The sequence below is a fragment of the Eucalyptus grandis genome, chromosome 5, assembly GCF_016545825.1.
Source record: "Eucalyptus grandis isolate ANBG69807.140 chromosome 5, ASM1654582v1, whole genome shotgun sequence".
Lineage (NCBI taxonomy): Eukaryota > Viridiplantae > Streptophyta > Magnoliopsida > Myrtales > Myrtaceae > Eucalyptus > Eucalyptus grandis.
In genome coordinates this window covers 25,635,576-25,707,664 of record NC_052616.1, presented here as the reverse complement: position 1 = coordinate 25,707,664, position 72,089 = coordinate 25,635,576, and the positions used below count along the sequence as shown (strand labels likewise).

General features: G+C 41.7%; 4 protein-coding genes across 4 annotated transcripts; all 4 read right to left on the bottom strand.

Annotated features, from left to right (window-relative positions):
- Window positions 1-12,004: 12,004 nt before the first annotated feature.
- On the bottom strand, window positions 12,005-13,631 carry LOC104446592 (gibberellin 2-beta-dioxygenase 6). Its single transcript, XM_010060430.2, has 3 exons — window positions 12,906-13,631; window positions 12,577-12,784; window positions 12,005-12,399 (listed from the first exon to the last, which is right to left on the bottom strand). Exons 1-3 carry the CDS (start codon window positions 13,629-13,631, stop codon window positions 12,005-12,007), a joined length of 1,329 nt encoding a protein of 442 aa, XP_010058732.2.
- An 18,616-nt stretch (window positions 13,632-32,247) lies between these two features.
- On the bottom strand, window positions 32,248-33,910 carry LOC104446519 (gibberellin 2-beta-dioxygenase 6). Its single transcript, XM_039313523.1, is given in 4 exon segments — window positions 32,248-32,672; window positions 32,911-33,142; window positions 33,276-33,694; window positions 33,697-33,910. Coding segments are annotated over 4 exon segments (1,290 nt in total).
- A 6,678-nt stretch (window positions 33,911-40,588) lies between these two features.
- On the bottom strand, window positions 40,589-41,475 carry LOC104430764 (putative B3 domain-containing protein At1g78640). Its single transcript, XM_010043486.2, has 2 exons — window positions 41,328-41,475; window positions 40,589-41,106 (listed from the first exon to the last, which is right to left on the bottom strand). Exons 1-2 carry the CDS (start codon window positions 41,473-41,475, stop codon window positions 40,589-40,591), a joined length of 666 nt encoding a protein of 221 aa, XP_010041788.2.
- An 18,521-nt stretch (window positions 41,476-59,996) lies between these two features.
- On the bottom strand, window positions 59,997-61,546 carry LOC104430763 (gibberellin 2-beta-dioxygenase 6-like). The gene is made up of 3 exons (XM_039313522.1): window positions 60,911-61,546; window positions 60,546-60,777; window positions 59,997-60,316 (listed from the first exon to the last, which is right to left on the bottom strand). Exons 1-3 carry the CDS (start codon window positions 61,544-61,546, stop codon window positions 59,997-59,999), a joined length of 1,188 nt encoding a protein of 395 aa, XP_039169456.1.
- Between the last annotated feature and the right edge of the window lie 10,543 nt (window positions 61,547-72,089).

Genomic DNA, 72,089 nt, shown 5'->3' with positions numbered 1-72,089 from the left:
CATTATGAAAAAGGAGATCCTATTGCCAAAACTTTCTAGTAGAAACTCAAGCCACAAAGGACCGTGAAGTGGAACTTGCAAAAGAACGTGTCCCAGAACATCCCGATCCCATCTGCGGCAGTAGTGGTGACTCGTGACTTCTTTCCCGTCACGCCTAATTGGAATGTTTTCTTTGGCACAAAGGAACTCGGCGAGTGTTTCTTTTAAAACCCATTACTAATGTCTTCAATTTTCTTGAATCGTTTTTTTTTTTCTATTGTGGTGATATATGAAATTTCCTGTTTTGTTCATATATATTATACATATGAAGGTATACTTGAATGGGCAAAGTTCATTATGGTAGATTGATCCATCTATCATCCCGTCTAGATTGCAGTTCTCGCTTCCATGATGACATTCCGATAGACTATATCAGAGGAATTTTAATACTCACAAAAGGGAAATATTTTGGATTGGGTTGTCTAAGTGATATTTGATTATTCTTGGACATAAAGTTCAAGGTTTCCTACTCTATGGTGAAAGCGCATGCGAGAAAGAATACAAAACTAAACCTTCTATGTGCTCAAGTGACAAATTGAGCATTCAACAATTGTTAAAATAACTTAACAAAACTTATAAAAATTGCACGGGTCAGTACCCTCGGCCATGTCATGTAATTCAATCAGTGTCCACATCAATAATTTCCGATCAACATAAGATCTAACAAAATCGCTGGACAAATTTTTCCCTCGCAAGATCAGCATGCAAAAGCATGCACTATCACGTACGATGTGGCTAAAAATAGAAAAACAGAAAAATCGATACTTTGTCGAATCAACGTCGAAAAAGTTAATATTCAAACCGTCGATAAAGACTCGCTAAAGTCCATATTTTATACATGCGTGCTGCCGACGGTGGGGGCAATCATTAATCATATATATTTTTTAAAATAATGCACGGCCAACATCGCTCTTCGGGAGCTGCTTTTCTTTATGTTACGTGGTAGTCAGATTGGCTTCAAGCAAATATATTTTGTGGTCCTCGATCGAGAGAGACAAGCTTTCTCTCAGTTAACCTTTGCTTTGGGCTTGGAATTTCAACCGCTGTGGGGTCCCTCTCCCTCCTGTTTGCCCGACACGAATATGTCTCGTTCCCCTTTGGAATTTTCAACCGCTGTAAGCTTTTTCTAAGAAGTTAAGCAGCACCACGTGCACAATATTTTCTTGGGCCCTTGGAAATTGACAGTAAATTTTAGGGGACTCCTCGACTTAAACAAGTAAACAGTCGTGTGACGAGGCACGGGACCCGACTAAGACGGACCAAATTCAGTCCGACTAGGCTAGTATGCAACGACATATACTGATTATCTAGTTTTGTGATCACAATCTCCATGATACCATAGGGTGCAATGGAAAATGGACTTTTGGGTCATGCATCGTTACTTTTTAGGATAAGGTGATACATAAATCGCCCAACTCTTAGTGATTCATTTATGCCGAATGTTTTCTTAATTGTTCATCACTTGTTGGCTTGAAGCAGGGCGGACATCAATATTTTGACGCTAGTCACTGCTGCTGGTGTTCGTGATTGAGAAAGAGAAGCTATCTTGAATGTTATTGCATATATTAGTAAGTGTTGGGAATTACTGATCCCCGAAAACCGGATTCGACACCGAATCGAACCCCTAAATCAATGCGGAAGACGAAGCCCGGGAAAACACGCATCACCGATCGTAAAGCACACCACGGATTCGAGCGTACCTTGTTAGCCACAGATTAAACACCAATGCCGAAGAAGAGGAAGAAATTCTGGCCCCGTTCGATCTGATGATGACTTGAAGGGGAGAAAACAGTGCCTTGAACTTACTGTTCTTTTTGGAGGAAGAGAGAACGCGCGGGAGAAGACGTACGTTGAATTGTCAAACGTTGTCTTCTCTCTCTCTCTCCTCCCTTTTATACCTCTCCCCTTCCACGGGCCCTTTTCCCGTGGGCCGGGCTTTTTGGGCCCAACTTGGGCGGACGGGCCAACTCAGGCCCATCTCATAAATCCATCATCTCCCACTCGCACATGGTGGTACAAAACCAACATGGGCGGACAAGCCCTACTTAGCCTCATTAGAGAAAAAATCCATCATAGACTTTCTCTTAACATGGTGGGCCAAACAGAATTCTATTTTCCTCTCTTCAACATTCATACCGGTGAATAATCCGTGCGACCAGCATACTTTGAGAGCTCGTTGCCATACATCTGTTAGGAATATATAGCAGCTCATAATGGGCATCACACTCCGAGTAGATTTAGTATGCAGTACCCTAGATCGATCGATCACATTTATATCTCTCTTGATCTCTTTTAAATAATGATATATATATATATATATATATATATATTGTATTCACAATTATGATTATCACAAAGACAGTCATAATTGGTTAACCGTGAATACAAAACTACAATGTGATTCTCCAAAATCGATCTTCCTCTTTCCTTCAAACTCTCAATTTCAATCCAGCTTGCTTTTCTAGAAATGCCCCATTAGATCGAATCAAAACCATGACCATTGGCAACATCCTAAGATAGCAAACACTAAATAGAAATCTTGAGAATAAGTAAGAGTCATGAGGGGACTAAAAATTGAGGAACTCTCTTCCTCAAGAGTCTCACACGACATAAAAAGTTGAGATCAAACTTTTGCCACTCTTATTGGTCGTCTCATGCATACGTAGTATGAAATACGTATTACGGTATTAACTCATTTCCCATGGAGCGTATGTCTACACTTTTCAATACCGTACAGATGATAGTTCAGACATACCCAATGTCTAACTTGAGTTCACGTATCTACTCATTCACTAAATTCATCGTAACTCACATCCGGCATCATAGACGGATAAAGTAAAATATGTGGGGTATTTTACTTTCGGACATAGTAAGTATTATGTCCTCATCTTAACACCTAGTTAAGGCGACATACGTGTTTTAAGCTTGAGCTCTCAATTATCACCTAGATAATAAGCTTAAAAACAGTCTCATCTCTATTTATCACACAGTAAATAGAGGCGATTACCCGTGTGAGTGGGCTAATCTCATCTGTCCGACATACTTCTTCTAACTTAAAGCAATGCACTAAGCATTAAGATGCATAAAGATCAAACAAAGATTCATAAGCATTAATGATGAAAACACAAATTCATCAAATATGAACTCTTAGGGAAATTACAATATTTAGTACATCAGTCTCTACGCAGTCCTAGAGATTTCACATGGCCACAAAGACACATCTCTAGGTACTGGTTTTGTCATAGGATCTGCTACCATTCCATGCGTAGTATGTACTCTAAGTTCACATCTTTTCGTGCAACCATATCCATGACAAAATTATACTTGGTATCTATATGTTTGGTCTTGCCATGATGTTTGGATCTTTAGTGTACACTTTTGCTACTTGATTATCATAGTTAACTAATAACAAATCTGCAGCACTTCCAATAACACCTAAATAATCCAATAATCTCTTAAGCCAAACATCTTCTTATACTTTGCAAGCAGATAATGCCACGAACTCGTTTCTATCGTGGACAAGGCTATACACTTTTGTTTCTTACTGCTCCAACATATGGTGCCATCATTCGGTAAGAAAACAAAACCAGAGGTAGATTTCCTTTCATTTAAATCTCCTCCCCAATCAACATCAGAATAGCCTTAGAGTCGCAGATCCTTTCCATAATAACTCAACATATAATCAGCAGTCCACTTTAGATACCTCAGTATTCACTTAACGGCTTTCCAACGTGCTTAACCTGGATTGGATTAGTATCTACTCAGCATTCCAACTGCAAAACATATGTCAGGTCTTGTACACATCATAGCGTACAACAAGCTTCTAACAGCACTAGCATAAGGAACATGTTTCATTTGTTCCTTCTCTTGTGGAGTCCTTGGACACAGCCTATGGCTCAATCCTTCACTTTTTGCAATAGGAGCGTCAATGGGTTTACAATCCCATATCATTCAATTCAAAATTTGGAAGACAACCAACTTTTGACAAAGATTGACTAGCTCCATATTGCTTCCGGCAATTAGTATATCATCAACATATAATGATATGATCACAAATTGATCCTTGATCTTTTGATATATACACAATGATCCTCATCTATCATTGTAAAGTCATATGCCATTATGGCATTATGAAAACGTATATATCATTGTCTTGACGACTGCTTAAGGCCATATATTGACCCCTAAAGTCAACATACCTTTTCTTCTTGGCCTTTCACTATGAAACCAACAGGTTGTTCCATATATATTTCATCCTCTAATTCTCCATTGAGGAAAGCAGTCTTTACATCCATTTGATGTAACTCAAGATCCATACTAAACACTATTGCCAGAACTATGCGAATCAAGGCAAATCTTACTATAGGAGAAAAAATATCTTCATAATCAATTCCTTCCTATTGATTATACCTCTTTGTCACAAGGCGAGCCTTATGCTTTCTATCGAGCCATCAACCTTTTGCTTTATTTTGAGAACCCACTTGTTCCCAATGGCTTTGCGTCCTTTTGGAAGATCAACCAGTTCCTAGACTTGGTTTGATTTCATTGACTCCATCTCCTCTTTCATTGCATAAATCCATTTTTCCTTACTAGGGCAATTCAGAGCCTCTTTAATATTTCTTGGCTCATACTCATCTTGTGGAGCAACCATAAAAGTTTCCCTTTCAATGTCAAAACATCGACGGGGAATACTTTGGCGACTTGTTCACCGTATGGGAGATTGTACACTTAGCACATCATTTTCCATTATGCTCCCACTTGGATTAGGTAATGATGATGTCGTCACATCAGGTGGTTGCAATTGAGAATGAGTTGAATTCAATTCATCACATCTCATATTACTCCCACTTGGATGAACTCTATTAATATCATAATCTTAATCCAAGGTTTCAAATAGGAAGTAATCTTCCCATATTTCGCCCTTCTTAGGAAATTCATCCACTAAGAATGTGACATCCTGTGATTCAAATTCAGTTATTCTCCCACTTTCCTGCTCACTTACGAACACATACCCTTTTGAGTGTTCGGAGTATCTCATTAAAATACTCTACTTTTATATGGGACTCAATTTCCCAAACTTGTGAGAGGACATATGAGTATAGACAGCATAACCCCATGGCTTAAGTAAACTTAAGTCCAGTTTTCTACCTATCCATAACTCATATGGAGTGGAACTAACTGATTTAGAAGGCACCCGGTTAAGTGTTTAGGCAGCAGTTAACAACGCATCACTCCATAAAAGTGATATGTAAGTTAGCATATGCTATCATGGACCTAACCATTTCCAAAGAGGGTTCTGTTTCTTCTCTACGCAACACCATTTTGTTGAAGAGTATGTGGAATAGACAACTGTCTTTCTATTCCTTTTTCATCACATAATTTTCTGAACTTATCAGATAAATATTCTCAACCTTGATCGGATCTAAATACCTTTATTTTCCTGTCTAATTGATTTTCTACCAGGTTCATAAACCTTCTAAAATAACTTATGCTTCAGATTTATGAGAAATCAAAAAGACATATCCGAATCAAGTAGAATCATCTATAAAAGTGATGAAACAAACAGCCCCTTGCCTTCCTTTCACATTCATTGAACCACAGACGTCCAAATGGATTAAATGCCGAGAAAATTCAGCTCTTTTACCTTTTCCAAATGGTCTCCTTGTCATTTTCCCTACTAGGCAATGCTTACATATGGGCAAATCGACTTTTCAATGTTGCCCAACAAGCCCTCTTTGGCTAGTCTTTTCATATGTTGTTGGCCCATATGACCAAGTCTAGCATGCCACTATATTCACATCATTATCATATAAAATAGAAGACGTGAAACAAGGGAATAACATATTGACATCACCACAGTCAACATTTAGTACAATAAAACCATTTAGAAAGTGACCACAACCATAGTAGTTTGTACCTAAATACAAATCTACACCTTTATTATAGAAGTTCATTCTAAAACCAAGCTTAACCAACATCAAAACAGACATTTAAATTTCGACGAATCTCCGGAGTATATAGAACATCGTGTAGGAATAAGGTGCGTCCACCACGCATGTTCAATTGACCGGTGCCAATTCCTTTAACTTCATCTCTGGAGTTATTTCCTACATAGATACACTTAATTCTAGTTGGTACTCATCAAAATTCCACGAAGGATTTTATATCCTTCGCTGCATAGTCTGTCGCTCCTGAATCTACAGTCCACAAAGGATTGGATTCAGCCAATAAAGCAGAACTCGACACATAAGCAAAGTTCTCAAATGTACAAGAGGTGTTTACATTCTTTAACTCACGACAGTCGCGAGCATAGTGACCTCTCTTGTCACAATTGTAACACCCTTCCCTTGACATTTTCTTTACTTGACGACGTTTTCCTCTCTTGTGTTGGTTAACTCTCGATTTCTTGCAACAAGGACTTGATCCTTTGCATTCCCACATATTGAACGAATCAATATGCTTGCGCTTAGAGCACAAAGCCCTTTTTCTGAGCTAGAACCAGCATAGAAAATATCTATTTATAGCTCAAATGCCGTTAGGCGGTCCTCAACTAGCTCAAGGTGGCGCACAACATTTATAAGATCTTCCATAATATGGTCAAGAGCTTCTAGTGCTTCTTACTTTTCCAGCACATATTGAATCTTCATATTCAATATTTCACAATTGTAGCCGTTCATATCAGCAATTACATTCTTAGTTGCTGAACTATCGTTCTGAACACATCAGACATACATGCGCGAATAATTAATGCCTATCATTTATGCATCCCTATTTACATAGACCCATCATATTAATGAATAATTTTAAGTAAGGCTTGAGAATCAAAAGGTCACTACGTTTCCAATCATCCTCCAAAAATCCTAACTTAAAACTATCATTAATATGATTGTCATATGCAAAATCAATTCTATGAAGTTACAAAAACTTCTATAACTACCCATGACTAACTACCCACAAATTAACTACCCACAAAGAATCAGCAGAATGAAAGCAAATAAAAATCTTAACATCCAATAAAATAACAATGCTTTCACATGATACAACTAATATATCGGTTGCTACATTAACAACAATCAGGTAGTAATCATTACACTAAGCAATATATACAAAGAAAAATATCAACATGGAAAGAGATATTTACATCTATAAAAAAATCTCACAATTAATCTAAGAAATAATTAGGAAATGTCCCTTCTAATCTATCAGCCAAAACATCTGAGAAAACTGAAGGTACATTTGCCAACCAAGGAAAAACTTTTGAGAGCTCTTATGTCGCCACCAAGGCGCATTCACTCGCGCCACGTAGCGCACAATCTAAGGGTTGAAGTTTTGGCTAACTCAATCCTATAGTACTCTCTTACAAAAGCTTCCACCAACCTCTTATAACCCGGGACCACGTTGACCTCCCATAGCCGATCTAACACTGCTTGCCATTCAGGTGGAAGAGTGTTCAACAAAGCCGGCACCTTCTCAAAATCCGGCATAAGATAACCATTATTGATGATTTCCTGTATCATCTGATTGACCTTGACCATATGTGATACTAAATCACCATCAAGCCATCGAAAATCAGCTAACTCTTTCATCAGCCTTTTCAGTCTAGCTCTTCCTTCGTCCGTTCTCGGGATTGCAAGTATCCGTGCATTACGCATCATAGTTTCTACAACAAATGCAGAACTAAAATGGATCACTTATAATCCATAATAAACAAAATGGAAAATACATAAATTTCCATGATTCATGCAACAAATGCAGAATAAAAATGGATTACCTACAACCCACACAGACATACTTGAAAAAGAAACAAATTCTTTTTTTTTTTTTTTTTTTTTTTTTTTTTTTTTCGGGTCAACGGTCGTTGGTCGTCGGTCAACGGGTCAACGGTCGCGCAGGTCGGACCGGTCGGACCGGTCGGACCGGACGGGCCGGTCGGACCGCTCGCACGGACCGACCGCACGTGCCTCGCGCGTGCGGGGATGACGTCACGGTGACGTCATCCGACATGTGCCGGGCGCGTGCCTTCGTCGGCGGGTCCGGCCGGGTCGGTTCGCCGGGTCGGGTCGCCGCCCGCCAACCGACGTCATCGGCGACGTCATCGGTGACGCCAGCCCGGCCGTTATCGACCGTTGGGTGACGTCATGCTGACGTCAGCACGCGTCGGTCCGTGGACCGGCGCGTGCCGGTTCGTCGCCGGCGGCGAGCACGCCCGCCGGTTCGCCATCGGCGCGTGTGCCACACGCGCCTGGGCGAACCAGCGCCTCCGGGCGCGTCGCGCCCACGCGCAGCGCCTTCCGGCCGCGCGTGTGGGCGCGTGCAGCGTCGCGCGGCGGCGCTCGACATACCGCCGACTCGTCTCGATGCCCCTTTCTCCTCGTGCCATCGCATTTTGATTTTGACATACGAAAACATGTAAAAATGGCCGAAGAGCGCTCGGGTGTCGGGATTTGTCGCCCGATCCGTATGGCCGAAAACATTTTTGCGAAAAATCAATCAAAAACATCAAAAACAGATCGGGAAAACGTGAACTAGGGCTCGATACCAATGTTGGGAATTACCGATCCCGAAAACCGGATTCGACACCGAATCGAACCCCTAAATCAATGCGGAAGACGAAGCCCGGAAAACACGCATCACCGATCGTAAAGCACACCACGGATTCGAGCGTACCTTGTTAGCCACGATTAAACACCAATGCCGAAGAAGAGGAAGAAATTCTGCCCCGTTCGATCGATGATGACTTGAAGGGGAGAAAACAAAGCCTTGAACTTACTGTTCTTTTTGGAGGAAGAGAGAACGCGGGAGAAGACGTACGTTGAATTGTCAAACGTTGTCTTCTCTCTCTCTCCTCCCTTTTATACCTCTCCCCTTCCACGGGCCCTTTTCCCGTGGGCCGGGCTTTTTGGGCCCAACTTGGGCGGACGGGCCAACTCAGGCCCATCTCATAAATCCATCAGTAAGGAACAAGTTGAGGGTTAATTATGAACATAGAGATGAATCTACTTCCCAGCTCCGATTCTCCTTCTTATCATCGTCGATGTTGGTAACATCGGAAACATAGGATGAAGAACCATCAATGCTGCTAGCCGCGAGTGGTCGATGACGTTCGGAGGAGATTTGCGGTCAAAGAAATCGAGCATCAGACAATAATCAAAAGTAGGTCCAATTGTACCTAATGCTGTCCGAATTTTGTCAGTAAATCCGAGGATTGGATATAACATGCTTGTCGCACTAACCCTTACGCTGTCAGAACAGGATCACCTTTGGCAATGACCTTAGAATATTCTTCAACAGCCAGTCGTCTAGTCGAGAGGAGAAAAAAGAGTGCACAGGGGCCCCTTGGCTCTGGCCACTGATTTTTTATTCTCTATTATTGCGTGCGCGGAAGCAGTGGACCTACAGATCAGAAAAAAGGCTGCACAGGGGGCCCTTGACTTTTTCAATCAAGCGTTACCAGAATTTTACTTTTTTATCCTGCTATTTTCCCACTTTGATTTTTATTCTATTTTATTTTATTTGTTGAATTTCTTTTAGCGCTGGTCTTCTCGAGATGATGACCTAACAAAGTTCAATAGGGCATTGTGCAAGTTTAGAAAGAAAACACAAGGTATATCACTCCAAGAACCAAAGGGTGATCACATAGCAATTTCGTGTCAATCGCAATGTGCAATTTGAAGCAACACGAGCTCAATATAATTTAACCAACAACACAAGCTCACTCGGTAACCGGATTGGATTCCATGGATAGTAGTGTCTCCTTCTTCCTCTTCTTCTCTCTCAAAAGTCAAACCTTCATGAAATTGTTTGATTGAAGAGAGAAAGCATTAAAGAAGCCTATTGAAAGGATCATCATCTCTTTATGCGCTGCGTTTACAGTTCACACGAGCCATGCCCATCATGGAAACGGTGTGTGAATAGAGTGGGGGTTGGGAGGGTGGTGGAGAGAAGAGGACAGATACTGACAGAGCCCAAGGAGGGGAAGGAAAAGGAAAAGCGGGGGGACGGGGAGAAAGTGGATGGAATCTCCAAATAGTGACCATGGGCCGCATGGCAGATTAATAAAGTCGAGTGAGATTTGACCTTCGTGAGCGATCTGATCAGTTGTGTAATACATATTGCAGCCAAATTCTTTTTTTTTTTAGCAGCCAAATTCCTATTTGGACTCAAGGTACTAATCCTGGTGCCATAAGTTATTCATCATTGTGCTTCTCTAGTAATTCTGAAGAGAACATATCAATTGGAATGAAAAGTGTGGAATCCCTAGCATTGACACCCTTTTCGAATTAATTTGAAGCATATGTCCCACGCAATCTTTCTATTACACAATCCACGTTCATTGCCATATACATAGTCCGAAAAAATAAAAATTTGGCCCAACTTGAGGACAATTACCTTAATATATTAGTCTTTCCCAAATATTAATGAAAGCTTTCGATATATCGGTCTTGACAAATAGTTTGCCTATTTTTGCTTTCGTCGACATCTACCCCCGTAATTCAATTGGTGGTTCAGAATTTGAGCCTAGCGGAGGAGCCAAAAAAGTTAAGCCTCCTTCCAGACCACGAACGCTCTTCGGAAGCTACTCGTGTTTATGTCACGCGGTAATCGGATGGTTCGGGGTGGGTCCCAGCGTCTCCTCTCTTCCTACGTCCTGGCTCGCCTGTCCTTTATTCTTACGACACGACCTTCATGAGCAAAAGAACATCAAAGAATCTAGCATTGCACCGAATTCGAAGTGAGTCGGCAGTTAACGCCTCGTTGGGCACGGACAGGTGGGACAGGAAGGGGGCCCGCATGAGATTGGGTCCGACGATGTTAGTGACGCCGGGTAGCTTTCGTCATCACGAACCAGCTAGAGAAAGACGAACTTTGTCCAAAACAAAAACGTGGAGATAAAACTTCTTCTTGGCTCCGATTACTATTCTCGTTGTCGTCGTCGATGGTGGCAACACCGGAAACACAGGACAAAGATGCCGTGGATGGTGCCGGTAGTGAGCGATTGATGATGATCAGAGGAGATTTGGGGTTGGAAGAAATTGAACATCTCCATGGATTTCTTTGCTTTTTTCCGATCCATGTCATTTCTTTTTCTAGAGAAACGGCAGGAAATTAGAAGTGTGTGCAAAGTATTTCCTAATTTGGGTTGGATTAGAATAAAATGAATCCAAGATAGTGCAATGAACGCGCGATTGTGGTGGGGGATAATAGTATGTGTTTCCTAAATATTATAATTTAATATAAATAAGTACATAAGTTGTTAATCCACGTGGTTCCTTTAGAATTTCTTAAGAAAATATATTCAATAAGGAATTAAAAGAAATCTGGGGGATCCTCCTCCATATCACGATCGCTCTTCGAAAGCTACTTGTCTTTATGTCACGTGGTAATCAGTTGGTCTTAAAGGGTCGTAGCGTCTCCTATCTTCCTCTTCTTCTTGTCTCTCACAAGTCAAACCTGGCCGTCCGATTCGCCTGTCCTTTATTGTAAACGACACAACCTTTCCGGAAAGGTTTGATGGACGAGGAAAAACATCAAAGAAGCCTATTGGCAGGATCATCGCCTATTTGTGCACTGCGCTGACAGTTGACACCTTGTGAGGTATATGCGTAAAGGAGTGGAACGGGACGAGGTCGCCGGGAGCTTGGGTCCGAGGGATGATAGTGACATGGGGGTTTCCCCCATCGCTATTGTCGATTGTGCTTTAAGGGAAAAAGGTCCATTAACGTCCAAGAATCAACACCTAATAATTTTAAAAAATCAAGATTCTATACTATCTTGGAGCGCATGACATCTCATAAAAAAGGAGATCGATTTATGAATTCAAATTCTTAACCAAATAGCTTGAAAATATAAAAGATGCAGTACCAAGATAAAGATACACACTGAAATTTGATTCACCACGTGAAGCTAAAGAAACTTAAAGTACAGCATGAGAAAGATCCTTCCCTAAGAACTTTGTAATGAAAACTCAAGCAGCGGCCCTGTGAAGGACCTTAAAGTGGAACATGCGAGAGGACATGACCCAGACCATCTCGATCTCGTCCCCGACCTTCAACCTTTTCTCCTCGACAAACTCCTTGGTCCAGCCACCGTTCAGCACGTAGCTCCCGGTCGACTTCCAGCAGCGGAAGACAAACTGGTGCTTGCGGCCTGTGGCCACGTCTTTCCCGACGACCGGCATCCCCTCCTCGCTGTTGACCTGCCTCAGCATCTTCTTGTCCATCTGCGGGAACACGTGGGTCTGCAGGCAGCCCGCTGGAAGCAGGAGCCGCGACAAAGGGCTGAGGTCGCTTCCCGTTAGCTTTTTCCTGATCTTCCACGGGTCTTCGTAGAGCGCCAAGTCTGTGGAGACGTCAACCCTCTCTGCACAAACAAAGTGGGCAACGTCAGAGGTCGACGACTCGGGAGTTTTCATTTCAGATAAATCATATGACACCTAATAAACTAATCATTTCTCGGAATTATGTATTAGTATAAACCATGGAGGTCCCCATAGGATGGCTTTCGTATATTTCAATTGAACTAACTGTGTCTACATACCCGTTAGCCTGAAATGCGGAAGACCATATCTACGGCCTTGCTCCCGGTATTCACCAAAAGTGAACTTTCTGTAGACGGAGGGCTTTCTGCAGCTCCCGATCTGAGAGTCGGGCGAAGGGCAGAGGGAGAAAGCAACGGAGTATCTCTCAACTTCTCTCTTTGTCCGCACCTTTTGCTCCACACTCCTGTACACGTCATTGCTCCACGCCTGCCCAAAAAAAAGGTGAGCAATTCATACCCACGTCAATCATTGTCCTCGTTACACGAGAAAGACGGAGCATTGATTGGATAATCATTGTTTTGAGTTTGTGCTTTCTTTTTTTCGTTACCTGAAGAAGGTCTCCAGTGCTGACAATGAGAGCGTCACGGTTGGGCTTGACCACGACCCATCGGGAGTCCATGTGGAGCCGGATGCCTTCTACCTGGTCCGGATAGAGAACGGTCAGGAAGTCACTGTCCACGTGGGGCACCGGCTGGTACGTCTGCGGCGAGAGCGGGCACACTGGGTAGTAGTTCAACCGGAGGAAGCACGTTTTCTCGTTGCATTTCTCATAGAACGTGCTGCGGCCGTGATGCCCGAGGCTCTCCGCTAGGACCACCGCCAGTGTCCTCGCTAGCCCAAACATGGCGGGGGCCAACTCCCTCGTCACTCCTCCGAGAGAGGTAAATGGCCCGTAGCAAGAGGGGTCATATATCTTCATGAAGGGGACATGGAAGGCCTCAGGCCCGGAGAATCGGGCGGGGGAGGGGGCAGGGGGAGTGCCCCGGCGGTAGGAGTTGTTGAGGAGGCCAGGGTGGGCCTTGGTGTCGAAGGGTGCTCCAAACAGCTTAACCAGCTCCCTCCTCGTCTTCCCAAGCAGCTCACTGCTGATCCCATGGTACACCACCTGGAAGAATCCCCAGTCTGCGGCCGCCTTGCATATGGCCTCCGCACACAACTGCCGCTCTGCCTCACACGCACTGCTCAGCCAACGCAGGTCTATCAATGGGGGCTCACACTCCTGGGGTGTCATTACGTTGGACAGACGGGTTGGGGCTGAGCTCGATCCGGCCATTGCCACAGAGCGTGTGTGAAGAGAGTGTGGGTTGCGGAGGGTGGTGACGTGAGGAAGCGAATCCAGGACTCTTGTGTATTTATAATGCGGAGGGAGGAGGGGAGAGAGTGAAACAGCACAAAGAGAATAGAAGGGGACAAAACCGAGTTCCGGGTAGCGACAGATAGCGACATATGAGTGGAGGGGTCAAGTCTACTATAAAAAAGTAACGCGAAATCTTTTTTTTGGCTTTGCAGCAAAGTTCCTTTTTGGACACGGGGGACTAATCAGGTGAAGTCCATGAATCGATCAACTCTATCCATCAAAATCAGCTCCCGCTTTTCCCGGATAGCAATTGAGTTTTGCGTTCCGTACTCCCAGCAGGGGATGCAGAAAGCTTTTCTCAATAAACTTCTGCCATAATAGCTTTTGTACTTGCGGGGTTTCATGCATGGCAAAAAAAGGACCTCCACCTTTAAAGCCCTGGTCCCAAAGGTTGAAAACATACCGCAACACGTACATACGTTCACCCACTTCTGCTAAATCTTGAGGCCCCACTAGGAATCAAGGAAAATCAACTATTACTCTAATGATTGGCCAATCAAGACGTGGCCTTTGGCCAAGCACAATACACGTAAGTGATTAATTATTCAAATTTATAATACTAATCGACTTTTCTAAATTTATGACACTTAAGTAAACGAACCGATTAAATGATTATTTATTTAATCATGAGACATAGATCTAGATCGTGGGGCATTTAATCGATTCGATCAACCAATTAAACTCTGGAAGGGGCACTTAAGAGGAGCAGCACAAAGGAAGCTTATGATGGGAGGATCATCGTCTTGCTCTGCCTTCACCCCTTGTTGGGTATGCAATAAGTGGAACGTTATCGGGTCCGGATGAGCTTTGGGTCCGTAGGATGTTAGTGACACGGGGGCTTTCGTCGATCACTTTTGTTTTGTCGACTTTGCTGTCCAAGTTTTGTCAGTAAGTTCGAGGATTGGATCTAACACGCTTGTCGCACTAGTCCTACCTGTGTCAGGACAGGATCACCTTTAGCAATGACCTAGAATCTTCTTCAAAAAGTTGATCAGCGGAAGGTCACAAAGTCGCAAGAGAAGTGATGAAATCAATAATTCTTTATTGTTTCTGTCTCGTGGAAACTTGAGGAAAGAGAGCAAAGTCATGAAGTCGAGAGCGGAAAAAGGATTGGATAGGGGCCCCTTCAACCTAGCTTTACCGGAATTTCGCTTTTCTATCCAGCTTTGTTCCCACTTTGAATTTATTTTATTTTATTTGTTGAACCTCTTTAGCGCTGTTCTTGAAATTGATCACATGGCAATTTCATGTCAATCCCAGCGTGCAACACGAGGCAACCCTTGTTTAATATAATTAAGCGACGACTGATATTACAGAACAGAGAAGCTCCAATATGAAGACTAGCGAGGACATTACCACAGCTCGAACACAAATCAACAGAGAGCAGCAAAACGTATTGCTCCATAAAGCTATCTTAAAAGGAGAAACTGACAGTTAGAGGCCAACTAAAACGAGCCTATCTTCTTCAAGCAATATAAAGCCCAAAAGGGTGAAGCAAAAGGCCGACAAACAAACTGCAAGGAGGTTCTGACGAAAACAAATCGTAAAAACGTCGAATTCCGACTAAGAGAACGTATAGAGCAAAGCATGCACGCCTCCTTCATCCTATTCCTATTCCTAATCCTCAAAGGGTAAAAGGATTAACGATGAAGAGGATTGGAATTCTCTTAGCCAAAGCATGCCCAAGCAGATCATTAATAAGAAGCTATTGCTACTGATCTGATGATTAACTTCGAGGAAATTCACGACCAAGGAGCTAATGCCCATCTAATATTTGCAATCAAACCCGAAATCGGAACATATTTAACCTGAAAAAGCTCAAGATACGACCAAAACTATCACATCCCAATTTCCACAAGGATAGGAGCATGACACACCTGTTCTTTCTCCAAATGACACAGTCTCAATATAATCAAAACTCAACCTAATATATATGTGATATTGACAAAAGTCATTTGGTTACAATATCTGAGTTTTCTATAATCCACCAATGATAAATACACATATTTAACAAAACTAGCTCAGAAACTTATAAACTATATACAACCAATACTCAAAAGTTCTCACTATCCAAAAGTCCTCCTAATGATAACGCTCATGACAAACCTGCGGTTTACTAAAGAACATGAAAAGCAAGAAGATAAAAGGTTAAGCTACCATGGCTCAATGAGTAATATATTTATTCTAAGTGAATTGACCAATCACTATGCATCGTTATAAAATGATATCATAATTCATCATCTCAAATTCAATATACGCTATACATAAAATATTGAAAATGTTTGATAACTTTTCAATAGAGTACAAGATTGGTGAACAAAACCTACTCAACAATAATAAACAACAATTAATGGTCTAATCCATTGACTAATCTCATCAAATCACACGTGGATGGTCTATTCTATCACTAAACTAATGCTCATCATCAAACTATAGTCACATTTAATGCCATGACAAAATGTGACCAAGTTTGCTCCCCTTAGCCAGGTCTACCTATATCAGTTGGTAGTTCGACCTAGAACGAGGTCTGGAAATAGTATGCGTACCACCCCTCAGTGGGCTCTCATCACAGTGATATGACTATCACCAGTCACACACTGAGACTAGGAAAAGAGAGATCCTATTGCCAAATCCCGATCAACCCGATCTCATCTGCGGCAGCCGTGGTGACCCGCGACTTCTTTCCCATCACGCCTGATCGAAATGTTTTCTTGGGCACAAAGGAACTCGGCAAGTGTTTCTTTTAAAGCCCAATTCCGATGTCTTCAATTTTCTTGAATCGTTTCTTTCCATTGCGGTGATATATAAAAGTTCATTATGGTAGATTGATCCATCATATCATTCCGTTTAGATTGCAGTCCTCCCTTACACTATGGCATTCTGATAGACTATATAAGAGGAATTTTAATACTCGTGAAGGAGAAATATTTTGGATTGGGTTGTCTAAGTGATATTTGATTAATCTTGGACATGAATTTCAAGGTTTGCTACTCTACGGTGAAAGCGTATGCGAGAAAAAATACAAAACTAAACCTTGTATGTGCTCGAGCGATAAATTGAGCATTCGGCAAAACTTATTAAAATTACATGGGTTAGCGCCGACTGTCGACTATGTCATGTAGTTCGATCAGTGTCCACGTTAATAATTTTCGACCAGTGTAAAATCCAACAAATGGCTGGATAAAATTTTTTTCCTTGCAAAATCGGCATGCAAAAACATGCACTACCACGTAAGATGTGGCTAAAAATAGAAAAACAGAAAAATCAGGACTTCATCGAATCAACGTCGAAAAAGTTAGTATTCAAACCGTCGATAAAGACTAACTAAAGTTCATATTTTATACATGCGTGCTGCTGACGGTGGCGTAATCATTAATCGTATTTAATTAAAAGAAAACAGGGTCAACATCGCTCTTCGGGACGTGCTTTGCTTTTTGTTACGTGGTGATCAGATTGGCTTCAAAGAAAATATCTTTTGTGGTCCTCGATCGAGAAAGACAAGCTTTCTCTCAGTTAACCTTTGCTTTGGGCTTGGAATTTCAACCGCTGTGGGGTCCCTCTCCCTCCTGTTTGCCGTACACGATTATGTCTCGTTCCCCCTTTGGAATTTCAACCGCTGTAAGCTTCTTCTAGAAGCTATGCAGCACCACGTGCACAATATTTTCTTGGGCCCTTGGAAATTGACAGTAGATTTAGGGGGACTCCTCGGCTTAAACAAGTAAGCGGTCGTGTGATGAGGCACGGGAGACGACTAGGACTGACCAAATTCAGTCCGACTTGACTTGTATGCCACGACATATACCAATTATCTAGTTTTATGATCAGAATCTCCATGATGCTATAGGGTGCAATCGTAAATGGACTTTCAAGTCATGCATCGTTACTTTTTAAGGATCAAGTGATACATGAATTGCCCAACTCTTAGCGATCCATTTGTGCCGAATGTTTTCTTAATTGTTCGTCACTTGTTGGCTTGAAGTAGAGTGGACATCAATGTTTTGACACGGGTCATTGCCGCCGGTGTTTTATGACTAAGAAAGAGGAGCTATCTTGAATGTTATTGCATATATGACTAGGGAACAAATTGAGAGGTAACCACCACCCGCGGTGGCCACGATGGTTTCGCACTTTCTCCACCACCGTGGGGGAGGTATTCGAAACCTCGTGTCCCCATTGCATGCGACTCACCCGCGGTTAGGTCTGTGGTGGTAACCCAGTTCACTCTCGGTTTACCTCACCGGTTGTCGGTTGTTCAGGGATTTTCGGATCACAAAAAAAAAAAAAAAAAATTGAGAGTTCTCTAAGAACATAGAGATGAATTTACTTTCCGGCTCCGATTCTCCTTCTTATCATCATCGATGTTGGAAACATCAGAAACATAGGACAAAGAAACCATCAATGCTGCTAGCGGCAAGTGGTCGATGACCTTTGGAGGAGATTTGCGGTCAAAGAATTTTGTCAGTAAGTCCGAGGATTGGATATAACATGCCTATCGCACTAACCCTTCCGCTGTCAGAACAGGATCACTTTTGGCAATGACCTTAGAATATTCTTCATCAGTGGTCTAGTCGAGAGCAGAAAAAAGAGTGCACAGGGGCCCCTCCGCTCTGCCACTGATCTTTTATTCTATATTATCGCGTGCGCGAAAGCAGCGGGAGCAGTGGACCCCCGGATCAGAAAAAAGATTGCACAGGGGCCCCCTGACTTTTTCAATCGAGCGTCACCAGAATTTCACTTTTTTATCCTGCTATTTACCCACTTTGATTTTTTTTTTTATCTTTGCTATTTACCCATTTTATTTTATTTGTTGAACTTCTTTTAGCGCTCGTCTGTTCGTCTTCTCGAGATGATGACCTAACAAAGCTCAATAGGGCATTGTGCAAGTTTAGAAAGAAGACACAGGTTATAGAACTCGAAGAACTAGAGGGACAAAACAATAAATGATCACATAGCAATTTCATGCCAATTACAACGTGCAATATGGAACAACACGAGCTTAATATAATTAATTAATAATACAAGCTCACATGGAAATCGGATTTGTTTTTGTGAGTGATTTTATCAGTTGTGTGGTTCATATATATATATATATATATATATATATATATATATTATATTTGGGCTAATATTACGAAAAGCCTTTGAAACGGGCGTATTTAGGTGGCCTGGATCCTACACTTACACAAACGTTGTCTTTCTTTTTTCCCCTCCGAAGCTGTTGATGGTTGAACAAGGAAATAATTGTTGGGTGGGGATACCAAATTATTTAAAAATTGTCACGTCGGCATTCGCCCCACGGTCGGCACCTACATCAATGTCAACATTTCAAAAACTGGTCAAGATGACTGAATTGGTATCAATGCGAAAAATATTTAAGATTAAATTAATCCAATTAAAAAATTTATGACTTAATTGCTACCAATATCATAAGTTTAGAACTGTTTTGGTATTTTTCCGAATTTAAGCCTAAGGGAGGAGACGCAAAAGTCAAGCCTCCTTCCAGATCATGATCGCTCTTGGCAAGCTTCTAGTGTTTTTGTCACGTGGTAATCGGATCGGTGGACCCCAGCACGTCCTCTCTTCCTTCGTCTTCCGATTCGCCTGTCCTTTGTTCTCATGACACAACCTTCGTGAGAAAAAAAAAAAAACATCAAAGAGTCTAGCATTGCACCGAATTGACAGATCAAGCCTTGTTGGGCTGGCGACAAGTGGGACGGGGTCCGTACGATGTTGTGACACGGGGAGCTTTCGTCATAGCTAATCTGATAGAGAAAGAGAAAGACAAGCTTAAGCTTTCTCGAATACAAAGACGTGGAGATAAAACTTCTTCTTGGCTCTTATTACTATTGTCATTGTCATTGATGATGTCGGCGACATCAAAAATGCAAGACAAAGATGCCGTGGATGGTGCCGGCAGCGAGTGATTGATGATGATCGGAGGAGATTTGGGGTTGGAAGAAATCGAAAGTCTTCATGGGTTTCTTCATGTTAGATTTTATACATGCATGCTATTGTCACCAACCAAGAAAGACGAGCTTTCTTGAATGTTAGTGTAGGGTATTAGTAGGGAGCAAGTTTGGATCAGCTGAAATCACGAAGATAAAACTTCTTCTTGGCTCCTATTATTATTCTCATTGTCATCGTTAATGTTGGCAACATTGGAAACGTTGGATGAAGAGACTATGGATGGTGCCGGTGGTGAGTGATCAATGATGAATGGAGGAGATCTGGGGTTGGAAGAAATTGAACGTATTCATGGGTTCCTACACTTTCTTGTATTCATGATTTAGGGCCGTGAAGTTACCATATGCATAGTTGGTATGAAAAAAAATAAAAATTTGGCCCAACTTTGGGACAATTACCATAATATATTAGTCTTTCCCAAATATTAATGAAAGCTTTCAATATGTGGGTCTTGACAAATAGTTTGCCTATTTTGCTTTCGTCGACATCAACCCCCGTAACCCAACGGGTGGTCGAGAATTTGAGCCCAGCGGAGGAGACAAAAAAGTCAAGCCTCCTTCCAGATCATGGTCGCTCTTCGGAAGCTACTTCTCTTTACGTCACGCGGTAATCGGATGGGTTGGGGTGGGTCCCAGCGTGTGCTCTTTTCCTTCGTCTTGGCTCGCCCGTCCTTTATTCGCATGACACGACGTTCGTGAGGAAAATAACATCAAAGAATCTAGCATTGCACCGAATTCGAAGTAAGTCGGCAGTTCACGCCTCCTTGGGCTCGCGACAGGTTGGACGGGACGGGGCCCGCATGAGCTTGGGTCCTTACGATGTTAGTGACGCCAGGTAGCTTTCGTCATCACGCACCTGCTAGAGAAAGACTAACTTTGTCCAAGGCAAAAACGTGGACATAAAACTTCTTCTTGGCTCCGATTACTATTCTCATTGTCGTGGTTGATGTTGGCAACTTCGGAAACGTAGGACAAAGATCCCGCGGATGGTCCCAGCAGCGAGCGATTGATGATAATCGGAGGAGATTTGGGGTTGGAAGAAATCGAATGGCTCTATGGGTTTCTTCACTTTTTTTCCGATCTCTTACGAAAAAAACAAGCAATCGAACAATAATATAGACATAAAAAAGAAAAAAAAATCAAGCAGTAGATTTAAGTAGTTCGATCGTTGAGACCTACGTCCACAAGGAAAGAATGGATGAATTCACTTTAGATCAAGCAATACAAGGAGATTACACACTCGAGTCACTCAAACACTCTCTCGGTGTTTCTCAAATCTAGTTACACCCAATAATACACGCAGTGTTTAGCCCAAAATTTCTCAAAAAATAATCACTTAATATTACGAAGGAATTCATGCAAATCTTTCCACAAGATTTAATCGGGTACAAACACTAATTTTTCCTGGTGTAATTGCACGAACGAACTTCAATACCAAGCACTTGTGTGAAAACGGCGCTTCAAAAAACCTTCATGTCTACCTCTACCAACAAACAAGCCTTGAGAATTTATATATAAGCCACCGCCTCCGCCAGAGAAGTCCTAGGGTGAGGGAAACCGAATCAAGCTAGGATCCAGTCAACCCAAATAAAAGTTGCACTTTTCCTTGCAGTTATCTTGTCGATTTCAACCGAAACATATCTCCATATATTTTAAACAAAATCCATGTCCAAGTCAAATGTTTTTTACTCGATTTTGAACATCCGCAACATATCCAATTCGAATATTCATAATTTTGCATCGGACTCAAACTCAATGAATATTTTAACAATCTCCACATTGGCTCAACATTTGAGCCAAGTTGCAATTGCTTCACAAAATTCAAATTCCACCACTATTTTTCCATAACCGATATTATTAGAAGTTTTTGTAGCCAAGTTCAAGCTTCGCTGAACTTTTCCATAACCAAAGATCTCATCAATACCAACTCTAAATGCACTTTAACTGCTTCGTAAGAATTTTCCGACGCAACCTCCTTAATCACCGATAAAGTGGAACAAACAAGCCTATGTGGGAAACAGAGCTGAAGTTAAAGTTGATTGCTTCAATGAAATCAAAAATTCAAATTCTATCGCTATTTTTCCATAGCTCACGAAAAGATGTGAACATACATACTACGCATAGAATATTTAGAGATGTGTTTTGTGGCAAACAAATATCAAAATCATTGTTGTATCCGTATCTATCGGGAGATCGAATATATACCTTGTTAATTTCAACAGTTACGGCAACCATTGGCTCTATAGGCTCCACCTCACTACAAGCACCATCTGTGTCGATTGCTTTGCTAGTACTCATACTCACTACCTCAGGAATTTATGGTTGCAACTCCACCTTAAGTTGAATCCATTTAAATACTGCTATAATCAATCTTAGCCATAAGTACTGAAGACTCATCAAACGTAGCTTCTATGCTAATAATAGGTGAATTTAATTCCAGGCACTACAACCGATCACCCTACTCACCTTATGCATAGCTTAGGAACACGCACTTTCTTACCCTTTCAGCAAGCTTCCCATCACTTGCTCGAATATAACATGGGCAATCAAATATTCTAAGAACGAAATAATCAGCAATGTTACCTTACCACACTTCTTCGAAAGTCTCATATCCAATCGCAGTCAATAGGAATCTATTCATCAAGTAGCATGCTGTACTTAGCGCATCCGCTAGAAATCTCCTAGCCATACTAGTATTAGAGAGCATTTTATAAGCCGTCTTTAGTAACATTTTGCTCATTAATTTCACAACGTGTTGTAGTTCATCAGCATTAGTGCGATGTTTCACTATGCCTTTCTTCATGCATAATTCGTTTAATAGCTTCGAACAAAACTCCATACTATTGTCAATCCGCACCTGCTTAATCATCTTATCAGTCTCCTTTTCGATCAAAACTATTAACTACTTGATTTGGACAACAGCATCAAACTTGTGCCTAAGCACAAACACCCCACATCTTTATCAAGTAGTTATCAACAACCGTTAGCATATATCTAGCACTCTTCCTCGAAAGAAACCGCGACAACCTGCGAACATTCAAGTGAATTAACTTTACAATTTCCGTGGTTTCTTTGACAATCTTACTGACTTGCACTTTCCGCCGTTGATCTAAATCACAGTACCTACATACATTCAATTCGTTAGAAACATAACCACATAGCAAATTTCTTTTACTTAAAACCTTCAAGCTTCTCTCGCCAATGTACCCCAAACGCATATACCACAATTCAGACTCTCAAATAGATGCATCCGACATCTCTGCAGCGAAATTTGTCACTGCCTCACCTTGAAGCTCATACAAGCCACTGTGCTTGATTCCTTTCATTATTATCAAAACACCTCGAACAATTTTCAGAGTTCCACATTCGAAAATATATTAATACCCAGCTAAATCCAAGGCACTCAAGGAAATTAAGTTCTTCTTCAACTCTGGAATTTGCCTTACTCCGGTTAATGTCTTCACGATACCATCATGCATTCTAATTCTAATATTGCCAACACCTACGACCTTGCATTCAGTATTGGTCCCCAACTGCACTTTACTATTATCCATGTACTGATAAGTAGTAAACCAATTTCTATTTGGTGTAGCATAAAAAGAACAACCATAATCCATAATCTATCCATCAAATGATGAATAATCAGTGACAGACAAGACAAAATTGGTTTTATCTGCTACAACTGTAACATAATTTGAAGAATCAACTATAATTCTCATATCCTTCTCATTCTTTAACTTAAAGGTAATTCCTTTTAAGATGCCCCCTCTTGCCACAGCTCCGACAGATAACATCACCAGTCCTAGACTGACTACGCATGTTCATATTAGTACTATTCTTACCCACACGTATTCTAGATCTTCCTCTATTTTCACCTACTAAAGCAGCAAATACAAGTTAGCCAGATTCTCTTCTACGGATGTCTTTGCTTAGAATCAAGTCTCGAACCCCATCAAACATCAAACTTGTTGACCCAGAGGAATTACTAACAGCAGTAGCGGTAGTATTCCAACTATCAAGCAATGAGGATAATAGAATCAAAGCACATACCTCATCTTCAAAGTCAATCTCAACTGAACCCGATTGAATAACAATCACTTTGTACTTCATTGATATGATCTGCAACTGATGCACATTCACTCATCTTCAAATTAAACAGACATCGCATAAAATAAACTTTGTTGATCGCAGAGGGCTTCTCGTACATATCCGATAGGGGTTGCACCAAACCAGCAGTGGTCTTCTCCTTTAAACTCGATGTTACGAGCCAACGTTAGCCGAATAATATCCAAAGCTCGTCTATCCAGTAAATCTCAATCAACTTACTTCATTGACTTTGCTTTCTCTCCAAACAAGGGCAAGTGCAGTTTTATCTGATAAAGATAATCTTCAATCTACATTTTCCAAAAACTAAAATCCTTCCCATCAAATCTATCGATTTTCACTTTCCCTTCTTCTATCGCCATCGATTCACTTCAATTCAACTAAGTCTGGCTCAGATACTAATTGTTGCGAAAAAAAGCAAGCAATCAAACAATAACATAGATAGAAGAAGAAAATAAATCAAACACTGGATTTACGTGATTCGGTTATAGAGACTTATGTCCACGGGAAAGCAGCGACGTATTCACCATAGATCCAGTGATACAAGAAGATACACACTCAAGTCACTCAAACATTCTCTCGGGGTCTCCCAAGCCCTAATTACACCAAAAAACGTAGGCAGTGTTTAGCCCTAAAATTCCTCAAGAAATAATCTCTCAATCTCACAAATGAATTACACGAAAATCTTTCCACAAGATTTAATCAGCTAAAAACACTAATTTTTCTTGGTGTAATTGCATGGACAAACTTCAATACCAAGCACTCATGTGAAAACGGCACTTCAAAAACCTTCACGTCTACCTCTACCAATGAACAAGCCTTGAGAATTTATATATAAGCCACCGCCACCGTGAAAGAAGTCCACGGATGAGGGAAACTGAATCAAGCTAGGATCCAGTCAACCCAAAAAAGTTGGACTCTTCCCTGCAGTTATCTTGTCGATTTCAACCAAAACATATCTCCATATATTTTAAACAAAATCCAACTCCAAGTCAAAGTTGGACTTTCTTATTTTAGCGACCAAATTCTCCAATGCAGATTCGAAATTTTGGGGAATTGATCTTTATTTTTTATTGCTCGATTTCAAACGTTCGCAACATATCCAATTAAAAATATTCAAAATTTTGCATCGCGCTCCAACTCAAGAGATATTTTAACACGATCCATGTTATTTCTTTTTCTAGAGAGATGGCATGAAATTATAAGTGTGTACAAAGTATTTCCTAATTCGGGTTGGATTAGGAAAAAAATTATCCAAGATAGTGCAAAGAGCACGCATCGTGGTGGGAGATAATATTAGGTGTTTCCTAAAATATGATAATTTAATATAACTAAGTACAGAAGTCGTTAATCCATGTGGTTCCTTTAGTATTTCTTAAGAAAATATATTCGATTAGGAATTAAAAGAAATCTGGGGATCCTCCTCCAGATCACGATCGCTCTTCGAAAGCTGCTTGTCTTTACATCACGTGGTAATCGGATTGGTCTTAAAGGGTCGTAGCGTCTCCAATCTTCCTCTTCTTCTTATCTCCCACAAGTCAAACCTGGCCGTCCGATTTGCCTGTCCTTTATTGTATACGACACACCCTTTCCGAAAAGGTTTGATGGACGAGGAAAAACATCAAAAAAGCCTATTGGCAGGATCATCGCCTGGTTGTGCACTGCGTTGACAGTTGACACCTTGTGGGGCATATGCGTAAAGGAGTGGAACGGGACGGGGCCGCCGGGAGCTTGGGTCCGAGGGATGCTAGTGAAATGGGGGTTTCCCCCATCGCTATTGTCGATTGTGCTTTGAGGGGAAAAGGTTCATTGGCGTCCAAGAATCAACACGTAATAATTCAAGGTTAAGATTTCATCCAAATTATTCCCGCAATGAAATATCTTTCACCAAAAAATAACTCAAAAAATCAAGATTCTATACTAACTACGAGCGCATGATATCTCATAGGAAAGGAGATCGATTTATGAATTCAAATTCTTAACTGAATAGCTTGAAAATATAAAAGATGCAGTACCAAGATAAAGATACACACTGAAATTTGATTCACCACGCAAAGCTAAAGAAACTTAAAGGACAGCACGAGAAAGATCCTTCCCTAACAACTTTCTAATGAAAACTCAAGCAGCGGCCCTGTGAAGGACCTTAAAGTAGAACATGCGAGAGGACATGAACCAGACCATCCCGATCTCGTCCCCGACCTTCAACCTTTTCTTCTCGACAAACTCCTTGGTCCAGCCACCGTTCAGCACGTAGCTCCCGGACGACCCCCAGCAGCGGAACACGAACCAGTGCTTCCAGCCTGTGTCCACGTCTATCCCAACGACCTGCATCCCCTCCTTGCTCTTGACCTGCCTCAGCATCTCCTCGTCCATCTGCGGGAACACGTGGGTCTTCAGGCAGCCCCCCGGAAGCAGAAGCCGCGACAAGTGGCTGAGGTCGCTTTCCGTTAGCTCCTTCATGATCATCCACGGGTCGTTTTGAAGCACCAACTCTGTGGAGACGTCAACCCTCTCTGCACAAACACAGTGGGCTACGTCAGAGGTCGACGACTCGGGAGTTTTCATTTCAGATACATCATATGACACCTAATAAACTAATCATTTCTCGGAATTATGTACTAGTATAAACCATGGAGGTCGCCATAGGATGGCTTTCGTATATTTCAATTGAAGGAACTGTGTTTACATACCGGTTAGCCTGACATGCGGAAGGCCATAAATACGGCCTTGCTTCCGGTATTCACCAAAAGTGAACTTCCTGTAGACGGAGGGCTTTCTGCAGCTCCCGATCTGAGAGTCGGACGAAGGGCAGAGGGAGTAGGCAACGGAGTATCTCTCCAACTCGCCGTTTGTCTTCATCCTGTGTTCCACACTCCTGTGCAGGTCATTGCTCCCCGCCTGGGGTGTCACCATGTTAATATTCTGGATTAGAGGAGTTGGGTGAAGTTGGTCAGAAGGGGTGGGTCTGAGATTGAGCCTATCAGTGCAACGGTGTGTGAAGAGAATGGGCATTGGCTGGTTGTCAAGCGTATCTGTAAGTGGAGAGGGAGGAGAGAGAATGAAAGAGCACAAATAGATAGCAAAAGCCGATTGCTGTTCGTGAAAAGCCAAAGCTGGTTGTGATGGATTGAACCCATGAAACATGACAATATAATACGAACTTCACCCGCTCAAGGCGTGGGGCTGAGCTTGATCCTTCCATTGCCACGGGGTGGGTGTGTGAAGAGAGTGTGGCTTGGGGAGGGCGGTGGTCTGCCGTTATATCGAAGGGGATGAGTGTATTTATAATGGAGAGGGAGGAGGAGAGAGAGCGAAAGGGCACCAAGAGATTAGAAGGGGACAAAAGCTGAGCTCCCGACAGCGACAGATAGCGACATATGAGTGGAGGGGTCAAGTCTACTATAAAAAGTACTGAGAAATCTTGTTTTTTTTCGCACCAAAATTCTTGTTTGGACTCAGGGTACTAATCAGGTGAAGCTTCCGAATCGACCGACTCGATCCATCAAAATCAGCTTTCGCTTTTCGCGAAAAGCAATTGAATTTTGCGTTATGTACTAGTGGATGCAAGAAGCTTTTCTCAACAAACTTTTGCTTTAATAGCTTTTCTTGTCATGGGTGTCATTGCAATAAAAACTTCTATCACGCCCAGACTTTCTCTTGTCACAGGAACGCAACATCCGGCATCGGTCAATTATACGACGTCTCAAAATGCATCGCCAACCCATCAATTATTATTTTTCAATCAAACGCAAGCAGAAACGTACAACAACAACAACACCCGATCACATATTAGGGATGGTAAAGAAAACACATGAGCAAATATACATCTTATTTATCTGCTTTATTAGATCAAATCTTTTAATATAAAAGTCCGTTCTTGGACCAATTTGATACACATCCAAAAGACAACAGGGGGTTCACAAACTACAATGGTGAGCTTATCTTCTCTAGCGAGATACTAACCAAAAGCAGCTCCCCTATGAGGACCGGCTACCTAGGCATCATCTATTGGGTTGTTCGTCGGGACCTGAAAAAGGTGAAACAACAACAAATGAGTTTGACAACTCAATAAGTAATTCGCCTAAATCTCATATAGGCGGATGCCTCATTTTGGAACCTACAAACTTGACGCTCACTTGTCGATGGCAGATCAATAGCTAAGCCTTCGCTTTACATTATCTATTAACAATAATTAGGCCACTCAAAATGCAAACACTCTACCACATGTCCAATTATAGCATAAATAATCACTACATGAGTGCACCATTCTATTAAGCATACAACGATCACAATTTAATAATCCAGGCACGAATAGTAATTCTTCCATGCACCATGCATTAGCTTAAATCCCTCAAGTTCTAATCAAAGACATACAAATCCACAACCTTATCCACGTCTTTCTGACTCAAACATCGACCTGAACGACATCCTCATGCTTCTCAATTCGTAAACAAGGTCGATCAAAGTATGCACATGCCACATAAGTTACTAATAATAATAGTTAAATTATGCACGTGTCTCATGCATCTCGTATAAGGCCATGCCAAACATGCATGAGCCATAAAACAATTTCCAAGGTATGCACATAACACTCAAATGCTTTGCACAAGTTTAGCACCTCAAGAATCACATGACATCCCATACTACCATGCTATCTCTAGTCCAATTATTAATCACACATACTCGAAACCCTCTGGTTCTTCCAGAAACATCCAGAACAATCGTCTCACCCCATTGAGCACAGCATCTAAGCTCCCGTCGGGCATCCTTTCAGGCATCGTTCCAATGTAACACATCCCGCGAACGGCATCCCGTTGATGTGGGGGCATCATCATCTGAAACCTCGGTGATGAAGTCCATTGTGTGACCACACGAATCAAGCATACAAGCAATCGGTTTTATCTTTCATAGTAATTCATGTATAAATGCCTCAATGACATGCCAAGCGATATGTAACTCATGACCTATCGACAATACATCAATAAACACACCAAGCATGAAATGAGAGTATGTGGTTTGACCTGTTACGTTGAGCACCGGCCTAAGTCTAATCCAAATCGAAAACGATAAGCTTTGATATCGCACCGAAACCAAAAGAGGACAAGTCCGCCATGACATGATCACCGTCCTAGTACCAAACTTGGCTCGGGAAAGAGGACAAGTCCGCCATGACATGATCACCGTCCTAGTACTAAACTTGGCTCGATTAATTCAAAACTAATCCATGGAACGATATGTCTCAATATCGCATCTAGACCAAGAAAAGATTGACCCATAGTGATATGATCACCGACCTAGTATTAAACTTGGCTCAAGAATGATATGCCTCAATATCGCCGATCCAAGAGAGAGACTCGACCCAACGTGCTTCCACAAACATCCAAGAACCATCACAAAAATCATCTTGGAGGCGCAGGTGGTCTCACGCATTGACCATGGACTATGAACATATATAAATATAAGGACTACTTTCAATGAACACATACAAAACATTGCAATTAATATTAAACAACATCATATAGAACAGGCACATCCAAGAAGCTACGCAGCACCACATGCACGGTATGTTCTTGGGTGCTTGGAAATCAACAGTAGATTTAGGGGGGCTCGTCAACTTAAACAAGTAAACAGTCAAATGACAGGGCACAAAAGCTAACTAAGACGGACCAAATTTGGTCTGACTAAGATAGGGTACAATGACATATAATTAAAAGGAGGTCTATATATCTATTGCCGTGCAAGTTTTGTCAGTAAGTCCGAGAATTGGATATAACGTGATTATCACACTTATTCTTCCGATGTCAGGACCAGCAGCAGCAGTAACCGACAATCTTTTCTAGCCAGTTGTCTAGTCGTTGTAGACGAGAGCAGAAAAAAAGACTGCACAGGGGAGCCTTGGCTCTGGGCACTGATCTTTTATTCTCTATCATTGCGTGCGTGCACAGAAGAAGTGGCCCTACGGATCAAAAACACATTGACTTTTTCAATCGAGTGTTACCATAATTTCACTTTTTGACCCTGCTATCTTCCCGCTTTGATTTTTATTTTATTTTATTTGCTGAACTTCTTCAGCGCTGGTCTTCTCGACATGATGACCTAACAAAGCTCACTAGGGCATCGTGTAGGTTTAGAAAGAAGACACAAGGTATAGAACTCCAAGAACTAGAGGGACAAAGTAACGAATGATTACATAGCAATTTCATGCCAATTGTAGTTTGCAACATGGAGCAACATGAGCTCAATATAATTAACCAACAACACAAGCCGACTTGATAATCGAATTAATTTTTGTGAGTGATTTGATCAGTTGTGCAGAACTTTTATTTTATATTTGGGTTAATATTACCAAAAGTCATTGAGCGGGGCTTATTTATAAGCGGGCTGGAAACTTTTCCTTTTTTTTTTTTTTTTTTTTGGCTTCGAAGCAGTTGATGGTTGTACGAGGAAATAATTGTTGGGCAGGGAGGCCTAATTGCGGCACGAAAGCACAAGAGGACAAGAAAGAGGGCCTCGCGCAATTGGCACTTTTCTCTATCGTACGCCCACTCAGTCATGGCACCTTTTTCCTATTTTTCTTTTCGTTGTTTTGCTTCGAAGCCGACGAGACGGGCGTATTATAGAAGGGGACAAAAAATTCCTTTAAAAAGTACTGAGAAATCTTCTTGTTTTCTTGCAGCCAAATTCTTGTTTGGACTCAAGGTACTAATCCTGGTGCCAAAAGTTATTAATCCACGTGGTTCTCTAGTATTTTTTTTTTTTTTTGTGAAGAAAACGTATTCAATTTGAATGAAAAGTGTGGATCCTAGGATTGACTCCCTCTTTTGAATTAATTTGAAGTATACGACCAGTGTAATCTTTCTATTACGCAGTCCACGTTCATTACCATAGGTGGGTCCCAGCGTCTCCTCTCTTCCTTCCTCAAGAGTCAAGAGTCAAGACTCGCCTGTCCTCTATTCTCACGACACAGCCTTCCTGAGGAAAAGAACATCAAAGAATCTAGCATTGCACCGAATTAGAAGTGCGTCGGCCGTTCACGCCTCGTTGGGCACGCGCCCACGACAAGTCGGGACGGGACCGTGGCCCGCATGAACTTGGCTCCTTACGATTTTAGTGACACCAGGGAGCTTTCGTCATCGCTCACCTGATAGAGAAAAGACAAGCTTTCTCGAAGACAAAAACGTGGAGATAAATCTTTTCTTGGTACCGATTACTACTCTCACGTCATTGTTAATGTTGGAAAACATCGGAAACGCAAGACAAAGACACCATGGATGGTGTCGGCAGCAAGTGGTTGATGATGATCAGAGGACGTTTGAGGTTCGAAGAAATCGAACGGCTTCATGGATTTCTTCGCTCTGTTCTGATCCATGTTATTTCTTTTTCTGGAGAGACTGACAAGAAATTAAAAGTGTATAAATCCCACATATTTTGCACCTTATATCGTTGAGAGTGATCGAACTACGGTTGCGCAAAATCAAGTTGTGAAGTGCACGTTTGCTTTAATACAAAGTATTTACTCATTCAAGTTGGATTAGGGGAAAAGGATCAAAGGTAGTGCAATGACTGCATGCTTGTGGGGAGAGGGGGCATAAGACTATATGTTTCCTAAAACATGATAATTTAATATGACAAAGTACGAAAGTCATTAATCCACGTGTGGTTGTCCAGTATCTCTTAAGAAAACATATTCAATTAGGAATTGTTTGGTTTCTATGGATCGGAGCGTCCCCTATCTTCCTCTTCTTCTTGTCTCTCAAAAGTCGAACCTCTCTCAAATCATTGTTTCGCTGAAGGGGAAAAACATTAAAGAAGTCTATAGGAAAAGTCATTGTCTCGTATTCCACGCTGAGTTGATAGTTGACACCTTGTGGGGTATGTGAACCGACGGGTCGGCTCCGTACGATTTAGTTACTTGGGGGGGCTTCCGCCATCGCTTTTGTCGATTGTGCTTTAAGGGGAAAAGGTTTGATGCTTTAAGGGCTTCCATAAAAATTTAGCATCGCAGCAGGTTAGAACTTGAAAAAAGATCCACCGTTTAATGGCAAAATAATTCATTGTTAGGATTTCGTCGAAATTTTCCCACGGAAAAATATCTTAAATAAAAAATAATTCAATGAAACCAAGATTATGTGCTAACTTCGGACGGAAGATATCTCATGCGAAAGGAGATGGATTTATTATATTCAAATAACGTAGTACAATTTCAAATCAACAATAAGATTCAGAAATTACAAATTCGATTACGTAATACGATGCAAACAAATTATGTCGAAACTTAATCGATCACACCGCTTGTGAACATAAAAGTACGATATAGGAAAGAAAATTGATTATTATTGGTTCGTGCGGGATTGCTTTTCCATGGTAATTGTTTTGACTTTCCCCGATCACAAGCCAACATTGAAGCACACAAAAAGTAAAATAAAGAGAACAAGATCCTTTCGCAAATACTTTCCAATGAAAGCTCAAGCCGCCGGGTTGCTTGTGCCGCAAGCAACCTTCCGAAGGACCGTAAAGTGGAACTTGCAAGAGATAGTGTCCCAGTACATCCCGATCTCGTCCCCGACGTTCAACTCTCCCCCATTGACGAACAGCTTGCTCCAGCCACCATTCAGCACGTAGCACCCCGAGGATGCCCAGTAGCGGAACACGAGCCGGTGCTCGTCACCTGTGTCCTCGTTTATCACATCGACCTCCATCCCCTTCTTGCTCTCGACCTGGTCAACCATCTCCTTCTTCATCCACCGGAGCACATGGGCCTTCACGCAGTCCCGCGGAAGCAGGAGCCGCGACAAGTGGTCGAGGTCGCTTTTCGTTAGCTTCTTCCTGATCTTCCACGGGTCGTCGTAGAACACCAACTCCGTGGAGACGTCAGATGATATATTCCTCTCTGCACAAATAAAGCGGTTTACGTCAGAGGCCGACCACTGCGGGGTTTTCATTTCAGATACGTCATATGACACCTAAAAAAGTCTCCTTTTGTCTCTTTCCTTCTCTTATTTCTTCTTCTCTTTTTTTATTCATTTAATAAACTAGTCATTCCTCAGAATTATGTATTAGTATAAACCACGGAGGTCGCCATAGGATGGCTTTCGTATATTTCAATTGAACGAACTGTGTTTACATACCTGTTTGCCTGAAACGTGGAAGACCAACTTTACGGCAGGTTCTTTTGATGTCCTCTTGAAATTGCTTCCGGTATTCACCACAGGTGAACTTTCTGAAGACGGAGGGCTTTCTGCAGAACCCGATCTGAGAGCCGGACGAAGGGCAGAGGGAGAAAGCAACGGAGTATCTTTCCACCTCCCTGTTTTTCTCCACCTTTTGCTCCACACTCCTGTACACGTCATTGCTCCACGCCTGCCCAAAGCAATTCATACCCGCGTTAATCATTGCTCGTTCGAGACACGAGGAAAGTCTGAGCATTGAAGAATTGGATGAGCATTGATTGGATAATCATCGTTTCGAATCTGTGCTTTCTTTTTTTCGTTACCTGAAGAAGGTCTCCGATGCTGACGATGAGAGCGTCCCGGTTGGGCTTGACCGCGAAGAATCGGGAGTCCTTGAGGAGCCGGAGGCCTCCTGCCTGGTCCTGGTAGAGAATGGTCAGGAAGTCACTGTCCGCGTGGGGCAACGGCCAGAACCTCTCTGGCGAGAGCGGGCACACCGGGTAGTGGTTTAGCCGGAGGAAGCACGTGTTCTCGTTGCATTTCTCGTTCAAAGTGCTGGGGCCCTGATGCCCGAGGCTCTCCTCTAGGACCCCCGCCAGCGTCCTGGCTAGCCCAAACATGGCGGGGGCCAACTCCCTCATCACTCCTCCGAGAGAGGTGAATTGGCCGTGGCAAGAGGGGTCATAAATCTTCACGAGGGGGACCTGGTGGGAGAACTGGGCAGGGGAAGTGCCCCAGGGGAGGAGTTGTTGAGGAGGCCAGAGTGGGCCCTGGTCTCAAGGGGTGTCTCGAACAGCTTAACCGCCTCCCTCATCACATTCCCAAGCAGCTCCCTGCTGATCCCATGGTTCACTACCTGGAGGAGTCCATATTTTTTGGCGGCCCGGAATATGTTCTCCTTTGCACACGGCTGACTCAGGTCTATCACTGGGAGCTGATACTCCTGGGGTGTCATCATGTTGGTATTCTGGATTGGAGGAGTTGGGTGAAGTTGGTCAGAAGGGGTGGGTCTGAGATTGAGCCTATCAGTGCAACGGTGTGTGAAGAGAATGTGGGTTGGCTGGGAGTCGATAGGGTATTTATAGGCGGGGAGAGAAGAAAGAATGGCAAAGCACAAATAGAAGGCGACAAAGCGGGTAAGAGGGAGGGAGCTGCTCCAAGTAGCGACAGTTTGGAATCAGGTACTAATCCAGGTACAGTAATATAGAATCGATCGCAGGAGCAGCGCACCCAAGAGAGAGCAAGTGAAGTTCGTACTATATTGTCACGTTTCATCGACTCAATCCATCAAAATCAGCTTTAGCTTTTCACAAACAGCAATCGGCTTTTCGCGTTCTATAATAGGGGTTCCAGAAGCTTTTCTCAATAAACTTTTGCTTTGGGCTTGGAAGTACATCGCTTTAGGATTTCTTCTGTATGGTCCATCCTCTGTCCTTCACGAGTCGATATTGATCCCCTTCTGGCTGTCGGTATCTTCTAAAAACCTAGGCAACACCACATGCACAATATTTTCATGGGCGCTCGGAAATCGATGGTAAATTTAGGTGGACTCGTCAACCTAAACAAGTAAACAGGCATGTGATGAGGCACGAAAGCCGACTAAGATGGACCAAATTTGGTCCGACTAGGATAGGATGCAATGACATATACTCCTCATTTAGTTTTGTAATCACAATCTCTGGGACGTTGTAGGGTGCAATCAAAATTGGACTTTTGAATCCTGCATCATTACTCTTTAGGATTAAGTGATACATGAATCGCCCAATAATTAGCGACCCATTGGTGCTGAATGTTTTCTTAATTATTCATCCCTCGTTGGCCTGAAGCGGAGCGGGATTGATATTTCGACACGGGTCGCCACCACTGGTGTTCACGATCAAGAAAGAAAAGCTATCTTGAATGTTATTGCATGTTTGAGTAGGGAACAAGTTGAGAGTTAGCTAGGAAGGTGAAGATGAATTCACTTCCCAGTTCCGATTCTCTTTCTTATCAATGTTATCATCGTCAATGTTGTTAACATCAGGAACATAGGACGAAGAAACCACTGACGGTGCTGGCAGGCGGGTGGTCGATGACATTGGGAGGAGATTTGCGGTGGAGGAAATCGAACATCCACAATAATTAAAAGTAGGTCTAAATATACCTATTGCCGGGCGAGTTTTGTCAGTAAGTCCGAGGATTGGATATAACATGCTTATCACACTTATTCTTCCGCTGTCAGGGCCACCATCAGCAATGACCGACAGTCTTCTTTGACCAGCTGTCTATTCCTTGAGGTCGAGGGCAGAAAAAAGACTGAACCGGGGCGCCTTGGCTCTGGCCACGGATCTTTTATTCTGTATAATTGCGTGCGTGCGCAGAAGAAGTGGCCCTACGGATCAAAAACACATTGACGTTTTCAATCGAGCGTCACCAGAATTTCACTTTTTGACCCTGCTATCTTCCCACTTTGATTTTTATTTTTTTTGCTGAACTTCTTTAGCGCTGGTCTTCTCGACATGATGACCTAACAAAGCTCAATGGGGCATTCTGCAAGTTTAGAAAGAATACACAAGGTATAGAGCTCCAAGAACTAGAGGGACAAGCAACAAATGATCACAAAGCAATTTCATGCCAATTGCAGTGTACAATATGGAGCAACACGGGCTCAGTATAATTAACCAACAACACAAGCCAACTTGATAATCGAATTGATTTTCATGCGTGATTTGATCAATTGTGCGGAACTTTTTTGTTTTTTTTTTACACAGTTGGGCTAATATTACAAAAAGTCATTGTTATCGTTAATGTTGGAAACATCGGAAACGCTGGACGAAGAGACCATGGACGGTGCCGGCGGTGAGCGATCGATGACGAATTGCCAAATAGCGACAATTAGTACTTGGTGGCACTTGTTTGGACTAGAATCAATCACACCGCACCCAAGAACTAGCGAGTGAAGTACGTGTTATATTGTCACTATCTATCCACTAAATCAATAAACCAGCTTTCGCTTTTGGCGATAGCAATCGGCTTGGGGCATTCTTTTTCCTCCCGTAAAAGAGGGAAAAAAGGATCTGTTTACACCATCATGTGATGTACTTTTGCTTTGGGCCTGGAATTTCAACCGCTGTAGGGTCCCTCCTGTTTGCCCTTCGCGAACATGTCTCGTTTCCCCTTGGGCTTTCGGTAATTTCTAAGAAGCTATGCGGCACCACGTGCACAATATTTTGTACGTAGCGTCTCCTCTCTTCCTTTTCTTTCTCGCCCTCGTCCGGGGGGCTGTCCGATTTGCATGTCCTTACAACCTTGATGTCCCTTTGATAAAGTGTCGGAAGAATCATCACCTCTTTATGCGCTGACAGTTTTTGCCTTGTTGGGCACGCGGCAAGAGGAACGGGTTAGTGGACCCGTAGGGCTTCCGTGATCGCTTTCATCAATTGTGCTCTAAGGGGAAAGGTTCCACTAGCATTGCAGCATATTAGAACTTGACAAGATCCACCATTTAAAGACGAAATAATTCATGATTAGGATTTCATCGAAATTATTTCCATAATAAAATATCTTTCACTGAAAGTAACTCTTTTGCTTTTATTTAAGGAAACCAAAGTTTAGTGCTAACTCCGAATAGAAGATATCTCATGCAAAAGAAGATCAATCTCTTACATTAAACATCGCTATATATTTTTAAACTGACTTAATCGACTGCAATATCCAATACTATGTTGGAACTTAATCGATGATACGGCTTGAGAGCATAAAAGTGCAACGTCGAAATTTAATCGACAACTCAAAGATCGAGATAAAGATACACATCATAATTTAATCGACAACGCAAATCAGGAAGGTATAGCTAGGGAAACTTAAAATACAATACAGGAAAGATAATTGAAAGATAGCCTTTTTGGTAATTTGTGCGAGGGCTTCCTTATGGGCGACTAGCGCTATTTATAATGGTTAATGGAAACTACTTTTTGATGGTTCCTAGTGGTTGCAATCTCCCGAGTAACTTATATTAGTTATCTCCATGTTTCTAAATTTCACATGTACAAATTGCTCCATGACTTTGTCCCTTGTGATCAGTGTATACTCCACGATCTTTCTTCTAGGTGGTAATTATGCTTTTTAAAAATGGTTAATACATTGAAAAACCCCAAACTTGTACACTTGTGACAAATTTACCCTAAACTACTTTTTTTACCACAAAAAACCCCAAACTGGTATACTTGTGACAAATTTACCCCAAACTGGTACACTTGTGACAAATTTACCCAATGTTAGTTTTTGTTAAATTTTACAGTCAAATTATTAAGTTAAGTGACACATGACAGTTGACTGGTATACCAATTTGAGATTTTACGCTCTATTTGTCACAGTTTACAATTTTTGTGATTTTTTTGTGATATTAATCCAATTTAGCGAAGGGTATATTTGTTACAAATTTACCAGTTTGTGTTTTTTTTGCGGTTGAATAAATTAGTTTGGGGTAATTTATCATAAATGTACCAGTTTAAGATTTTTTTTATGGTCGGTGGAGGTAAATTTGTCATAAGTATACAAATTTGGGGTTTTTCATGATAAAAAAATAAATAAATAGTTTAAGGTAAATTTGTCACAGATGTACCAGTTTATGGTTTTTTATGATATTAACCCTTTTTAAAAAGTTGTATCTGACTTTAACCAACCCATTGGACGACTTGTTCTTCAAACAATAACCATTTCCTCCAAAACTGTGTCTTTAGTCCCAACTGATCTATCAGATGACTTGATTCTCCACTAGTGAATGTTCCCTCCAAAACTATGCACCTTTGGTCCTATCGATCTTAAATTTCAAAACAGCCTATGGACATTCTTTTAATAAATATTGCTAATATTCATACTAGCAATTATCTGTGATTTGTCCTCATACTTGGCATCCATGTGTGCCAATGTTAATCAATATATCTTAATCCCCATACTCACTGATAAGTCAGCATGCTTGTATAAATATCCACATGGTATGTACATGACCATCTATACCAATCTTATCTCATGTGATATTTACATGCTTGTGCTAGATAAGTCATTTTTTGGATGTCAATAGTTAGCTAATTGACAAATCCGATAAAGTGAACAAATTGCATGCATCTCCTTAGTTAATGTTGGATCATATACCGTTTGAATCGCAAAAGAAAAACCTTATTACTTCGTGGGAGGAACAAGCTCTAATCATGTTATTATTTTGACTTTCATCGATCACAAACCAACATTAAAAAAAAAAGAAAAAAAAAAGAAAGAAACCGCCGCGTTGCCTGTGACGCCAGCAACCTTGCGAAGGACCGTGAAGTTAGCACTTGGTCCTGTCACTGCCAGAGCGTGTGTGAACAGTAGCGTGGGTTGGGTTGTCTGGTCAAGCATATTTGAGTTTGTGCTTATAGTAGCTAGTGTTCTTGCCGGGCGTCATGGCAGTCAAAACTTCAACCCTTTAAATCCAAAGCCCTTCCCAAAAGCTAAGAGAATATGCCGCAGCACGTTCTTCTATCCACACAGTTTTAATCAATCTTGAGGCCCCACTAGGAGTCATGAGTGGGAGAAAGCGGAGGATACGTGAGAGTGAGAGAGAGAGAGAGAGAGTTTCTTATTGGGGTTTATCGGAGATTGATTTGACTGAGGATGGTACGGACGAGATAGACACGTGTCCCATGACGAACGCAAATAATATACACAAATAAAGTAATTGCACTGTATACCCCCACTATCATGCTCCCTCTCATCCATAATAAAGGAATCACTTTTGCCTAATTTCAATTCCAGAAAATTTAATGAAGAAATCGAAAGTTTTCATGGATTTATTCACTTTCTTCTCATCCATATTATTTCTTTTTTTAGAAAAATGTTACGGAATGAGAAGTGTGGAATTTAAATACCCGCAAAAGAGAAGTACTTTGAATTGATTTGTCTAAGTGATATTTTGATTAATCAAGGTTTTCTATACTTTGAATTGGGTTGTCTAAGTGATATTTGATTAATCAAGGTCTCCTACTAAAGTGGATATGTGCTCGAGTGATAAATTGAGCATTCGGCAATTGTTAAGAAAGGAGTTCAAGGTACTTCTTGTTTAAGTTTTGAGAACAGATTGTCTTACATGGAGCATAATTCCCCAAAACAAAAGGTGATTGCTTTAAACGAGAGATTCTGCATCATCAAGATATGAAAAAGAACGTTATGAATTTTACTGAGAGTCCACAACCTTAACCGACTTGGTTCCCTATTGCAGGGACAAAAAACGAAAACAAAAAAGAAAAAGAAGAAGAAGGTAAACCAATTCTCATATCAATCCCAGAATTTATTGTTTCGATTCTACACTAATTTTAGGAATCAAGAACCAGTTCTGACATGGTAGGTTTTAGGTTCCGATTAATGACCTACAACCTGAAACCGACCATTCCAAATTAAAAAAAAAAAAATCATAAAAAATTATCCAAAAAGTCTTAAACTTATCGCACGACGGGCAATTCAATCTTAAACTTTTTAATTGTGCCAATATAATCCTAAATATTTTGACGATTGACCAATTTAGCACTTTCAGCCAATTTTGGCTAGAAACTATTGATGTGGATGTTGGTCTCTTACATGACATGATCACCATTGACATGGACAAATTTTATAACCTTTTTTAAAAAAATTATGAATTTTTATATTTTCTTTTCTTTTGTTCTTTTTGTTTTTTTTTTTGCCTTTGGCAAAGACTCGACAACCCTCGTTGTCCCATGGGCAAGGGCCAAGATGCCATCACTGTGGTCAGCAAGGGTGTCGTGACTCTAGTCGGGTCTCTAGTCTTATAAAGAAAACAAAGAAAGAAAAGAAAAGAAAAGAAAAGAGAAAATTCAATAAAAATTTTAGAAAACTTAAAAGGTTTATAATATTTGTTTGATTTAGCATCGATTATTAATTATGTCACCTATCACCTAAGATGATCGACGTTTAATTTAGTAATTTCTGACTAACGTGAGATCCAACAAAATCGTCGGACCAGTTTTTTCCTCACAAAATCAGCATGCAAAAACATGCACTACGCTGACGAGACCGCTGACCAGGGGGCTTTCCGATTCACCTGTCCTTTATTTCACACGACACAGCCTTTATGATATCATCGTTTGGTATTTTCTGCGTCGACAGTTGACACCTTGTTGGGTTTGCGACATGAGAAACGGGTCGGGTCCGCCGTGTGCTTGGGTCCGTAGGATGTTACTCCGCCGGGGGCTTTGGTCATCGCTTTCGTGGATTGTGCTTTATGGGGAAAAAGTTCCAGTGGCGCCCACGAATCTATCATTGCAGCAAATAAGAACTTGACAAGATCCACCGTTTAATGACAAAATAATAATTCATGGTTAGGGATTCGAATGAATTTTCCCCGAAAGTAGCCTTTTTACTTTTATTTAAGGAAACCAAGCTTTAGTGCTTGACTTCGGACGGAGGATATATCGTGCGAAAGGAGATTAATTTATTCAATTCAAACAGCGTAATACAATTTCAGACTGAGCTGGAATTTAACCAGCAACAAGATCCAAAAATTATAGACTAGATTACATAATAGGATTGCAAACAAACTATACCAGGACTTAATGGAAAATACGGCCTGGCAACATAAAGCACAGCACACAACAAGCTCCTTTCGCTATGACTTTCCAGTGAAAACTCCAGCCGCCGCGTTGCTTGGGCCACGAGCAACCCTGCGATGGACCGTGATGAAGAACTTGCGCTCGTACTTGTCCCAGAACATGCCGATCTCGTCCCCAACCTCCAACTCTCTCTCCTTGACGAACAGTTTGTGCCAGCCACCGTTCAGCACGTAGGTCCCTGGCGACCCCCAGCGGCGGAACACGAGCTTGTGCTCCCTACGTGTGTCCGCATTCCTTACGACTACCTTCATTCCATCCTTGCTCTCGACCTGCTTCTTCATTTCATTGTCCATCAACCGGAACACGTGGGCCTCCACGCTGCCCCGGGGAAGCACGAGCCGCGACAAGTGAGCACTGAGGTCGCTTTTCGTTAGCTTCTTCTTGATTTTACACTGGTCCTCGTAGAGGACCAAATCAGTGGAAAAGCCAGCATAGATGTTCTCTTCTTCCTCATGCCTCGGAACGGGCCTGCTGTTGTTGTATGGGACGACGCTACTTGATGATCCTTTCCTTTCTGCCCAAAAAAAACCGTGTTACGTCAGTGGTCGACGACTCGAGAATTTTTCAGTTACATCATGAGATACCTAAAAAAAAAGTCTCCTTATGTCGCTTTCCTTCTCTTCTTTATTTAATAAACGAATAATTTCTCAGAATGATATATTAGTATATAAACCATGAAAGTCGCCATAGGATGGCTTTTGTATATTTCAATTGAATGGAACTGTGTTTACTTACTCAGGTCTTTCCTTGGGAGCTCAAGCCCCCGAGATGTCACCACGTGGGCATTCTGGGGTGGAGAGGAGGAGGAGGAGCTACCCGGACAACAGAGTTGGAGTTTGGTGAATTCGAGCTGAAGGGTTTGGGCTGAGCTCGATCCTTCCATTGCCAGAGTGTGTGTGTGAAGAGGGTGTGGGTTGGGGAGGGTGGTGGTGGGAGAGAGCGAATCGAGGGCGACGAGAGAGTCAAAGACCACAAAGAGAATAGAAGGGGACAAAAGCTGTATCGCTTTGTACTGTGAGATTTTGGAGGGGGTTGAGGCAGACGTAAAGAGGGAAAGAGTCGCTTCTTTTATAGAGAGAGGGACAGGGACGGAGGCAGAGGAGACAGAGAAAAAGACAAGGAGAGGGGGAGGGGAAGATCCCGACTGGCAAGAACTTTCCGTGCTGACCATGGATAACACAGGGCGGTCCCTTTCCAACTCATCCGAGTGAAGAAGGGAGGGTGCACTATTGCTTTTGCTGTCGTTATATAGTCTCACTGACTTCTATGCTTCCCTTCTCCCTCTCTCTGCGGTTACGTCCGTGAGCTATTTTGCGGGAAGTCATTGTTATGGGAGAGTTTTCGACATACTTTCTTATCGAATTTGTGCAAAAAGCAAAAACGCAAAAGTAATTTCTTACATAAATCTTTATTGATAACTTTCGCCAAAACCCCCTATAATTTTCAAGGCATATCGAGATGTACAATGTCCAATGCCCAAGGATATGAGAAATCTTCTTGTGCTTTCACAGCCAAATTCTTGTTTGGATTCAAGGTACTAATCATGGTGCAACAAGTAGAATCGATAGTACCGCGAGTGGGTGAAGTTCATATTATACTATCATGGTTCCACGACTCGATCCATAAAATGAGCTTTCTCTTTTTGCGAATAGCAATCAGATTGAAGCATTCGTTTTCATCTGTAAAAGGGAAAAAAAGAAGAAGGTATGTTAAACGTGATGTACTTTTATTAATATTAATAGTGGATGTGAAGAAGACTTTTCTAATAAACAATGTGATGTACATTTGTTGATGTTAATAATGGAGGGCAAGCTTTTTTCTCAATTAAGCTCTGCTTTGGGCTTGAAATTTCAACCGCTGTAGGGTCCCACCTGTTTGCCCCCCATGACTATGTCTCGTTCCCCACTTTGGCTTTGTGTACTTCTAAGAACCTCCGCACGGTTGAAATTTCAAGTGAACAGTCGTGTGCGATGAGGCACAGGAGCCGATTAAGACGGACCAAATTCGGTCCGACCAGGATAGGATGAAACGACATATACCTATTAATCTAGCTTCACGATCAGAAGCTCCGTGACGCCGAAGGGTCCAATCGGAATGGACTTTCGGGTCATGCATCATTATGAACCGCCCAACTATTAGCGATCCATTCATGCAGAAAGTTTTCTTAATTGTTCATCCCTCGTTGGTCTGAAGCAGAGTGGGATCGATATTTCAATGGAGGTCCCCGTTGCTGGTGTTCACGATCGAGAAAGAGAAGCTGTCTTGAATGTTATTGCATGTCTGAGTAGGGAACAAGTTGAGGGTTCACCAGGAACGTGAAGATGAATCTACGCCGATTTGGTAACATCAGAAACATAGGACAAAGAAACCATCATGGTGCCGGTGGTGAGCTGTCAATCACATTCGAAAGAGATTCACGGTCGAAGAAATTGAACATAAGACAATAATTAAAAGTAGGTCCAATTCTACCTATTGTTGTTTAAGTTTTATCGGTAAGTCCTAGGATTGGATATAACATGCTTGTCGCACTAATCCTCTCGTTGTCAGGACAGGATCACCTTTAGCATGAGTAAAGGAGCACAAAAGGGAAAGGTCACGAAATCTTTCAGAGAGGAAAGCGCAAAACCAGAAAGCTGGCGAAAGTTAAAAGGCTGTTGTTTCTTCGTGGGGTTTCGAAGATTGACTAATGATTGATCGTACGGAAGCGGCTTAGCGACACGTGCACCAATACCAGCGTGTTTATATAATACATACATACATACATACAGATTTATAATCCTCTTCTATTAATTTATTCCCTAAACTAATATTCTAATTTAGAAATAATAATCGCCGCTTTCATAATTGTTATTTCCCTTTTTCTTGATTGGACTTACTGCTCTATTTTCATTTACTTTCTCAATAATATACGCATATAAAGCGATTGCATCGTATACCGCAGCTATCATCCGCTCCCTCATCTATAACAATGAATCACTTTTACCTAATTTAAATTCAAGAAAATTTAATCAATTTTAGAGTCCATTTATTTCGCAAAAAAAAAAAAATTAATTTTTTTCTTAAAAACTCTCTTTTTTGGTTTTGATTTCAATTTTTTTTTTTTTTTTTTTTTTTGTTATCTAATTTCAATTTTGCTACTCCTCTAGAAGCCAACGACTCCTCAAGGCCGTAGACAGGTGCCAACAAGACAATGAAATTAACAAGTGGTAAATTTGTCATAAATATACCAATTTGAGGGTATTGGTAGTAAAAAAAATTAATTTTGGGTATGCTCGTCACCGAGGTATCAATTTGGATTTTTTTTAGTGGTAAAAAAATTAATTTTTGGTATATTTGTCAAAGCTATTATTTTAGGATTTTTCGGTCTATTAACCCTAAAAAATAATGAGAAATCTTATTGTTTTTACTCAACAAAATTCTTCTTTGGACTCGAGTACTAATCTTGGTGCAATAAATAGAATTGATTGCACCGCACCCAAGAGCGAGCAAGTGAAATTCGTATTATACTATCATGTTCGATCAACTCAATTAAATCAGCTTTCGCTTTTTGCAAATGACAATCATTTTAGTGCCTTCTTTTTCCTCCCTAAAAAACTGAGGGTAAATCTAGCTAGGACTCTCTCTAGAGAGTGGCAAAGTGAGGTGGTAAAAGAATGGATCTATAAAAACCAACATCCTTTCTTTAGACTTTTTATCATAGGACAAGTGAATTAGTTATTGAATTCAATGGTTAGGACGGTCAACCTTCACTTCAACGATTTTCGACCGACATAAGGTCTAACAAAATCGTTGGACAAATTTTTTCCTCACAAAATCGACATGCGATAATGTATACCGCCATATAAGCGTCGGGAAAAAAAATGATGCTCAATCAAATCAATGTCTAAAAAATTAATATTCAAACTGTCGGTAAGTACTCACCAAAGTCCTAGATTGAATACACGCATGCTGTTTTTCTTCATGTTAGATTTTATACATGCCTGCTATTGTCACCGACCAAGAAAGACGAGCTTTCTTGAATGTTAGTGCAGCATATTTGTCACGCCCCGAACCTCGAGCGCGCGCACATCCCATTACGGTCGATCAAAAAAATGCGACATCCCAGGATATGTCGCCGACCCATTCATTTATTTACGCATGCAGAAGCGAAACAAATCCCCTGACAACATTTAACTTGGGATAGAAAAGCAGGCAATCAATCATAATACCAAACACTCATTTACAAACACAAAGGGTTTAAATACAACACCGGACTTTCTACAAAATAGATCAGCTCGACAAAAGGGGAACTATCCTACAACCAACTAGTATGACACGCTCGCCAACCCTTATGACTTCACCTCTGCAACTCCTCAAGGCCAACCAAAGCTATCTGCCACTCCGTCCACCAAAGACCTGAAATTTTAATCCCACAACGGGATGAGACGATGTCTCAAACAAGTTCAACCCCTAAACCCCTATTAGAAAGAAAATACGTCCCGGGTGGCCTAGCCACATCACACAGAAGACTTACCTCGCCTCAGCCTTCATCTGCAGGTTAGCACAATTTATATAATTCAACCACGTACAATTATGATAACCAAACAACCATGGCACAATCACATCATCAGAACAATTCAACCACTTGGATCGTCTCAGCGATCAATCAACTTGGCCGATTACATGTCATTCTAGAAAATCAATCATTGCTCTCAACTACGGCCCTACTCGGCAAATTTGAATCAGTGGCATCACGGCCCCACTCTGCGCGACCTTTAACAGGTGGCAATTCACGGCCCCATTGGGCGCGACCTCTAATAGGTGGCATATCACGGCCTCATCGGGCACGACCTCTAATAGGTGGTTTATCACGGCCTCACTAGGCACGACCTCTCATAGGTGGTTTATCACGGCCTCACTGGGCACGACCTCTCATAGGTGGTTTATCACGGCCTCACTAGGCACGACCTCTAATAGGTGGTATTTCACGGCCCCACTGGGCGCGACCTCTAATAGGTGGCATTTCACGGCCTCATCGGGCACGACCTTTCCTAGGTGGTACATCACGGCCTCACTGGACACGACCTCTAATAGGTGGTCAATCACAGCCAATCTCCCATTAATTTCTACACTTAGGATTTCATAAAGAATTCTCATAAATCAAAATCACATTCAATTCGCCACAACCAATCATTAGTTTCAAATTCTACAAGCATAGCAACGATCGGCACGAAATTCTGAGCAAATAAGGTCCCAATGAAAATTTTCGGAATTTAATAGATAATTAAATTTATTCCGAAAATTAATTAAATAATAATATCCATAGTTTTCGAAATCCACACTCAATTTATAATATCCAATCATCAATTTCAAAATCCGACTACACAAAGAACGACCGGCACGAAATTCTGATAATTTAAGGTCTCGACAAAATTTTCGGAATTTAACAAATAATTTAATTTATTCCGAAAATAATTAAATAATAATATTTTATTAATTTCGAATAAAATATATTATTAAATTATATACTAATTTCGAGACATTTAAATAAATCCAAAGTAAATTCATTTATGTCAAATCAAGGCTTATTTTAAATAAACCTACTTACCCTTAATTAAGCACACTTTAAATTAAAACAACACCATAATCTAATCCACTCTTAAATAACATAAAGTAACAACCTAATAATACTTAACATAAACTAAACCTCCCTAAGCATAATTAACCCTCTAAGCGAGGTTTAGTGAGCTAAACTCACTGGATTAGCGAACCGAGCGGACCAAAACGACGAGGGCGACGCGAGGATCGACTTTCCTCAAAGCGGGCCGAGCATCCGGGCTCGGGAAGGCGGCCAAAACGGCCCACGAAGGGGCTGCCATACCCATTTCTGCAACCTTCTGCTCGCTGCTGGTTGGGGGCGGATCCGGCGCCGGTTGAGGCGCACAAGGGCCTAGATGGACGGGGGAGACCAAACCGGACCTAGGCGGGGCTTCACGGTGGCCGGAGGTGGGCTGGACGGCTCCGGCGGAGCTCCACCAGATCTGAAATGGCCGCTGGAACAGAGAAGAAGAACTAGCGACTCGGCTTGCTGGAAACGGGCAAAGCGGGGCTTCGGCGGTCCAGGCGATGGTTTCGGTTGCTGCATGGCGGCTCACGGCGGCTCACGGCTGGAGGACGACCAAGAACAGCGGCCAGGGAAGCTCGGGACGTTGCTGGACTCAAGACGGGCGCGAGACGAGCAGGAAGCTCGCGGGGCTGGCCACTGAGCACGATGGGCGAGTCAGCTGATCCGGTGGCGAACGGCGGAGGGCGGAGGCGCGAGACGGCGGTCCAGCAGCTAGCTGGCTGCTCTGTCGTCTTCCCAGATCTGCTGGGTTTCGAACAACACAAGGAAGAAGGAGAAGAAGCCGACACCAGCAGAAGGGGGAGAGAGGGGCGGAGCTGCGTGCGGCTGGACGAGCGACGGCCTCCGGCTGGGACGAACGGCGACGAGCGGAGCTGCTGCTCCGGCGGTTCTTCTGGTCTGCTGAGGTCTCGCACAGCAGGGAGAGGAGAGAAGCGACGGAAGAGAGAAGGGGAGGAAGAAGAAGACCGGTTCTCTCTCTCTCTCTCTCTCTTTTCTCTTTCTCTTTCTCTCTCTTTGGCCCCACCATGACCTCATGGATGATGTCACACCCCACTATCTCCCACAACCTTAATCCAATGGGTTCAATTTCATTTTCCGCCGTGGCATAAAATCTTGTACACTTAAATTCCATCAATTTTCAATCAATTCCATCCAATTGAAGCTCAATTAAATTAACTCATGTGTCCTCGGCCTTCTCATGACATTTCCCCATCAAATGATCTAACTTGCATCCCGAAGATTCGATTAAAAACGGCCCTCTGACAATCCCGAACAAAAACGGCATTACTTTGCTTTTCCGCCAAAAATCTCGGTTTGTAGAAAAATCTTCTGAGGATGAGTCAACGTTCCTAAAATGAATTGTGACTTGACAGAACTTCCAATTTTTGTAATCGGGTTCAATTTCACGGTTAAATTCAATAACGCGACTTTAGCGCGTCCTAATCTACCGGATAGCTTTTAGAAATTTTACGTGCAATTGACCTGTGGTTGATTATTCTCAAGCCACAAGTGCATCTTCGACACCTTGGCGACTTTCGATTGTCGTAGAAATCTTGAGGTTTCGATTACAGACACAGGGTACCCAAAACGACAGAAGAATCGGTCTAGTGCCGGTCGACGAGGATATTGCGATCAGGTGGAATCACCCACACTCTAATCACATATCTCGGTCAAATCGACCTGTGCGATCTCGTTCGATTCGACGATGTCGTAATGATCCTTGCCCAGATTAATACGGTCGAGTAGCCAATTCATGGTCGAATTCTCAAGTCTATTGCGTTTAGATTTCTTAACGGCTTCACTTGATAGACTAGTTATCTCATGAGTGGCCAACTCAGAGGAGAAAGCTATAGACGCGAAGATGAAATGCCCAACTTATTTAATTGAAACCAGAATTGGAAAATCGGGATGTCACAGTATTAGTAGGGAGAAAGTTCGGATCAGCCAAAATCGCGAAGATAAAACTTCTTATCGGCTCCTATTATTATTCTCATTGTCATCGTTAATGTTGGCAACATTGGAAACGCTGGACGAAGAGACTATGGATGGTGCCGGTGGTGAGTGATCAATGATGAATGGGGGAGATATGGGGTTGGAAGAAATTGAACGTATTCATGGGTTCCTTCACTTTTTTTTATTCATGATTTAGGGCCGTGAAGTTACCATATGCAGAGTTGGTATGAAAAAATAAAAATTTGGCCCAACTTTGGGACAATTACCATAATATATTAGTCTTTCCCAAATATTAATGAAAGCTTTCAATATGTGGGTCTTGACAAATAGTTTACCTATTTTGCCTTCGTCGACATCAAACCCCGTAAATTTGATTCCAGCGGAGGAGACAAAAAGTCAAGCCTCCTTCCAGATCATGGTCGCTCTACGGAAGCTACTTCTCTTTATGTCACGCGGTAATCGGATGGGTTGGGGTGGGTCCCAGCGTGTGCTCTTTTCCTTCGTCTTGGCTCGCCCGTTCTTTATTCTCACGACACGACCTTCGTGAGGAAAAGAACATCAAAGAATCTAGCATTGCACCGAATTCGAAGCGAGTCGGCAGTTCACGCCTCCTTGGGCACGCGACAGGTGGGACGGGACGGGGGCCCGCATGAGCTTGGGTCCTTACGATGTTAGTGACGCCAGGTAGCTTTCATCATCACGCACCTGCTAGAGAAAGAAGAACTTTGTCCAAGGGAAAAACGTGGACATAAAACTTCTTCTTGGCTCCGATTACTATTCTCATTGTCGTCGTTGATGTTGGCAACATTGGAAATGCAGGACAAAGATGCCGTGGATGGTGCCGGCAGCGAGTGATCGGTGATGATCGGAGGAGATTTGGGGTTGGAAGAAATCGAACATCTCCATGGGTTTCTTTGCTTTTCTCCGATCCATGTTATTTCTTTTTCTAGAGTGACGGCATGAAATTATAAGTGTGTACAAAGTATTTCCTAATTCGGGTTGGATTAGGAAAAAAAAGATCCAAAGTAGTGCAAAGAACTCGCATTGTGGTGGGGGATAATATTATGTGATTCCTAAAATATAATCAATCAATATCACGGTTGGGTCCTAAAATATGATAATTTAATATAACTACTAAAATATGATAATTTAATAAAACTAAGTACAAAAGTTGTTAATCCATGTGATTCCTTCAATATTTCTTAAGAAAATATATTCAATCAGGAATTAAAAGAAATCGGGGATCCTCCTTCAGATCATGATCGCTCTTCGAAAGCTGCTTGTCTTTACGTCACATGGTAATTGGATTGGTCTTAAAAGGGTCGTAGCGTCTCCTATCTTCTTCTTGTCTCCTACAAGTCAAACCTGGCCGTCCGATTCGCCTGTCCTTTATTGTATACGACACGCCCTTTCCGAAAAGGTTTGATGGACGAGGAAAAACATCAAAGAAGCCTATTGGCAGGATCATCCCCTAGTTGTGCACGGCACCTTGTTGGGTCCGAGGGATGCTAGTGACATGGGGGCTTCCCCCATCGCTATTGTCGATTGTGCTTTTAAGGGCAAAAGGGACATTGGCGTCCAAGAATCAACACGTAATAATTCAGGATTAAGATTTCACTCAAATTATTCTCACAACGAAATATTTCTCACCAAAAATAATTAAAAGAAATCAAGATTTTATGCGAACTCAGAATCCATGATATCTCATTAGAAATGAGATCGATTTATGAATTCAAATTCTTAACCAAACAGCTTCAAAATATAAAAGATGCAGTGTACCAAGATAAAGATACACACTGAAATTTGATTCACCACGCGAAGCTAAAGAAACTTAAAGTACAGCACGAGACAGATCCTTCCCTAAAAACTTTCTAATGAAAACTCAAGCAGCGGACCTGTGAAGGACCTTAAAGTAGAACATGCGAGAGGACATGAACCAGACCATCCCGATCTCGTCCCCGACCTCCAACCTTTTCTTCTCGACAAACTCCTTGGTCCAGCCACCGTTCAGCACGTAGCTCCCCGACGACCCCAGCAGCGGAACACGAACCAGTGCTTCCAGCCTGTGTCCACGTCTATCCCAACGACCTGCATCCCCTCCTTGTTCTTGACCTGCCTCAGCATCTCCTCGTCCATCTGCGGGAACACGTGGGTCTTCAGGCAGCCCCCCGGAAGCAGAAGCCGCGACAAGTGGCTTAGGTCGCTTTCCATTAGCTCCTTCATGATCATCCACGGGTCGTTTTGAAGCACCAACTCTGTGGAGACGTCAACCCTCTCTGCACAAACACAGTGGGCTACGTCAGAGGTCGACGATTCGGGAGTTTTCATTTCAGATACATCATATGACACCTAATAAACTAATCATTTCTCGGAATTATGTACTAGTATAAACCATGGAGGTCGCCATAGGATGGCTTTCGTATATTTCAATTGAAGGAACTGTGTTTACATACCCGTTAGCCTGACATGCGGAAGGCCATAAATACGGCCTTGCTTCCGGTATTCACCAAAAGTGAACTTCCTGTAGACGGAGGGCTTTCTGCAGCTCCCGATCTGAGAGTCGGACGAAGGGCAGAGGGAGTAGGCAACGGAGTATCTCTCCAACTCGCCGTTTGTCTTCATCCTGTGTTCCACACTCCTGTGCAGGTCATTGCTCCCCGCCTGGGGTGTCACCATGTTATTCTGGATTAGAGGAGTTGGGTGAAGTTGGTCAGAAGGGGTGGGTCTGAGATTGAGCCTATCAGTGCAACGGTGTGTGAAGAGAATGGGCATTGGCTGGTTGTCAAGCGTATCTGTAAGTGGAGAGGGGAGGAGAGAGAATGAAAGAGCACAAATAGATAGCAAAAAGCCGATTGCTGTTCGTGAAAAGCCAAAGCTGGTTGTGATGGATTGAACCCGTGAAACATGACAATATAATACGAACTTCACCCGCTCAAGGCGTGGGGCTGAGCTTGATCCTTCCCTTGCCACGGGGTGGGTGTGTGAAGAGAGTGTGGCTTGGGGAGGGCGGTGGTCTGCCGTTATATCGAAGGGGATGAGTGTATTTATAATGAAGAGGAAGGAGGAGAGAGAGCGAAAGGGCACCAAGAGATTAGAAGGGGACAAAAGCTGAGCTCCAGACAGCGACAGATAGCGACATATGAGTGGAGGGGTCAAGTCTACTATAAAAAGTACTGAGAAATCTGTTTCTTTTTCGCACCAAAATTCTTGTTTGGACTAAGGGTACTAATCAGGTGAAGCTCACGAATCGACCGACTCGATCGATCAAAATCAGCTTTCGCTTTTCCCGAAAAGCAATTGAATTTTGCGTTATGTACTAGTGGATGCAAGAAGCTTTTCTCATCAAACTTTTGCTTTAATAGCTTTTCTTGTCATGGGTGTCATTGCAATAAAACTTCTATCACGCCCAGACTTTCTCTTGTCACAGGAACGCAACATCCGGCATCGGTCAGTTATACGACGTCTCAAAATGCATCACTAACCCATCAATTATTATTTTTCAATCAAACGCAAGCGGAAACGTACAACAACAACAACACCCGATCACATATTAGGGATAGTAAAGAAAACACATAAGCAAATATACATCTTATTTATCTGCTTTATTAGATCAAATCTTTTAATATAAAAGTCCGTTCTTAGACCAATTTGATACACATCCAAAAGACAACAGGGGGTTCACAAACTTCAATGGTGAGCCTATCTTCTCTAGTGAGATACTAACCAAAAGCAGCTCCCCTACGAGGACCGGCTACCTAGGCATCATCTATTGGGTTGTTCGTCGGACCTGCAAAAGGTGAAACAACAACAAATGAGTTTGACAACTCAATAAGTAATTCGCATAAATCTCATATAGGCGGATAACTCGTTTTGGAACCTACAAACTTGACGCTCACTTGTCGATGGCATATCAATAGCTAAGCCTTCGCTTTACATTATCTGTTAACAATAATTAGGCCACTCAAAATGCGAACACTCTACCACGTGTCCAATTATAGCATAAATAATCACTACATGAGTGCACCATTCTATTAAGCATACAACGATCACAATTTAATAATCCAGGCACGAATAGTAATTCTTCCATGCACCATGCATTAGCTTAAATCCCTCAAGTTCTAATCAAAGACGTACAAATCCACAACCTTATCCACGTCTTTCGACTCAAACATCAACCTGCACGACATCCTCATGCTTCTCAATTCGTAAACAAGGTCGATCAAAGTATGCACATGCCACATAAGTTACTAATAATGATAATTAAATTATGCACGCGTCTCATGCATCTCGTATAAGGCCATGCCAAACATGCATGAGCCATAAAACAATTTCCAAGGTATGCACATAACACTCAAATGCTTTGCACACGTTTAACACCTCAAGAATCACATGACATCCCATACTACCATGCTATCTCTAGTCCAATTATTAATCACACATAGTCGAAACCCTCTGGCTCTTCCAGAAACATCCGGGACAATCGTCTCACCCCATTGAGCACATCATCTAAGTTCCCGTTGGGCATCCTTTCGGGCATCGTTCCAATGTAACACATCCCGTGAACGGCATCCCGTTGATGTGGGGGCATCATCATCCGAAACCTCGGTGATGAAATCCATTGTGTGACCACATGAATCAAGCATACAAGCAATTGGTTTTATCTTTCATAGTAATTCATGTATAAATGCCTCAATGACATGCCAAGCGATATGTAACTCATGACCTATCGACAATACATCAATAAACACACCAAGCACGAATTGAGAGTCTATGGTTTGACCTGTTACGTTGAGCACCGACCTAAGTCTAATCCAGATCGAAAACGATAAGCTTTGATATCGCACCAAAACCAAAAGAGGACAAGTCCGCCATGACATGATCACCGTCCTAGTACCAAACTTGGCTCGGGAACGATATGTCTCAATATCGCATCTAGACCAAGAAAAGATTGACCCATAGTGATATGATCACCGACCTAGTATTAAACTTGGCTCAGGAACGATATGCCTCGATATCGCTGATCCAAGAGAGAGACTCGACCCAACGTGCTTCCACAAACATCCAAGAACCATCACAAATATCATCTTGGAGGCGCAGGTGGTCTCACGCATTGACCATGGACTATGAACATATATAAATATAAGGACTACTTTCCATGAACACATACAAAACATTGCAATTAATATTAAACAACATCATATAGAACATGCACATCCAATAATATCACAAGATCTCCAAATAACTCACCCTAAGTTATAACATAACAAGATTTCATACTAGAACAATGCTTTCTCAAACCCAAATTCGAGTATGAACATCAACAAGTCTAACAATATCAAATTGAGCAACCTTAGCAATAACTAAACTTTCCTTATCAACCTCAAACCTCAAATCCAAGCAAACTCATGAGCAAAACATACAAAATTAACACATGGTTCTAACCTCTCTAGGATAGCTTGATCCTACTCCTAATACAAGTAAAATCAACCTAAATCAAAGCCACATAACACAACGGCTATGTAGCCCACTGGGCTTCCAATGGTTGCCCCACTTTTCCAAGACCAAAGATTCGGGGGGCCAAAAACTATTCGCGGAATTAAACATTGGTTAAATTGATTGGGGGTGTTTCCTAATTATCCACAAAGGATACATGTAACCGGACCAAGGTTCATAGCTAAATTCAATTAGAAATGGCTGCAACAGGGCCTATATGAATTGGGGGGTCTCTTGGGGTATCGCTTGCACAACCCATGATTAATTCAAAACCAATCCATGTTTGAGCCTAATCGATTCATGGATAATCCTCGATTGTCATGTAACCGAGCGAGAATCGATTTACTTACTTTGGTTCACGGTCACTAAGAATCGAAGTAGGGTCGTTCAGGATTAGTATAATGACTGTGTGGAATCAACCGCAATCCGGCTATATATATACTTAGGCCGAGTCGATCTATAATCGTTCATTCATTGATCCGTGCCGGTGTAAGGTCGTCTCGCATCGATTCTTATGGTCAAACTATCGCTCCATGGTCAAGTACTCTAGTTGAGTGCATTTCTCGATCCACAATTACCTCTCCCAATTAGATAGTTGACTTATAAATTATACTTAAATCAATCCATAGTCTATTCTTGTTAAGGGCACATCAAAGCTTTAGACCATTCCTTGAGTCTAGGATAGGGGTCAAATTCGAAGATGTCACAACTTCAACCCTTTTAAAGCCCTTGTCCCAATGGTTGGAGAACATACTACTGCAACACATGCATACGTCCACGCACTTTGGATAAATCTTGAGGCTCCGCTAGAAATCAAGGAAAATCAATCATTACTCTAATTGGCCAATTGTGACGTTTTGGCCTAGTATAACGTACTCAAGTAATCGATTTCTCAAATTTAGCACTTAAATGATTGATTTTTCAAATTTATGACACTTATGTAAATGAACCGATTAAATAATTATTTATATAATCATGAGACATAGATCTAGATTGTATGGCATTTAATCAATTTGATCAACCGATTAATCTCCGAAAGGGGCACTTAAGAGGAGCAACATTAAGGAAGCTTATGGTGGGAGGATCATCGTCATGCACTGCCTTCACCCCTTGTTGGGTATGCGATAAGTGGAACATTGTCGGGTCCGGATGTGCTTGGGTCTGTAGGATGTTAGTGACATGGGGCTTTCGTCGATCACTTTTGTTTTGTCGACTGTACTTTAAGGGGAAAAAAGATTTAGATGCTTTAAGAGGGTTTCCATGAAAGTTTACAGTTCGGAGGGATTGGGGCACCAAAATCTAGCTTTGCAGCAAATTAGAACATGAAAGGATGCACAATTTAATGAAAAAATAAAAACCCACTAAAGTGAACAAATTGCATCTCCTCAATTAGTGTTGGGTCACATACATTCCAATCGAAAAGAAAACCTTATCAATTCATGGGAAGAACAAGAGAAACTCTTAAACCCTAAATGTGCTCTTGTTTTGACCATCGCCCGTCACACGTCAAGACTAAGAAACAAGAGATTCTATTGCCCAAACTTTCTAGTAGAAACTCAAGCTACCGCGTTGCTTGTGCCCCGAGCAACCTTGCAAAGGACCGTGAAGTGGAACTTGCAAGAGACTGTGTCCCAAAACATTCCGATCTCATATGCGGCAGTGGTGGTGACTCGTGACTTCTTTCCCATCACGTCTGATCGGAATGTTTTCTTGGGCACAGAGGAAGTCGGCGAGTATTTCTTTTGAAGCCCAGTTCTAATGTCTTCAATTTTCTTGAATCATTTCTTTTCTATTGTGGTGATATATGAAATTTCCTGTTTTGTTCAAATATGTTACAAATATGAAGGTACCCTTTGAACATGCACAGATCATTATGGTAGATTGTGATAATGCTAATATAAACACCTAGAGGGGCTGAATAGGTGTTAAATAAGTTTTTGCAACACTTAACAACTTAACTCGATTTATAATAAAACAGTAGATAAAAGATTATAAACTAATATATAAGACTGCGAATTAAGTAAAGAGATTAGGGAAAGAGAATTTAAACACAAGCTTTATAATGGTTCGGCTTAGACCAAGCCTATGTCCACTCTCCCGCACTGACAATCCACTGGCTGGATTCCACTATGAATCAAAAGAGATTTTACAATATCACGTCTTTGATTCCATAGTATAGAGACTCGCTACACTTCCTCAAGGTCTCACAAAAATTGATCTCTTTTTGAGTACGGTTTAAGCTCGATAAATTGTAACAGCAAAGAACTAAGAGTTTTAGACTTTGGAATTTTTCTTTCACGCACATACTCGAATAACGTGAGCGTCCTCCTTATATACTCCTCCATGCCATCATAACCGTTAACACATTCCAAAGGAGTTCTTCCAATCTACCCATTGAACAAAATCAATTAGGAAGATCTCGAGTTACTTATGGAATGTGATGATAGTCCACCCATCTTGCTCGCCCATACAATCAGGATCTAGATTTTCATAAGTAGAACTTTCCAAGTATACTTCGCCATTCAACGGATCTAAATTGCTCAAATTAATTTCAATACGAATAATAGATCTCGAGGTGCCATCTCTAGCCGTGAGATCTTCTTCATCCGCATGAATCAAATCCTTAAAGATATACCCGAATCTAGATAAGTCTTCTTCAATGGATAATATTTTCCTTCATCGATCTGAAGTTGTCAATGAAGGCAGACTTTAAATCTTAAGTCTTGAGGTCTTTAGACTTTGACGATAGAATCAGCAAGTTTTTAGACTAGACTGATGGAAACGTTTTGTCAATTTCAAAACAGATAAGGAAGTTTTCTCCAACAGATTGATTCATCATATCATCTCGTTTAGATTGCAGTTTTCACATACATAGTGAAGTTCTGATAGATTTTATAAGAGGAATTTTGAGACTTGCAAAAGAAAAATATTTTGGGTTGGGTTGTCTATATGATATTTGATTAATCTTGGACATAAAGTTCAAGGTTTCCTACTCTATGGTGAAAAGCGTATGCGAGAAAGAATACGAAACTGAACCTTAGATGTGCTCGAGTGATAAATTGAGCATTTGACAATTGTTAAAATAAATAACAAAACTTAAAAAAATTGAATGCGTCAACGCCAACCTTTGGCCATGCCATATAAGTTGGTCGGCGTCCACTTCAACAATTTCTGATCAACATGAGATCTAACAAAATTGTTGGACAATTTTTTTCCTCACAAAATTGGCATGCAAAAACATGCACTACCACGTAAGATGTGGCTAAAAATAGAAAAACAGAAAAAAAAATGGATACTTTACCGAATCAATTTTGAAAAAGTTAATATTCGAACAGTCTATAAAGACTCACCAAAGTCCAGATTTTATATATGCGTGTTGCTGACGGTGGGGTAATCATTGAGCATATTTAATTAAAAGAAAGCAGGGCCAATATCGCTCTTCAGGAGCTGCTTCTCTTTATGTTACGTGGTAGTCAGGTTGGTTTCAAAGAAATATATTTTGTGGTCCTCGATCGAGAAAGACAAGCTTTCTCGAACGTTAGCGCAGGCTAGTGGGAGGGAAGAAGTTAAGGGTTAACCGAAAACGTGGAGATAAAACTTCTTCTTGGCTTTGTCCTCCACTGAGGAAGCCAAGGTTCGAAGCCCCTGCGTAGTAGGGAGGCTGAAGCGCTATGTGGTGAGTTAAGCGTGGCGTCGGGGTAGTGGTTTCCCTACTAGCGACACCTGGGGGTTTACGTGGTGGCTGTCGGCCAAAAACGGTTCCTCCATCAAAAAAAAAAAAAAAACTTCTTCTTGGCCGCGATTATTATCCTCATTGTCATCGTTAATGTTGGCGACATTGGAAATGCAAAAGCTAACTAAGACGGACCAAATTTGGTCTGACTAAGATAGGATACAATGACATATTAAAAGGAGGTCTATATATCTATTGCCGTGCAAGTTTTGTCAGTAAGTCCGAGAATTGGATATAACGACAATCTTCTCTAGCCAGTTGTCTAGTCGTTGTTGTCGAGAGCAGAAAAAGAGACTGCACAGGGGCGCCTTGGCTCTGGGCACTGATCTTTTATTCTCTATCATTGCGTGCGTGCACAGAAAAAGTGGCCCTACTATTCAAAAACACATTGACTTTTTCAATCGAGCGTTACCATAATTTCACTTTTTGACCCTGCTATCTTTCCACTTTGATTTTTATTTTATTTTATTTGCTGAACTTCTTCAGCGCTGGTCTTCTCGACATGATGACCTAACAAAGCTCACTAGGGCATCGTGTAAGTTTAGAAAGAAGACGCAAGGTATAGAACTCCAAAAACTAGAGGGACAAAGTAACAAATGATCACATAGCAATTTTATGCCAATTGCAGTGTGCAACATGGAGCAACATGAGCTCAATATAATTAACCAACAACACAAGCTGACTTGATAATCGAATTAATTTTCGTGAGTGATTTGATCAGTTGTGCAGAACTTTTATTTTATATTTGGGTTAATATTACCAAAAGTCATTGAGCAGGGCTTATTTATAAGCGGGCTGGAAACCTTTCCTCTTTTTTTTTTTTTTTTTTGGCTTCGAAGCATGATGGTTGTACGAGGAAATAATTGTTGGGTAGGGAGGCCTAATTGCGGCACAAAAGCATAAGAGGACAAGAAAGAGGCCCTCGCGCAATTGGCACTTTTCTCTATCGTACGCTCACTCAGTCATCGCACCTTTTTCCTATTTTTCTTTTCGTTGTTTTGCTTCGAAGCCGACGAGACGGGCGTATTATAGAAGGGGACAAAAATTTCATTTAAAAAGTACTGAGAAATCTTCTTGTTTTCTTGCAGCCAAATTCTTGTTTGGACTCAAGGTACTAATCCTGGTGCCAAAAGTTATTAATCCACGTGGTTCTCTAGTATTATTTTTTTTTTTTTTGGAAGAAAACATATTCAATTTGAATGAAAAGTGTGGATCCTAGGATTGACTCCCTCTTTTGAATTAATTTGAAGTATACGACCAGTGTAATCTTTCTATTACGCAGTCCACGTTCATTACCATAGGTGGGTCCCAGCGTCTCCTCTCTTCCTTCCTCAAGAGTCAAGAGTCAAGACTCGCCTGTCCTTTATTCTCACGACACAGCCTTCCCGAGGAAAAGAACATCAAAGAATCTAGCATTGCACCGAATTAGAAGTGCGTCGGCCGTTCACGCCTCGTTGGGCACGCGCACGCGACAAGTCGGGACGGGACCGTGGCCCGCATGAACTTGGCTCCTTACGATTTTAGTGACACCAGGGAGCTTTCGTCATCGCTCACCTGATAGAGAAAAGACAAGCTTTCTCGAAGACAAAAACGTGGAGATAAATCTTTTTCTTGGTACCGATTACTACTCTCACGTCATTGTTAATGTTGGAAAACATCGGAAACGCAAGACAAAGACACCGTGGATGGTGTCGGCAGCAAGTGGTTGATGATGATCAGAGGACGTTTGAGGTTCGAAGAAATCGAACGGCTTCATGGATTTCCATGGAATTGTTTGGTTTCCATGGATCGGAGCGTCCCCTATCTTCCTCTTCTTCTTGTCTCTCAAAAGTCGAACCTCTCTCAAATCTTAAAGAAGTCTATAGGAAAAGTCATCGTCTCGTATTCCACGCTGAGTTGATAGTTGACACCTTGTGGGGTATGTGAACTACAGAACGGGTCGACTCCGTACGATTTAGTTACTTGGGGGGCGCGCTTCCGCCATCGCTTTTGTCGATTGTGCTTTAAGGGAAAAGGTTTGATGCTTTAAGGGCTTCCATAAAAATTTAGCATCGCACCAGGTTAGAACTTGAAAAAAGATCCACCGTTTAATGGCAAAATAATTCATTGTTGGGATTTCGTCGAAATTATTCCCACAGCGAAATATCTTTAATAAAAAATAATTCAATGAAACCAAGGTTATGTGCTAATTTCGGACGGAGGATATCTCATGCGAAAGGAGATCGATTTATTATATTCGAACAATGTAGTACAATTTCAAATCAACAATAAGATTCAGAAATTACAAACTCGATTACGTAATACGATGCAAACAAATTATGTCGAAACTTAATCGATCACACCGCTTGTGAACATAAAAGTACGATATAGGAAAGAAAATTGATTATTATTGGTTCGTGCGGGATTGCTTTTCCATGGTAATTGTTTTGACTTTCCCCGATCACAAGCCAACATCGAAGCACACAAAAGTAAAATAAAGAGAACAAGATCCTTTCGCAAATACTTTCCAATGAAAGCTCAAGCCGCCGGGTTGCTTGTGCCGCAAGCAACCTTCCGAAGGACCGTAAAGTGGAACTTGCAAGAGATAGTGTCCCAGTACATCCCGATCTCGTCCCGACGTTCAACTCTCCCCATTGACGAACAGCTTGCTCCAGCCACCATTCAGCACGTAGCACCCCGAGGATGCCCAGTAGCGGAACACGAGCCGGTGCTCGTCACCTGTGTCCTCGTTTATCACATCGACCTCCATCCCCTTCTTGCTCTCGACCTGGTCAACCATCTCCTTCTTCATCCACCGGAGCACATGGGCCTTCACGCAGTCCCGCGGAAGCAGGAGCCGCGACAAGTGGTCGAGGTCGCTTTTCGTTAGCTTCTTCCTGATCTTCCACGGGTCGTCGTAGAACACCAACTCCGTGGAGACGTCAGATGATATATTCCTCTCTGCACAAATAAAGCGGGTTACGTCAGAGGCCGACCACTGCGGGGTTTTCATTTCAGATACGTCATATGACGCCTAAAAAAGTCTCCTTTTGTCTCTTTCCTTCTCTTATTTCTTCTTCTCTTTTGTTTTTATTTAATAAACTAGTCATTCCTCAGAATTATGTATTAGTATAAACCACGGAGGTCGCCATAGGATGGCTTTTCAATTGAACGAACTGTGTTTACATACCCATTTGCCTGAAACGTGGAAGACCAACTTTACGGCAGGTTCTTTTGATGTCCTCTTGAAATTGCTTCCGGTATTCACCACAAGTGAACTTTCTGAAGACGGAGGGCTTTCTGCAGAACCCGATCTGAGAGCCGGACGAAGGGCAGAGGGAGAAAGCAACGGAGTATCTTTCCACCTCCCTGTTTTTCTCCACCTTTTGCTCCACACTCCTGTACACGTCATTGCTCCACGCCTGCCCAAAGCAATTCATACCCGCGTTAATCATTGCTCGTTCAAGACACGAGGAAAGTCTGAGCATTGAAGAATTGGATGAGCATTGATTGGATAATCATCGTTTCGAATCTGTGCTTTCTTTTTTTCGTTACCTGAAGAAGGTCTCCGATGCTGACGATGAGAGCGTCACGGTTGGGCTTGACTGCGAAGAATCGGGAGTCCTTGAGGAGCCGGAGGCCTCCTGCCTGGTCCTGGTAGAGAATGGTCAGGAAGTCACTGTCCGCGTGGGGCAACGGCCAGAACCTCTCTGGCGAGAGCGGGCACACCGGGTAGTGGTTTAGCCGGAGGAAGCACGTGTTCTCGTTGCATTTCTCGTTCAAAGTGCTGTGGCCCTGATGCCCGAGGCTCTCCTCTAGGACCCCCGCCAGCGTCCTGGCTAGCCCAAACATGGCGGGGGCCAACTCCCTCATCACTCCTCCGAGAGAGGTGAATTGGCCGTGGCAAGAGGGGTCATAAATCTTCACGAGGGGGACCTGGTGGGAGAACTGGGCAGGGGAAGTGCCCCAGGGGGAGGAGTTGTTGAGGAGGCCAGAGTGGGCCCTGGTCTCAAGGGGTGTCTCGAACAGCTTAACCGCCTCCCTCATCACATTCCCAAGCAGCTCCCTGCTGATCCCATGGTTCACCACCTGGAGGAGTCCATATTTTTTGGCGGCCCGGAATATGTTCTCCTTTGCACGCGGCTGACTCAGGTCTATCACTGGGAGCTGATACTCCTGGGGTGTCATCATGTTGGTATTCTGGATTGGAGGAGTTGGGTGAAGTTGGTCAGAAGGGGTGGGTCTGAGATTGAGCCTATCAGTGCAACGGTGTGTGAAGAGAATGTGGGTTGGCTGGGAGTCGATAGGGTATTTATAGGCGGGGAGAGAAGAAAGAATGGCAAAGCACAAATAGAAGGCGACAAAGCGGGTAAGAGGGAGGGAGCTGCTCCAAGTAGCGACAGTTTGGAATCAGGTACTAATCCAGGTACAGTAATATAGAATCGATCGCAGGAGCAGCGCACCCAAGAAAGAGCAGGTGAAGTTCGTACTATATTGTCATGTTTCATTGACTCAATCCATCAAAATCAGCTTTAGCTTTTCACAAACAGCAATCGGCTTTTCGCGGTCTATAATAGGGGTTCCAGAAGCTTTTCTCAATAAACTTTTGCTTTGGGCTTGGAAGTACATCGCTTTAGGATTTCTTCTGTATGGTCCATCCTCTGTCCTTCACGAGTCGATATTGATCCCCTTCTGGCTGTCGGTATCTTCTAAAAACCTAGGCAACACCACATGCACAATATTTTCATGGGCGCTCGGAAATCGATGGTAAATTTAGGTGGACTCGTCAACCTAAACAAGTAAACAGGCATGTGATGCGGCACGAAAGCCGACTAAGATGGACCAAATTTGGTCCGACTAGGATAGGATGCAATGACATATACTCCTCATTTAGTTTTGTAATCACAATCTCTGGGACGTTGTAGGGTGCAATCAAAATTGGACTTTCGAATCATGCATCATTACTCTTTAGGATTAAGTGATACATGAATCGCCCAATAATTAGCAACCCATTGGTGCTGAATGTTTTCTTAATTATTCATCCCTCGTTGGCCTGAAGCGGAGCGTGATGTGGACATCGAGTCATATCGAGGAGGAGGTGCTAGGGACCCATTGTCTATTCCTACTGGTTCGATTACTCGAGCGCGGGCCAAACAATTCAGGCAAGCTGTTGGCGTCATGGTTTGTGATCTTTGGCGTGAAGATGACCTTGGATCAAATTCAAATCTTAAAAAAATTTGGAAATCTTGGTGCAATTTAATTATCTTGTCACCAAATAATTGACCAAGTCAATTTATATATATTATTGTTTAAGAATATTCTAGAATATGAATATTCTAGAATATGACGCATTAGATATATATATATATATATATATATATATATATATATATATATATTCTTGTTTAAGAATACTCTAGAATATGAATATTCTAGAATATGACGCATTAGATTTTTAGGGTTTGTGTGGCAGACTATATAAATGATTTGCCAGATTTCTTTGGGGACAGATATATTTTATTTTTGAGGAAAATAATTGAGAGGTTCTCTTTTAACTGTTCTTTTGAGGACTTGACCTAATCAAGTTTCTCTTGTGGCGGTCAATTCGACTTATCGAGCGAGATAGCGAATTCTTTCGCTCCCGGCGTCTATAACGTTGGTTGGTTGACACGTGTTCGTCAACAGTCACGTTCATACGAGGTTGCCAATCACGGGTTTGATTGGAGGTCGAGGTTTGCAATTCGCACCATTTGGGTCTTCGTAGAACGATCCTTCCGTAACGATTCACATCAGTTTGGTATCGAGCCAGATTCTACAAGGTCTATTTATCTTTAATTTTCTGTTGATAATCATCAATTTGAGATTTATTGGGTTAGGGTTTTGGTTCTAGTTAATTTAGGGATCCGATTGCTTTTGTGCTTCCATACGTAGTTGTTTGCTGTTAGTTTTAAATTTTCTTTTCTAGCATCTTAAATTGTATCTAAGTTCGTAAAAAAAAAAGTAAAAAAAAAAAAGAAGAGAAAGAAAATGCACAAAAAAAAAGTGTGCAAGAGAAAAAAAAAACAGATTCGACAAAAAAAAAAAATTAGCCGAACAAAAAAAATATAGAAGGCAACGGCAATATGATGATGATGAGGCCGACATGGAGGATGATCGAGATGCTCGATTTGAAAGGTGGAATGGAGGCCGAAGGTTTAGACACCGAGGAGATGATGAACTTGGCAACATCAAGATGAAGATTCCTTCCTTCCAAGGGAAGAATGATCCCGATGCGTATCTAGAGTGGGAGAAACGCATGGAGATGGTATTTGATTGCCAACGATACTCTAAGCTCAAAAAGGTAAAAATTGCAGCTGTTGAATCTACTGATTATGCTATAATTTGGTGGGATCAACTTGTGACTAGTAGGAGGCGCAATGGTGAAAGACCAATAGAGACGTGGGATGAGATGAAAGCGGTGATGAGGAGGCGTTTTGTGCCAAGTCATTACCATCGAGATTTGTTTCAAAAGTTACAAAACCTCACACAAGGAAATAAGAGCGTAGAAGAGTATCACAAGGAGATGGAGATTGCCATGATCCGTGCTAATGTGATGGAGGATCGTGAGGCCACAATGTCAAGATTTTTGAGTGGTTTGAGCCGAGACATAGCAAGGGTGGTAGAGCTACAACACTATGTTGAATTGGAAGAATTGGTGGACAAAGCCATCAAAGTTGAGCGGCAATTGAAGTTGGATCGAAATCACAAGAGTGGAGGAGGTTCAAGTCCGAATTGGAGATCCAATTGGAAGAGAGATGAGAAGCCAAATTGGAGAGGAAACAACACAAAAACCGAAACTTCAAAGGAGAAGGAGAGGGACGGTAAAGTTGGAACGAATCCGGTTTCAGGTAAAACCGAAAATTCTAACACTAGAACTCGTGAAATTAAATGTTTTAAGTGTTTGGGTAGGGGTGATATGGAGAATCAATGCCCTAATAGGAGGGTGATGATCATGACTGGACATGGTGTTATTGAGTCCGAAAGTGAAAGGGAAGAAGATGATGATGAGATGCCACCATTGGAGGATTGTAGTGATGGAGAAGTGGCTATAAAAGGAGACTTATTGGTGGTTAGGCATTCTCTGAGTGTGCAAGTAAAGGAGGAGGAGCATCACCAACAAAGAGATAATTTGTTTCATACAAGGTGTGTGGTGAATGGTAAGATCTATAGTATGATAATTGATGGAGGTAGTTGTGCGAATGTGGCAAGTTGTATTATGGTGGATAAGTTGGGCTTGAAGACAACAAAGCACCCTCGGCCTTATAGACTTCAATGGTTAAATGATAGTGGTGAGGTGAAAGTATCGAAGCAAGTTCGAATTCCATTTAAGATATGGAGATATAAGGACGAGGTAAAGTGTGATGTTGTACCTATGCAAGCGGGTCCTATCTTACTTGGAAGACCATGGCAATATGATCGAAAGGTACATCATGATGGGTATACTAATCGTTATTCATTGATGATGAATCAAAAGACTTATACCTTAGTACCAATGACAGCTAGTGAGGTGTATCAAGATCAACTAAAGTTACAACGAGAAGCCGAGAGAGAGAGAAAAGGTGAGAAATTCAAGGGCTTGCGTGGTGTGTCTGAGACGCAAGGAAAAGGAGAGGCCGAGAGAAAGATTGTGGTAAAAACCGAGGGAAAAGAAGAGAGGAAAGAAAAGAGGCAAAATAATTTTTATGCAAAATCAAGTGAAGTGAGGAGAGCTTTAGTTCTAGATCGACCAATGCTTGTACTTGTGTACAAGGAGGTTTTATTTTCTACTAATGATCTTGACCCAAGTTTGCCTAGTCCTGTTGTATCTTTATTGCAGGAATTTGAAGATGTCTTTCCTGATGAACTTCCTGGAAGGATACCACCGATTCGAGGCATAGAACATCAAATTGACTTGATTCCTGGTGCACCATTACCTAATCGACCCGCATATCAAAGCAATCCCGAGGAGACAAAGGAACTTCAGCGGCAAGTTAGCGAACTATTGGAACGGGGGTATGTGAGAGAGAGTCTTAGCCCATGTGCCGTCCCTGTTTTGTTAGTGCCAAAGAAGGATGGAACTTGGCGAATGTGTGTCGATTGCCGAGCAATCAATAATATTACGGTAAAGTATTGACATCCTATTCCTAGGTTAGATGACATGTTGGATGAGTTGCATGGTTATTGCATTTTCACTAAGATCGATTTGAAAAGTGGCTATCATCAAATTAGGATGAAAGAAGGTGATGAATGGAAAACTGCATTTAAGACCAAATATGGATTATATGAGTGGTTAGTAATGTCATTTGGATTAACTAATGCACCGAGCACGTTTATGCGACTTATGAATCATGTTTTGCGTGCTTTTATTGGTCGATTTGTGGTTGTCTATTTCGATGACATCTTAATTTATAGCCGAAGTCCTGATGACCATATTGAGCATGTGCGAGTTGTCTTGCAGGTTTTAAGGGCCGAGCAATTATACGCTAATCTAAAGAAGTGCTCTTTTTGTTACCAACAAATTAGTATTTCTAGGATTTGTTGTTAGTGCTAATGGTATACAGGTTGATGAAGAAAATGTTAAAGCAATCCGTGAATGGCCAACGCCTAAGACCATAGGAGAGGTGCGTAGATTTCATGGATTGGCGAGTTTTTATCGACGATTTGTGAGAAATTTTAGCACTATTGCCGCACCATTAACTGAGGTAATCAAGAAGCACGTGGGTTTCACGTGGGGAGAAGAGCAAGAGAAAGCATTTAATCTGCTAAAAGATAAGTTAACTAATGCTCCTTTATTATCTTTGCCGAATTTCAGTGCTACTTTTGAAATAGAGTGTGATGCTTCTGGTACAGGAATTGGAGCCGTGTTGATGCAAGGAGGGCGTCCCATAGCTTATTTCAGCGAAAAATTGAGTGGAGCAACATGGAATTATCCTACCTATGATAAGGAGATGTATGCTTTAGTGCGAGCTTTGGAGACTTGGCAACATTATTTATGGCCAAAGGAGTTTGTGATCCACACCGACCATGAGACCTTGAAGTACTTGAAAGGACAGCAAAAGTTGAATAAAAGACATGCCAAATGGATGGAGTTCATTGAGACTTTTCCATATGTGATCAAGTACAAGAAAGGTAAGGAAAATGTGGTAGCCGATGCACTTTCTCGAAGGTATGCGATTCTAACTATTTTAGAAGCAAAGTGTCTAGGTTTTGAGCATATCAAGGGCTTATATATTGATGATGATGACTTTGGGAGAGTCTATGAAGCATGTGAACACGCTGCATTTGATAAATTTTATAGGCATGAAGGTTATCTTTTTCGTGAAAACAAACTATGTTTGCCTAAGTGTTCTTTGCGTGAATTGTTGGTGCGAGAAGCGCTGATTTAATGGGGCATTTTGGCATTAATAAGACTTATGAAGTGCTGTATGAACATTTTTATTGGCCACATATGAAGAGAGATGTCACACGTGTTTGTGAGAGATGCATTGCTTGTAAGCAATCGAAGGCTACAACTAAACCGCATGGCTTGTATACACTATTACCTATTCCAATGCATCCTTGGATTGATATTTCTATGGATTTTGTGTTAGGATTGCCTAGGTCTAAGTATGGTAGAGATTCTATTTATGTGGTTGTGGATCGGTTTTCAAAGATGGCTCATTTTATACCTTGTCATAAAACTGATGATGCATCTCATATTGCTAATTTGTTCTTTAAGGAGGTTGTACGTTTGCATGGCATGCCTAGATCGATTGTTTCAGATCGAGATTCTAAATTTCTTAGCTACTTTTGGAAAACATTGTGGAAAAAACTAGTAACACGGTTGTTATTTTCTACTACTTGTCATCCACAGACCGATGGTCAAACTGAGGTAGTTAATAGAACTTTAGGGGTATTGTTGCATGCTATTATTAAAAAGAACATAAAATCTTGGGAAGATTGTCTGCCACATGTTGAATTTGCATATAATAGGAGCATGCATTCTGCTACTAAATTTACACCATTTGAGGTTGTCTATGGTTTTAATCCATTAACTCCGTTAGATTTAACCCCTTTACCTGTTGATAAGCGCGTGGATTTAGATGGAGCAAAGAAAGCTGAATTTGTCAAGGCGTTACATGAGAAGACGCGCACAAATATTGAGCGCAAGACTGAGCAATATGCAAGGCAAGCTAACAAAAGGTGCAAGGAAGTGGTGTTTGAACCTGGCGATTGGGTTTGGGTTCATATGCGCAAAGAGAGGTTTCCTGAGCAGCGACATTCTAAGTTATTACCACGAGGGGATGGACCATTCATTGTTTTGGAAAGAGTTAACAATAATGCTTACAAGCTTGATCTTCCAGGTAAGTATGACGTTAGTGCCACATTTAATGGTTCGACTTGACTCTTTTTTATGCCGTTGATGATTTGAGGACAAATCCTTTGCACGGGGGAGCGAATGATGTGGACATCGAGTCATATCGAGGAGGAGGTGCTAGGGACCCATTGTCTATTCCTACTGGTTCGATTACTCGAGCGCGGGCCAAACAATTCAGGCAAGCTGTTGGCATCATGGTTCGTGATCTTTGGCATGAAGATCACCTTGGATCAAATTCAAATCTTGAAGAATTTTGGAAATCTTGGTGCAATTTAATTATCTTGTCACCAAATAATTGACCAAGTCAATTTATATATATTCTTGTTTAAGAATATTCTAGAATATGAATATTCTAGAATATGACGCATTAGATTTTTAGGGTTTGTGTGGCAGCCTATAAAAGGATTTGCCAGATTTCTTTGGGGACAGATATATTTTATTTTTGAGGAAAAGAATTGAGAGGTTCTCTTTTAACTATTCTTTTGAGGACTTGACCTAATCAAGTTTCTCTTGTGGCGGTCAATTCGACTTATCGAGCGAGATAGTGAATTCTTTCGCTCCTGGCGTCTATAACGTTGGTTGGTTGACACGTGTTCGTCAACAGGTCACGTTCATACCGAGGTTGCCAATCACAGGTTTGATTGGAGGTCGAGGTTTGCAATTCGCACCATTTGGGCCTTCGTAGAACGATCCTTCCGTAACGATTCACATCAGAGCGGGATTGATATTTCGACGCGGGTCGCCGCCACTGGTGTTCACGATCAAGAAAGAAAAGCTGTCTTGAATGTTATTGCATGTTTGAGTAGGAAACAAGTTGAGAGTTAGCTAGGAAGGTGAAGATGAATTCACTTCCCAGTTCCGATTCTCTTTCTTATCAATGTTATCATCGTCAATGTTGTTAACATCAGGAACATAGGACGAAGAAACCACTGACGATGCCGGCAGGCGGGTGGCCGATGACATTGGGAGGAGATTTGCGGTGGAGGAAATCGAACATCCACAATAATTAAAAGTAGGTCTAAATATACCTATTGCCGTGCGAGTTTTGTCAGTAAGTCCGAGGATTGGATATAACATGCTTATCACACTTATTCTTCCGCTGTCAGGACCACCATCAGCAATGACCGACAGTCTTCTTTGACCAGCTGCCTATTCCTTGAGGTCGAGAGCAGAAAAAAGACTGAACCGGGGCGCCTTGGCTCTGGCCACGGATCTTTTATTCTGTATAATTGCATGCGTGCGCAGAAGAAGTGGCCCTACGGATCAAAAACACATTGACGTTTTCAATCGAGCGTCACCAGAATTTCACTTTTTGACCCTGCTATCTTCCCACTTTGGTTTTTATTTTATTTGCTGAACTTCTTTAGCGCTGGTCTTCTCGACATGATGACCTAACAAAGCTCAATGGGGCATTCTGCAAGTTTAGAAAGAAGACACAAGGTATAGAGCTCCAAGAACTAGAGGGACAAGCAACAAATGATCACAAAGCAATTTCATGCATATTGCAGTGTACAATATGGAGCAACATGGGCTCAGTATAATTAACCAACAACACAAGCCAACTTGATAATCGAATTGATTTTCATGCGTGATTTGATCAATTGTGCGGAACTTTTTTTTTTTTTTGACACAATTGGTCTAATATTATGAAAAGTCATTGTTATCGTTAATGTTGGTAACATCGGAAACGCTGGACGAAGAGACCATGGACGGTGCCGGCGGTGAGCGATCGATGACGAATTGCCAAATAGCGACAATTAGTACTTGGCGGCACTTGTTTGGACTAGAATCAATCACACCGCACCCAAGAACTAGCGAGTGAAGTACGTGTTATATTGTCACTATCTATCCACTAAATCAATAAACCAGCTTTCGCTTTTGGCGATAGCAATCGGCTTGGGGCATTCTTTTTCCTCCCGTAAAAGAGGGGAAAAAGGATCTGTTTACACCATCATGTGATGTACTTTTGCTTTGGGCTTGGAATTTCAACCGCTGTAGGGTCCCTCCTGTTTGCCCTTCGCGAACATGTCTCGTTTCCCCTTGGGCTTTCGGTACTTTCTAAGAAGCTATGCGGCACCACGTGCACAATCTTTTGTACGTAGCGTCTCCTCTCTTCCTTTTCTTTCTCGCCCTCGTCCGGGGGCTGTCCGATTTGCATGTCCTTACAACCTTGATGTCCCTTTGATAAAGTGTCGGAAGAATCATGACCTCTTTATGCGCTGACAGTTTTTGCCTTGTTGGGCACGCGGCAAGAGGAACGGGTTAGTGGACCCGTAGGGCTTCCGTGATCGCTTTCATCAATTGTGCTCTAAGGGGAAAGGTTCCACTAGCATTGCAACATATTAGAACTTGACAAGATCCACCATTTAAAGACGAAATAATTCATGATTAGGATTTCATCGAAATTATTTCCATAATAAAATATCTTTCACCGAAAGTAACTCTTTTGCTTTTATTTAAGGAAACCAAAGTTTAGTGCTAACTCCGAATAGAAGATATCTCATGCAAAAGAAGATCAATCTCTTACATTAAACATCACTATATATTTTTAAACTGACTTAATCGACCGCAATATCCAATACTATGTTGGAACTTAATCGATGATACGGCTTGAGAGCATAAAAGTGCAACGTCGAAATTTAATTGACAACTAAGCACTGAGATAAAGATACACATCATAATTTAATCAACAACGCAAATCAGGAAGGTATAGCTAAGGAAACTTAAAATACAATACAGGAAAGATAATTGAAAGATAGCCTTTTTGGTAATTTGTGCGAGGGCTTCCTTATGGGCGACTAGCGCTATTTATAATGGTTAATGGAAACTACTTTTTGATGGTTCCTAGTGGTTGCAATCTCCCGAGTAACTTATATTAGTTATCTCCATGTTTCTAAATTTCACATGTACAAATTGCTCCATGACTTTGTCCCTTGTGATCAGTGTATACTCCACAATCTTTCTTCTAGGTGGTAATTATGCTTTTTAAAAATGGTTAATACATTGGAAAACCCCAAATTTGTACACATGTGACAAATTTACCCTAAACTACTTTTTTGACCACAAAAAACCCCAAACTTGTATACTTGTGACAAATTTACCCCAAACTGGTACACTTGTGACAAATTTACCCAATGTTAGTTTTTGTTAAATTTTACAGTCAAATTATTAAGTTAAGTGACACATGATAGTTGATTGGTATACCAATTTGAGATTTTACGCTATATTTTCACAGTTTACAATTTTTGTTATTTTTTTGTGATATTAATCCAATTTAGCGAATGGTATATTTGTTACAAATTTACCAGGTTTGTGTTTTATTGCGCTTGAATAAATTAGTTTGGGGTAATTTATCATAAATGTACTGGTTTAAGATTTTTTTTATGGTCAGTTGAGGTAAATTTGTCATAAGTATACCAAATTTGGGGTTTTTCATGATAAATAAATAAATAATTATTTTAAGGTAAATTTGTCATAGATGTACCAGTTTGGGGTTTTTTTAGGGTATTTACCATTTTTAAAAAGTTGTATCTGACTTTAACCAACCCATTGGACGACTTGTTCTTCAAACAATAACCATTTCCTCCAAAACTGTGTCTTTAGTCCCAACTGATCTATCGGATGACTTGATTCTCCACTAGTAAATGTTCCCTCCAAAACTATGCACCTTTGGTCCTATCGATCTTAAATTTCAAAACAGCCTATGGACATTCTTTTAATAAATATTGCTAATATTCATACTAGCAATTATCTGTGATTTGTCCTCATATTTGGCATCCATGCGTGCCAATGTTAATCGATATATCTTAATCCCCATACTCACTGATAAGTTAGCATGCTTGTATAAATATCCACATGGTATGTACATGACCATCTATACCAATCTTATCTCATGTGATATTTACGTGCTTGTGCTAGATAAGTCATTTTTGGATGTCAATAGTTAGCTAATTGACAAATCCGATAAAGTGAACAAATTGCATGCATCTCCTTAGTTAATGTTGGATCATATACCGTTTGAATCGCAAAAGAAAAACCTTATTACTTCGTGGGAGGAACAAGCTCTAATCATGTTATTATTTTGACTTTCATCGATCACAAACCAACATTAAAAAAAAAAAAAAAAACCGCCGCGTTGCTTGTGCAGCCAGCAACCTTGCGAAGGACCGTGAAGTTAGCGCTTGGTCCTGTCACTGCCAGAGCGTGTGTGAACAGTAGCGTGGGTTGGGTTGTCTGGTCAAGCGTATTTGAGTTTGTGCTTATAGTAGCTAGTGTTCTTGCCGGGCGTCATGGCAGTCAAAACTTAACCCTTTAAATCCAAAGCCCTTCCCAAAAGCTAAGAGAATATGCCGCAGCACG

Coding starts and splice junctions, on each gene's coding strand:
- LOC104430764 (XM_010043486.2), bottom strand. CDS start 41,475: ATGGAAGGATCGAGCTCAGCCCAAACCCTTCAGCTCGAATTCACCAAA. Junction 41,107..41,327: donor GCTCCCAAGGAAAGACCTGA/GTAAGTAAACAC, acceptor TTTTTTGGGCAG/AAAGGAAAGGATCATCAAGT.
- LOC104430763 (XM_039313522.1), bottom strand. CDS start 61,546: ATGATGACACCCCAGGAGTATCAGCTCCCAGTGATAGACCTGAGTCAG. Junction 60,778..60,910: donor GCATCGGAGACCTTCTTCAG/GTAACGAAAAAA, acceptor TGCTTTGGGCAG/GCGTGGAGCAATGACGTGTA. Junction 60,317..60,545: donor TCCACGTTTCAGGCAAATGG/GTATGTAAACAC, acceptor TTATTTGTGCAG/AGAGGAATATATCATCTGAC.
- LOC104446592 (XM_010060430.2), bottom strand. CDS start 13,631: ATGGCCGGATCGAGCTCAGCCCCAACCCGTCTGTCCAACGTAATGACA. Junction 12,785..12,905: donor GCACTGGAGACCTTCTTCAG/GTAACGAAAAAA, acceptor TTTTTTGGGCAG/GCGTGGAGCAATGACGTGTA. Junction 12,400..12,576: donor TCCGCATTTCAGGCTAACGG/GTATGTAGACAC, acceptor TTGTTTGTGCAG/AGAGGGTTGACGTCTCCACA.